Source organism: Dryobates pubescens, chromosome 28, assembly GCF_014839835.1.
Source record: "Dryobates pubescens isolate bDryPub1 chromosome 28, bDryPub1.pri, whole genome shotgun sequence".
Lineage (NCBI taxonomy): Eukaryota > Metazoa > Chordata > Aves > Piciformes > Picidae > Dryobates > Dryobates pubescens.
The window spans coordinates 14,588,347-14,651,744 of NC_071639.1; the positions used below are offsets into that span (position 1 = coordinate 14,588,347).

Here is a 63,398-nt window from a genome sequence, read left to right on the forward strand (position 1 = left end):
CCCTCTGCTTTTCACATCTGAAAAGTAGAGATAAAAGCAACAGGAGCACTTCCAGCCTCAACTCATTAAAATTGGCAAAGAACTTTCAGGTCAATGAATGGAGGCTGCTACAGATCACCATATTAAAAGTTTTAATAACTGATTTGTGATCTTCTTTAACTGATGCAAAATGTTTCTGGACTAGAAGCAACAGGAAATTTTAAGCCAGTGGTGTAAGTGTCCAGTTTCACAGCCTAGCAGCTGTAGCTGTGCATTGAAGTGTTCCCTCCATGCCTGAGTGCTGACACACTCCAGGAGCAACGTTCTTCCAGGGGGTTAAAGCTCAGTGTGGGGTTAAAGCCTCACGTTTCTGCAGACATGCATGGTGCGCACAGAGGAACCCTGTGCACCCAGACACCAGCCCAAAGAGAGAAAAAGATCTTTCTCTGGCTGTTGTAAGGTCAAAGCTCCTCAGTGACAGATTGTGTTGAATGCTCTGAAAGAATATGCCTGCAATTAGCTACTTCAGGAGTTTATGGAAGATCCTTTGTTCCATACATGTCTTCATAGTAATGCTCTCTGGCTAAAGGAAAATAAAATAGCTGGCAGAGGAAGAAAAGGCAGGTTTGTATTTTTAAACATAATCAAATCTGCTTTATTCCAATGGCATTTTTCCTCAGGATTTTTTTCCTTTTAAAAATAAAAATTCCATTTTCCTGCCTGAATTCAAAATGATTGACTGGAGCACAATATTAAGTAATAAATAAAGCAGTCCCGGCGCCTGAAAGACTCCTGAATAAAGAGAAAATTATTTTTGGATTTTCCTTCTGATCAGATATGAAATATTCTGAAACGCCACCTCTATAATTTGATCAAAAGCTTGATATCCCCAAATGAAAATAGGATTCAGCACTTTCATTTTTCTGCCTCTAAAGGAACCTCTGGGTAAACTGATTTTGGAAAAATGAAAATCCGGAGCACGGCGGTGGGGTGATGACGGCCGCTCAGCGCCGCGCTGCCTGCGCGCTGTGCCCATCGGCTCCCGCAGGTGCGGTCCTGGAGCTGCCCTGCTCCCTGCTGGATGCAGCTCGCATCGCCGCCGAGCCGCCGCCAGCCGCCCCTGCGCTGCGCTGAAACACCCGAGGGAGACCCGCGTGGGATCTAGGTGTCAGCAGCTGCTGTTGTTGGGGTTCTTTGCCCTGAGAATGTACCCAGGGGGGTCTGGATTTTGTTTCTCCCTTCTACCGCTAAAACCAACCCTCTACCACCTTCTATTTAGTAGCAACATGAACCCAAACAGAAGAAACCAAAACAGAACGCAGGGCTCTTGGAAGTGGAGAGCACCCTGCCGTTTGAGAGCATCTGAAAGCAGAGCAAAATCATCTGAGGTAGCATTGCTCAGACACCTTCAGAAACACAGATGTGCACTGTGCTGTAGCTATACCCTGTCATTCACTCCTTTCCCTACTTCTCTTTTATTAGCCAAGTTTCATTCTGTTCATAGGTTCACTGGACCTGAGGGTCAAATGGCATCCTCTGAAAACTTCCAGTGCTTCCCATGGAAATGACTTATCTAAGTTGCTCTTTAGCATATTTTATCAAATATCAGTTTAAAAGAGAGCCTTATGATCTAATCACATATGGCTTCAAAAAATGCAACAGAAGGACAACAAACCCCAGCTTATACACAGGAGAAGCCCCACGGGAGCCTTAATTAGCCAGTATTGGTATCTGGCTGGTTCTGCAGATGCCAACTCCTAGGCTTTAGATCCTGCCTGTTCCAGTAGGACAGCAGCAAACTAGAAAACCACCCAGAGTGGCACGCCAGGGCTTCATCTATGAGGTGCAAACAGTGGTAGGAATGCAGCTAACTTTCCCATCTACATTCCCACTCTTCTATGTGCCTGCTAAGAACTGTACAATAACAGAGTTAAAAACTGCTTTCGAAATAGATGGGACAACACAGTTCTGCATGCTAGAGGTGGCCATCTTCATCTACGTGCTTACAATGTTTGCAGCAATTATTATTCAAATAGTCTCTTATAGCAGCAGTTCCTTGTACATTGTCAGTGGGACCATACAGATATGTAGAAATCTGCCATTGTACCAGTCCAGCCCTTGAAGATACACATCTGCCTTTGCTAAAACGCTCTATCCTTCCCAGAAGTCCGAGAATGAACTCAAAGCAGCCAGTGACTGAACCCCAGACTGGTAACAGAGAGCCACCCTGCATAATCCATGCAGAGTAAAACATTTCCAGAACAGAAGACCAAAATCAGCCTAATCAGAATGCCCCAGATCACTGAGCATGCTTGTAGGAAAGGAAAGTGCAGGCTGACCCCTCTGCACCTCTGCAGAGAGCCACAAGGGCTCAGAAGGCACTGGCCCCACTGCAGCACTGTAACTGGTTTGCAGGCACTGCTCTGACACCGTGTCCCCTTGCAGCTCACTGGGTGCCAGCGCTGTAGCAGGGAGCTGCAGAACTTACTCATTTTCTCAAGCCCATAGGTTTGGCAAATTTGACCTGACCTGAACCACTCTGCAGATTAATTTTCTTTGACTATCAATCAATTTTCTGGGGAAAAGAAATCAAATACAGAAAAAGCTTCTGCAGACAGCACAATGGAAACATGTCTGAGAGGTGTTCCTTAGACACCAGGGGCTTATGCTAACTGTTACGAGAACTGGAAAACAAAATGCTGGGAGGCCAAATGGGAAACAATATAAAAAGCAATAAACACTTTAAGCCTTTGCCATTCGTATGTAACATTAGGAAACTTCACCCACCAATATAAAATTAGCCATATGTGACATCAAGATGATATTTAGAAGAACACTTGATTGACAAACTGTAGGAAAAAACCCTCTTCAGTCAGTAAAGTTGCCATGTTCTGAAGGCAGATGGCAAACCTGCACATGGATCTCTTCACAGAGCAGTGAGACATTTAATAATTCTCCTGTCCACAAAAATACCAACCGACTGAATTCTTGCTCTCCAAGGAATTACCAATCCCTCCTGGAAAGCAGGGCTGGTGAACTGTCTCACACACCTGCAAACTACAGTGGGACTGAAATCAATCCACCGTTTGCATACCTGGAGTCACTGAACCTCCACTCATATGAAGCTGGTAGGTTTGAATGATCTGAAGTACAATCAGTCAGAGCTAGAAAGTAGAGCCAGGAATGAGAATGTGCCCGGGAAGGTCCAACATTAGATGAAGAGATGTGAGTGACTTAGGAAGAAATCAGACAAGGGGAGAACTAGAAGAGATCAAGTGCTGAGGAACAGCTCATTGTGGAGAAACAAAGACAGTAAGAAACCACCTGCATACAGCAAGATCCTCTGGGCAGAGATGTGAGGCAAGGATATTGTTTCCAAAGGAGGAAAGAAGGAAAATTACCCAGGCTGTAAAGAACAAACCAGGAGACCAAAGCCTTCAGACCAGCCTGAACCAAATCCTAACTTCCAGATCTTGCTGCTCCTCTCAAACTGGAAACACAAAGGAACCAGGTGCCTGGATTCCAGCTGCTGAGCCCCAGGGATAGCTCAAGCCGAGCACTTCAAAGAACCTGAGTGGGCTTCTTCAAACAGCATCGTTCTCTGTTTTGGATGGAAGGATCACAGCCCCATGGATGGCCTCATGAGGACATCAGCAAGCTGCCAAAGGGTGGTATCTCTACTCTCCTCTCCCTGCTAAGGGCAGCCCAAGCAGGAGTTAATCATACACACAACACAATGCTTTAATCAAATGTGGCTAAATCCAGCATTACAAAACCCCAAGTTGAGGCTCTTGGTGTAAATTGTAAACAGAGGGTGAAAGGCAGTTCTGAAGGCTAGGGAGAAGGGCAGCTAAAGGCCTGAAAGTAGCCAAGATTCACAACTTATGATAATAAACTGGCGTACGGTTGATTGCATGCAGCACATCTTCTTCAGAACCTGCCTTTATTCAATCTTCACAGTAAATAGGAAATATCTTCAAGTGGGCTCTTGAGGGCTGGTAACTGCTGACATCCATGACGAATGCTGTGTGAGGGGAAGGATCCCACAGAGGTCAGTGCTTTCACCTGCCCTGAGATGCTGCGATGAGTGCTGAAGAAAATGCTTTGGTTTCAGCACTAAAGATTAAACTTTACTTATGTACACTGCAAAGCAATTTCATTTCAGAACACAGGATTTTACCTCTCCCATCAAGAAAGAGATTCATAATTTTATTAAATTCTGCTGGGGGAGGGGAAAGGACAATCTCAACTATTTCCTCTTGGTGAGACACATTTGGTAGTATCCTGAAACTGAGGCTTCATAAAATAAATGAAAGCCTGAAAGTATCCTAAGCCTCACATATACAAGAGCAGAACAGGCTTGGCTTAACTCAAGGGTGATGTAACCAAGACCAGGAGTGTCTGCTGTTTTGTAAGAGCCGCAAAATCCACCTAGAACATAAACAAAAAAGGATCAAGAAAAGCACTACTGAGGGTGGGGGGTTTTAATGACAAGAACTGACTGTCTGCTTCGGTCATCTTCTGCTGGGAAGCACTGCTGTGATCGGGTCCTGAGGAGCGTCCGGGAGCACTGCTCAGCGTGGCCAGCAGCTCCGGCAGGCTCCGTGCCACACGCTGGCCAGCACCAGCTCTGCTCCGGCTCATGGAATGTGACAGCATCACAGCTGAGGCTGATCTCTGCCGCAGGCTGTGCTGTCTACTCAGATGGTCTGTCACAGCCACCAGCCCAGGACTGTCTCCTTTGTTTCCTTTCGTTTATTCTGCTGAAGTTTTATAACCCCGGAGACAGGAGGCCAGCTCCGGATTTACGGAGCTCAGGATAAGCACCAAACCATCAGGGGGTACTCAGCAGCACCTCCTGTGCTGTCTGGGGCCTGCACAGTCTGTCTGTGCTGCTGCTTCCAGCTTTTCCCTGAGTGAAGAGGACATAATGCACACAGCACTTTATTGCAGCTTTTCTGAGCCATACTCTTTTGGTTTTAAAATGCAGCAGGACTGGCCACTGCTTTTTAAAGGGCTGTCTCAGAAACAGCATCTCAGCACTTTCCAGCTTCATCAGAGCACCACTGACTGTGCTAGAGACTGAATAGCCAGTGGCTGGTACAGCTGGCAGTGTACCACACCTTGAGAAGCCATCCTTGAGGACCAAGGAACTTCAGAAATAGCAAATCCTGCAGGCAGTGTTTGAACTTGAAAGCAGGGACACTTGTGGCCAGGTCCACTTTGTTCCTTCACTTGATTATCACTTTTGCTGGCAAAGACAACCCACGACAACTACACCACTCCTCAACTGGATCAGTCTCATGATGGTTTATAAATGACATGGACCAAACCATGAGAATAATACACAGAAGAGACTAAAAATACAAACCCACAGCTGTCTGCAAGCTTGGACTGGCCAAACTGTTTATGAAAAGATTGAACTGCACTGAAACTTCTGGAACTGAAAGGGAGGAATATAATCAGTAGCTCAGTGTGAATTGAGGGGCACTACTCTAGCCACATGTTCCAGGAGTACAGATACGTACCCTTTGTAAGACCTGTTACCATCTTCTGTCAGGCTACATGAAATATTGAGGGCAAAATGAGAAGCTTTCAGGCATGCAAGGCTTCCCTGCAGGCGGCAGTGGAACTAGCAATCATCCAAACTAAACAAAATGTGGGAACCATTGCTCTGATATTAACCTAATCAAACTTGCTGCATGATAAGACAGATCCTAAACGTGGGGTGGAGAAACACTAGAAAGGGAAAGACAATGTCTTTGTTTGCTCCTACGGGACAGGGAGAGAGCAAGAGAGACACAAGTAATTTACTGTCTGTGCAGCATGGAAAGGTTATCCTGGGCTGGCAAAAAATATAATGTGCCATAAAACCAATGTCTCTGTTGAGTCCATGGGTTTTAGTGCCCAGCACAGTTATGAATTTTACTTCCAGAATTATCTTTTGAAGGTATTTTGTATGTTTCCCTTGAGCAGAAGGGCTGAGAGGTCAGAGCTGAAGTGGCTGATCTGGATTAAAGCAGATGTAACACAGCCACACAAGCTGCAGCTCAAATCCAGTAAGGCTCCTGCAGCCACCCTAGATTCTCTGTAATTGCCAAGTGTTCATTCCCAGAAACAAAACTAATGCAGACTCCCTGTTTAGGCTGTTTTTAACTGCTAGAACAGTGTGAAACAACCTCAAATGAGTCTTAAATGATAGCTGAAAACTCGGTAACTGCCATGGTGACAGGAAAGCTTGCAGCTGGTATTTAAGCACTTGCTTCTCTCTGCTCTGACAAAAGGGAGAGAAAAACCCAGCAAAACGTCCAGAGGAGACCTCTTCTCAGCATAACTTCAATGAACTCCTGCGCTTGTTCTCAAGGACTTCCATAATCCATCTTAACTTTCAGCATCTCTTCAATTCATTGGAGCAAAGTGAACTTTTTCCAAACTTTGCTGTCTCATTAGTAAGGAAATCCCAAGCAGAGTAGCATTGGTGCCATGTGAAAGGAGGAAAGCCAACATTCTGTCAGTGTGCATCAGCACAGACCATTGCCTGAGCAAGGTTCTGTATGGTCAGAAAGGACATCAAACTCTAAATCTTGCCTGAGGGACAAGAAGAGCTGGCAGTGCTAAGGCATGACCTCCAGCTGGGCAGAGATCTCCACAGCCAGTGAAATGCTGGAGCTGGTGGGCTCTGAGAACACCACAGGCTGCCCTGGGCTGAAGAGGCATCCTTATGACTGCAGGGCTTAGGGCTGGAAGGTCTGACAGAAGGGACAAGTGGAGGCTCCTCTGATTTCAGAGATGTGGATAATTCCTTTAGGGAGAAAGGAAGATGAAATGCTCACCTGGGCAAAGGAGTTTCACAGCACATATGGTGGGGATGTGTAAATTATCTTGACAAGAACATGAAGTCAGCAGGATTGCTCTAAGAAACAGAACCACTGAGAATTACACTGATTGCATTCATAAATGTCTTGACAATGGTTACCTGTCAGACCTGGCCTGGGACTAACTTTGAAGACATTGTAAGACAATGATGAGAATCCTTCAGAGAGCAAATGCCTGGTTTGGCCCTGTTCATGCTGTGTTTATTGACTGCTGTCTATAAATGTGGATGCATTTGAAAGTCACTGTGAGAAAGTCCACAGGAATCACAGAATGTTATGGGCCAGTCCAAGCCCCCTGCCAGAGCAGGATGACCCAGAGCAGGTCACACAGGAACACATCCAGGTAGGTCTTGAATATCTCCAGAGAGGGAGACTCCACAACCCCCTGGGCAGCCTGCTCCAGGGCTCCAGCACCCTCACAGTTCTAGACCATCTGGAGAGCTCCAAGATGTCTTCACCTCAAAGGAGAAGGTGAACCTGGCTGTGTAAGCAGTGGGATCTCGGGAGCAGGCCGTGCTCAGCACCAGCTCCTTCAGCACTTGGAGAATGCAGCCAACCTCTACTTCCCTGAGTCAAAAATAGCAGTTGGTAAGTAGCTAAGGATCCACAGTACAACCACACAGCCCTGAGTGAAGTGACTGACCCCAGCAATGTCACTCCTTCGGACAATGGGTACCCAGCCTGCAGAGGGAGAGTCCAGTTCAGCCTCAGACAGGAGCATAGCAAGACCCAGAGGCTAGAAACTGAAGACAGACAAACTCATAATTAACAGCATAATTAACACTGAGGAGCACCTCAGTGGGGCAGAAGCTCCCACCCTGGAGGAATGCTTGTCAAAAAGCAGAGCAGAAGGGGGCTTACCTTCAGCAGGACATGACCTAGCTCAGATGGGAGGAACCCAGCCAGCCATCAGGTCTCTGCTGTACAGCCTGCCAGGCTGGATGATCACAGTGTTCCCTCCTGGCTTTCTAATCCGCAGAGCTGAGGACATTTCCATTTCAATGAAACTGCAGCTTTCAATGAGCAGTTTGTAAAGGAGCAGCTTTGCAGCGAGCTCCAGTTATGCCTTGCAGGCATAGCACTCTTTTGGAGGAGGCTTGTGACAAACTTCTGGATGGCAAAATATGGTGTGACTGAATGGGGAAAGCATTCAGGCCTTCCAGAGCTGGGACCCAGCACAGCATACAGTCGAACACTGATTATCACAGGCATTTGGAAGTTAACTCTTTGCAGCATCACCCTGAACCGCTTCATGCACTCAGCCCCACCAGCATTTCAGGAATTTGACCCTGGCTTGGCATAACCTAACTTTAACTTATTTATGTTGCTATTATGTTGTTAGATCACAACAGAAAAGAGAGTGTGGTGTAAACTGTTAGCACTGGAACATGTTTGTATCAGGATTTCTAACTGCATGTCACCAGAACAAGAAGACATAGTCTCAAGCTGCACCAGGGGAAGTTTAGGCTGGAGGCGAGGAGAAAGTTCTTCACAGAGAGAGTTGTTAGCCATTGGAATGTGCTGCCCAGGGAGGTGGTGGAGTCACCGTCCCTGGAGGGGTTCAAGAGGGGATTGGATGTGGCACTTGGTGCCACGGTTTAGCAGTCATGAAGTGTTGGATGACAGGTTGGACCTGGTGATCTTTGAGGTCTTTTCCAACCTTGTTGATTCTATGATTCTATTCTATGATTCCTCAAAAGGAATTTTATTTTGCACATCAAACTACCTGGAGGCCTGAGCCAGCACAAGACAAACAGATACCACTGGCATCTTCACGCAGAGTACTTCTCATTGCACCAAGGCAAATCACCAGGAGAGCCCAGTGGGGGCCCCTGCAGAGCCCCTCTGGTTGTGGCAACCCAACCAGTGTTACACCAGTGCACCACAACCCTAGAAAGGTAATAAAATATTTTCTACAAATCCACCTCACTACAGGATTTTGAAGCTCTGAAGTGACTGATTTTGACACCCACCAATTCAAACCAACCTGTTTTCAGTATGGAGCACAGAATGTTACTTATTCATATTTATTTCACTGGTTTACAGCAGTTCCCATTTCATTAATGTCTTCCTGTGACTTTTATTGTCTCATTTCAGATGCGTAAGGAGTCAGTCAAACAAAATAACACAAAATAGAAATTGAAGAGGATTCTGTCTGCTGACACACAGGTACAAAAATACAGATTCTTTACATGAAATTAATTTTCCTGCAGGTAACACAGTTAAATGGGCAGACTTTCAGGTTCAGTGACATAATATCAGCTTTCCAGCAGTCTCCCACTGCAGATAGTGTACAAGGACTCAAAACACAGGCATCCCTGTCAGGTAGAGAGGATAACCAGAGCAGTACCCTACCTTTTGAAAATATCTCATTATTCTGTGATTTAATCTCTGCCTGCAATTTGTATGTGTGTGTGTGCTCTAATCACATTTAACCTTGAGAACAGCCTGCATCTGGTACATGCTTCCAGCAGGGAGTCCTTACACAAGTAAATTTGAAAACCAGATCTGACTTTATACTTCCTGTGATGCCAACAAGGGCTCCTGCAATTCTTTGTCTGTTTTTAGCTCAGTGTTTGTGAATAACTTCTCCTACCAGCCACCCCTTGTTATCCTTTTGTTAATAATTCCATCACCACGTCTGCAGAGGTCACTGTGATAGAAAGGGCAAATCATCTCTGCAGTCAGGAATAAAGAGCCTGGAAATAATGCTATTGCTCTGTCATTGTTTCATCCACAATGTTACCTCTCACAGCCTGACCTCAGATGTGTAGCTGTACCTGATGAGAGCATGAGAATAGCACCAGCCACATGTTTCTCCATAATTGCTGTTTGTCAGTCATTCCTCCAGCATTAACAGCACTCCAGACAACTCAAGGTCAGCTCTATCTTATGCTAGAGGACAAAGCCCTTCTCATCAAGGCAAATGGGCAAGCTAACAAAATCCATTGCCAGCCTATTCCAGCTCAGTTTTGAGCCCATGACCGAGGAAAGCAAAGCCACTGAGGATACCCTGGCAGAATCAGCTGGCACCCTCAGCTCCCAGACTCCTCCCTGTACACCAAACCAAAGCCACCTGCTGAAGGAGCACCCAGCTGTCAGCTGCACACACAGCAGGACACGCGTACTACACCAAAGGTGTTTGCCCCAGCTCCACACTGGTCCCTGACTGTGAGGGGACAGCTGAGTGCCAGCAGCCCTTGCCACTGCTCTTTAGAAGCCCAGAGTATAACTGCCCCAGCCACACGCAGCCCAGGCCTTCATTTGAACAGGAGGAAATAAAAGCTCTGCAGCCCCAGGGGTCTGATGGAGCCCTGTGATGCAGGAGTGTGCATTGCACTGGCAGTGCTGCAGGAGGGCTTGAGGACCTCTCTAGGTTCCCTCTTAATCTGTTAGATATGGGAAGCATGGGCCAGAACTCCATCCATAGCTGCTCACTCACTCTTGCAGCACACCTCAGACTACCAGAGCAGATCCTGTGTCTCCAAATGCTCTTCATTTACAGATTCCTCTGCAGCTGGGCACAGAGGTCACACTTTGTAACTCGTCACTAGCAACAGCTTGGTGCTCTCTTGTCTCGTGTGCCAGCTGGCCACGAACAAAGCAGCCAGCAATGAAGGAAGTACTCCTGCTGATAAAACATTCATTTGTGGTGTGCTTAGACCATGTCCAGCTGGGTATCTCCCTGTTCAAAGAGACTGGGGGGGTCACAGAACACAATGCAAAATGTTGGGCTCCCAAAACATCTTCCATTTATCCAATTAAAATGTTAGATGACTCTGGAGAAAATCTGAAGTGCTGCAGAAGTAACACTGAACTTAATCATGTGGTGACATCACAAATAAACAAAACAACTAACACTTCTCAAGCATGTGGTGACGCCACAGGTGCCAGGTGTCTGTCAGGAGAGTGACAGAGGAACCGAAACAGACAAAAGTCTTTGTGTACATCCAGTATCACAAACTTTGCTCTGCACACTGAGTATCCTAAAGAATTCATGCTGATATATGAGCCAATTAGACAGAAAGAGCCATTCAGTTCCCTTTATAATAAATACATTTTACCCAAAGTGCCCTTGAAAGCAGTTATGCACATCCTGAGTGCTCCTTCCTCTGCACTCCCTAAACCTTGCCAATGGCATTACTCTGTATTGATTCCCTAGCTCACCAGCAAAAATGTCAAAATAGAAGAAATAAATTAAAATAGTAGTGACCTCAGTTCTGTACTGTTTGTTCCTCTTTACATGCAGGATCATTTTATCCACAAGGCAGTTTTTTTATCCTTTTTTTTTCTCTTTTAGCTGTCCCAGTCTGTCTAACACTGTACTCGAAGCGTGCCAAGATCTCACTTGATTATTGAGTATTGAGGGAAAGGAACTGATTATTTGGAGCTTGGGAAGGGAACCATTCATTGTCAAACAATTGTTTGAGAAAAGAATAAAACAGTGACAACTATAAACCACAAACAGCAGATCTGAAGAGCAGAGTAGGGACACAGGAAAGCAGTGTGCAGCGCAGCTCTCCGGGGCGAGAGCAGAGAGAAGCAGCAGTAATGGCTCCATCACAAGCTGTTGCTCCTAGAAGCTTGGCACCTGACCTGATCCCTCAGGATATGGATCAGATTTCTATGAAAAAGAAATAATGAGTCTATTTAAATAAGTTGAAATGAAAGAAACACCAGCTCTTTACTAGGACACCAGCTCAGCAGCATTTGTCATAGGCTGAGAGAACAAAAAGCTCCTGGGACCAAAGACCACTGCTCCTTTTCTCAGGGCTTCCTGCTGCTGTCTTGCTCACCTCCTCTCCATCACTTCCAGTAAGGAATTCCATCTAAGTCCAACACATGGGAAAAGGTCTGAGAGATTCAGCATTCCTGCAAACTTTGTGAAAAGAGGCATCTGGACAGAGTGTCTGCTAGCTGAAGAAAAATAAGTGAACACAACTTCTGCCTAGCTGTGCAGATTCTGCTTTCAGCCAAGGCCTCTCTCTGCTGTCTCACACAGCCTGAGTTTGCCCTGCAGCCTGAGTACTGCTTGGTTAAAATATCAGCTCACAAACACAAACCTGCAGGGAACAAGGATGCATCCAGCATAACAGCAGAGTTTTAAGGAGGGAGGCTTGGGGAGCAGTAAAAACCTCCTGAACTTCAAACAAAGCATGGGGGGAAGTTTACAAAGAATGGTTGAAAAATTAGCAAGTGAGCAATGAAAGCTGGAGGTTGGTGAGAATGTGAAGGAGCTCTTAGGACAAGAGCTGTTACAGAATGTACCTGCAGAGGAGGAGACTGAAGAACAGCCAGGTGGAAGCAGCAGGATGCTCTGAGCATTCTCACCACTAGTCTCTGGCCTGCTATGGATGCAGATAGGAACTGCAAAGTTTTATGGATTTGCATTTCACAGAAGATGTGAACTCAAACAGTATATTACACTATTTCCAGTCTGACTGAGTTTGTAGATGAATATTTATCACTATTCTGCTTTCTATAATGTATACAGGGCTTTATATGTAGGTTGGAATTCTTCATCTAGAGTCAATTATATGGAATTTTACTCTCTGGAATGAATATGATCTACTTGTGAAATACCTCCTGGAAAGCATAAGTGAATGCAAATTCATTTGAGATTTCTAACAGATAGTCTGATGGCTGCCGTGCCATTGGCAGAGGCCTTTCAGTGGAAAAAGAGATAAATTTGGGATTCAGAATATTATCAATAACTCTCAGCATTTCTTTCTTTTAGTTAACCTTATTCTTTTTCAATCAAGTTTAACCAGTGACTCAAAAGGGAGACACCTTGGCACGTGCATCCATTTTTCCTCTTCCAATGCAGTACTGCCCCTGGTTTTCATGGGCATTATGCATACAAAAGGACTGCATTATTAGCCTGAATTAAGAGAAGGCCTTTGTAAATACTTAACTCATCATAACCTCCTATTCATAAGGGTACTTGAGCCCGGAGCAATGCAAATAAAGCCATAATACAACTCCTGGCAATGTACTGTGGATGGATTTTTCTTAACTTTTAATTAGAGATTTCATTAACAATTGCTCTGAGTTAAAACTGTTTTCTTGGAGTTTTGATATAGAATAAGTAGAGAAACATAGATTGGATCACTCCCAAAAACTTGCAGTAGTTTTGTAACATGGGAAGTCCCAAGCCAGGAGGAGGGCAGGAAAAAGGTCATTACAAATACGTGAACTAGGTGTCTGCTCAGTTACATAAAGGTCCTTCCAGTTCAGATTTTAATCTCTTCTGCCTACAGGCTAACATTTTGACTCTCCAGCTGTGCTTCTGCAGCTTGAAACAATCCTCTGAGCACTGGACACTTCAGACATCCTTCCCAGCATGAGGGCTGACATCCATGCATCACTGGTCAGGTCTGTCACAGGTAGTTACCAAGGGAGTTAAGGCTACTAAACACCATGCCCAGGAAGCCTCCTGCAATGAGCACAAACCTTCGAGTTACAAACCTGTTCAAACATGTGTTGCAGCTCTTCATATCTGAGTAGATCCTATCCTGGATTAACAGACACCACTGCACCCACAATGTCACCTTGTTAAGGTTTGTCTGAAGAAAACAATAGAAGCGGAGTCTCTTCCTCTGGAGACTTTCCAGCCCTGTCTGGATGTCTTCCTGTGCAACCTGTGCTAGATTCTGTGGTCCTGCTCTAGTAGGGGGTTGGACTTGAAGATCTCCAGAGGTTCCTTCCAACCCCTAACATCCTGGGATGCTGGGACTTGTCCATGGCCTGAAGTCTGCAAACCACTAGCAGCAGCTGCTGACAGTGAATCCCAGTGGCAGTCTCTGGGGGCATTTTTTTAAAGGAATTACCTTTAAAATATTTTGTTTCAGAAAACTATATGTACTCAAAGATCTTTTATCTGTACTTGACTACCCAGCTGGGATCTTTAGTGTTTTTTTCTTAAGCCTGAGCCTAAAACTTTTATTGGTAGATCGTCTTTAATAATTAAAATCACAACCCTGTAAAAAGCACAGAAGAACTTCAGAACAGTCTTTAGAGTTCACACAAAATGCATAAATAACCCTCTCCAGTCAGATATTTTGTCTTCAGTAACAATTTGTGATTGTCCTAATGTGAGAATGCAGGAGAAATGTACAGCTTCCAGACTGGAAGTATGGAAAAAGTGCCATTTCCCACCTTGATTCATTATCCTAGCAGCAGCAGGGAGGTTACGTAACTGGGCTGCATTTAAATCACTTGAGGTAGCACCAGGTAAACGATCCCAGGGAAAGAGAACAAAAATGCACCGAGTCACCTTTTGGATGGAGAGAACTGAGCTGGCAGGAAAGTAACGTTTGCTAAAACGTGGGCAGAGTGAAGAGAGGGCAGCTGGAGCAGGTACAGCAGCATCACAGCTAGCATCAGGTGTTCTCCAAGCTCCTGCACACACGCAGCAGCTCCTGCTCAGACCCCTGCACTTTGATACGGTCACAGATGCCTGCACTTGCAGTCCCAACTCCTTACCCAACCTCCCCTGCAGTCAACTGCACTCTGATGGCCCCTCATATTGCCCTTTCTGCAGCTCCCCCTCTACCCTCCACCCAGTAAAGTTGCCACCAAGAGGGTTCCTGAGTGCAGTGCCCCCCACTTTGCGCCCTTGGGCCGGCAGCAGCTACTCACCGTGGCAGCCCGTTGGGAAGTTTCCTCCCTCCTGCACCTGTGCAGAGAATGGAGAGCTGGCTCAACCGTGCATTTGAACTTCCCTGCTTTTGGCATCATGAGTCACCACCTTAGCAGGATCTCAACTGTAGACTTTTATCTGTGAATATCTATGCCCTGTCTTGTGGAAAACTAATTACTGAGCCACTGAGAGGCTTCATAATGTCCTGCATTTAAGTCCTGAACATCATACATAATGCATAGGAAGCAGTCTCTGCACTCTGATTACAGAACACTGTCATTAAGAGAGCAAATTAAAGATCTGAATAATTCACTGGCTGAGCTTATTGTCAGTGCTGCATTGTGAAATTAGAATTTCTAATAAGTACTGCAATTTTTTTAACCCAATTAACACAGAGAACATCTTGAGTCTGATTAGTACAATAAAAATTATTACCTTATTCTTTTGCCTCACAACAGCCAAATTAAATACTGTACTTAATTATGCAGCATTCATGGCTTCTGTGCTAGAAATAATAATAATAAAAAAATCTGCCTATCGCTTGAGTAAGGCTCCCAGGCTGTCGAGTGCAGCCGACAAACACAGCCTGTGAACCCCCAGCATGATTTCTTATCACAAAGTTACTGGGGGAATTTTTTTTTTTTTTTTTATTTTGGTAAGACTTTGTAAATCAGCTTTAATAGCAGCAGCAGAAGCTGATGTCACTGCTGAAGTCTGCTCTGGAAACAAAAACCTATTAAAAACCCCACACCAGCCACAAAAGGACCCTTCCCAACCAGCTCTGAACATCTATTGTGAATTAACTTTCTCTGGGCTGATGTGAAGAGAGAAAGAAACCAAAACATTACCACTCACTGCCCTGAAAGCAAACACACAAACACAGCAACATGTCAATAAATACAGAAGGCTGTTCCAGAAAAGATGCTTAGGAAACAGACTACGAAAAAGCAGGAGCTGGATCAGCTCTCTTACCTCAGCTCCCTCTTGGCACGGGATAGATAAGATCCTTTCATCCCAGGAAGGAGAAAAGTCCAATTCACCATCCAGCCTGCTGATTCTCCCCCAGAAAGCGCCTGCTGCCATGTTAAAGAGAGGATCACTGAGGATGCAGCTTTTGTCTCCAAATATTTTAGTACTGCCTTTTAGTGTCAAGGACCCCAGGAGCTTCAGCACATCTGGCAGCAGACACCACTGGCTGCAGCTGCTGCAACGGGATTTTTCCTCAGCCCTATTTCATTTCCAGCTCCTTTTCCTTTCCCATCCTGGGGAAGTTTAATCATCGAGCATGGGTGGGGGGGAAAAAAGAGAGAAAAAGGGGGGGAGAAAAAAATAATGCAAGGTAGCATTGCCATCAAGAGCTCTCGGTTTTGTCCTACAGACAGGGACTGCAGCAACCACCTTGCATCTTTGTCTCGTTATTTTAGCATGTGCATGCGAGAGGAGGGGAAAAAAAAAGAGGCTGAAAATTATTCAGGCATAATGCAATAGACATAAGAGAGACAAAAAGACAGAGAGGAAGAGAGAGGGGAAGAGAAAGAGGGAGAGAGGGAGGGAGAGAGGAAACGGGCTAGGAGAGGGAGAAGGGGCTGTCAGTGCAGATAAATCTGCATATGGAAATCAGGGTTATCCTGGGTGCAGTTTTATTTAACCATGATGTACTGAGGTTTTTAATTAGACAGGAATTTAGGGAAGCAAATGAAGGATTCGTACAGACACAGGAGCAAATGAAGCATTTGTAATCACAGGAGAGTTTTCAGAGCAAGCTGTGGCAGTGACAGCAAAACTTTTTATAGCAACTTTCTCGTTGGAAACAAAAGTTTCATGCACTGCTACTAATTTACACCCCAAATCCAGGCAGAACTGTGCAAGCATTCATTCTGAAATGAAATCAAACTGAGGCAAGCCAAAGTGACAGAGTCATTTTTCAGATGACCCAGAAACTGCTGGATATAGGGCATGCATTTTAAGCTGTCTTATGCCAGCACAGGGCTAGGACCTTCTCCCTGTTCTCTGGTGACTGTCACAGCCAGTGAGGGCGCTTCGGAAGGGGCAAAGAGCAACTCTCGGCTTGGGTCCCAAGCACCGCACACCAGCTCCATGCTGCGTGAGAATGGGTCGTGTCTGGAGGCGGACCAGAACCTGGCACGCACGGGAGGTTGGGTCAGGGCCTGCGGAGCACCAGCAACGATCAGGACCTCTTGCCCCATGCCATGGGGGAGAGCATGGGGATAAGTGAACTGCGGAAGCGAGGAAGATGCGAGCTGGGGTACGTACTAGCGGTGGCAAGGTGGTGGCGTTGGTGCGAGAGGTGGCAGAGGCCACGCCGGAAAGTCCGGGGCAGCAGCCAGAGCAGGGGGTACCGGGGCGAGCTACGAGTGCTGGAAGGAGAGGCTGGCGGCACACGATTGCTGGGAATCCCCACCGAAATTCCACGCACGGGGCCATAAGCGGCACTGCCGCCACAGCGGCGGGCGGGAGGAGTCAGGGGACGGGGAAGCGAAGGGCAGCGGGGGGATGCGAGGGGGATGCGAGGGGGATGCGAGGGGGATGCGAGGGGGATGCGAGGGGGATGCGAGGGGGATGCGAGGGGGATGCGAGGGGGATGCGAGGGGGATGCGAGGGGGATGCGAGGGGGATGCGAGGGGGATGCGAGGGGGATGCGAGGGGGATGCGAGGGGCAGCGGGGAGCGCGGCGGAGCCTGCGCTCGGCAGGAGCCCTGCAGGAGTCCCTGCCGGGGTAGCGCACCGTCAGGATGGGGCCGGGGGTGTCGCGCAGCGGCGATGCAACCCAGCCCGGCTGCGGACCGCGCCCCAAGCGGCGCTCCGGCCTGGAGAGGGTGGAAAATGGGAGCTGCGAGGAGGAGGGGAAAGAGCGCGGCCCCGGGGCGGAGAGACGCGGCCGGCAGGGGAGGAGGAACCGGCGGCAGCCAATGGGCTCCGCGGCGCCTGCGCGGTGCGGAGCTGCCGGCGGGCGCGGGACGCGCGGAGCGGAGTCCGGGCGCGGAAGGGGAGCAGCGCCCCGCAGGTACCGCCGCCCCCCGCAGGGGCCGCCGCCCCTCCAGCCCGCCCCCCCGGCTCTCACGCCACGGTCTAGGGGGCTGATCAATTGCCCGGCCCGCCCGCCCCTCACCCAGGAAAGCGGCTTCGAGAAGGAGAAAGCGGCGCTGGGCCGCAGGCGTTCCGGGTGCGGATCCTGTGCGGGGCAGATCTCCGCGGGCTGCGGCCACCCCGGGAGTTCTGCAGCGCTGGGTCGGGGGTGCGGTAGGCAAGCGCAGAGCCCGCCCGAGTTCTGTGCTTTTCCCCGGTGTGCCCTGCGGTATGGCGCGGTTTGCTGCCCGGAACGGGCGTGCCATGCAAACTTGTGCGCCAGGACATCCCCCTCTGGCTGCTGTCTGTGCAGTGCCAGCAGCGCGGTGAGCGGCGCTGAATCGCCGCACCGGAGCCCTGCTGTGGCCGAGGAGCTGCACTGCTGCTGCACAGCCTGCAGCCACGGGAGGGAGCTGGGAGAGGAGGGCAGGAACTTGTGTTCTCATTTTGAGTTCGTTTTTCAGCCAGGACTCCCTTCCTTCCAGCCTCTAGCCATGGTGTAAACCGGCTTCTGCAAGAGCAGCTTCTGACCAGACAGTCAAAAATGTAACCAGTGAAGGGGAAAGCTTAAATGAGAGTTTAAATTGTGTTTGCATATTGTTGTAGACCTCCGTGGCACCAGTTCCCTAGTTCTGTTGTATAAAATATTAACCCACTAATTCTAAACATGCAGGCCACTTTTGGACATGATCTTACTCTCCTTTACTTTTGTTTCTCTTCCTTCAGGTTTCTGGGAAGCCAGATTTTTCTAAAGGAAGTCTTCGACTTTAGTCATTTTCTGAGCTGTAAAACCTGACACTTCAGGGTTCCGGGGGGTGTATTTGTTGCTTCTTAGAAGAATCATGAGCTGAAACGTTGCCTTGAAGTCATGGGCAGCTGGAGGCCTGGCATGCATGGTGTGTTTTCATAGCACAGCTCCTCTAGGCTCTGAATGAGGGGTTGCTGAAAGTAGCTCCCCTCTGCAATGCATTTCTGCCTCTCGTTTCACCCTAGCCTAGCCTACCCTGCCCTCCTGATGAGTCAGTTCTGTCCAGCAGCAGCTTTTCACTGCTGTGACTCCCTGAGCAGGTTGTGAAGGAGGAAGATGAAGCAGCAGAGTTGTGTGGCAGGGCATGAGATTATGGTAGCTTTTCTTGGTGGTGCCTCAGTTTGTGCAATCAGATCGGTGTTCTCTTGAGCTGGGGGCTTATGGGGAGTTGTAACCATGGGATTTATCTGAAGGAACACTAAGGTTTTTAATGCATGTGCTTTATCTTCTGGGTCAGGTGGGACAATGGACGATGACTTTGTGGCTTCCTCCACACCCTCATTTCTCACTGACAGCTTGGAGTTGGCAATGGAAGTGGAGAATGAGAACTCAAAGCCACCCTGTTTCTCATGTGCTTTTGACAGCCAAAGTGGAGGGAGAAGCTTTTCTGCAGAGTCTTACTTAGCAAGTGGGTCTCTCAAGAGGTATGGGTTTTTTCAGTTACAAAAATATTACCATTCTAAGATGCTCTTCCTACTGATCTTTGGTTCTTCTAAATCCTGGCGGGGTTTCCAAATCCATTTTTTCTTCTGCTCTCGTGAGCCTGAGATCAGCTTGGTGGCCCACCAGAGGGAAGGGTTCTTGTGTTGATGCACTGCTTTGAACATGCTCTAGGTCCAGTTCCTAGCTTTGTGAGCTTTAAGATGCAGTAGCAGGTTTGCAGCGTTAGAACACTCCAGAACTGGGAAAGTGCTGCAATAATTAGCTTTGATGCCTTTGTTATTCTACAGCCTGCTGGGAGTTTGTATTTGTGCAATTAGCAATGTTTTAACAGCCTGTGCAGATCCCTGGTTTTCTTCAGGTAATTCTATTTGGTTTTAACTAAGTCAGAGCAAAAAGCAGTCATGGCCTAGTGTCAGTTTAAGGCGCAAGGATGAAGTCACGTTTTGTGACTCATCAGATCACTGCTTTTATCAGTGTGCTCTATAGAAGTGCCATTAAATGTATACAGAGGAACTGATGTATGCTCTAGCATTAGTTATTAGGCACCTAGTGCACACTGAGACAGATTCCAAATACACCTTTTGGAAGTGGAGATGTTCTCTAAGGCAGCAAATTCCTCTGCTAAAGGCAGCCTGCATACTCTGTCTCAGCCCCTTTGTAGGGATGAGGATGCTTCAAGGTGGTAGCTGGTAAATTTTTATTTGTTTTTAAAATATACTGTGACTATATCATGGCTTTGTGCTCTTCAGGGTAGAGTTGTCATAGTTTATGACATACTTTATGTACTCTATATTATATTGCTATAAAAGGTATAACTGTGGAGAGCACTGCTCCTTCCTCTCTGCAGCAAACAGCTCTCAGTAGCACATAGCAGCTGAAGCTGTTGTGTTCTCTAGGCTCAGTCCTGGGAACACATGAACATTGTTGGCTCTGCTTCACAGGGTTTTGCTCAGACTGGATCCTTCTCCGAATGACTATGAAGAAGACGTAGTGGAAATGTTTGGCTTTCAGTGGGTGACTGAAATGGCTTTAGTTGAATCCTGTGGATTTCTCTTTGGTTTGCTCAGGTATGTCAGTGTCAGTGTATTTCACAGCTGTACACCTGCCTTAAGGAGATGGCAGACTGAAAAGGCTGTGGGCAGTGCAATGCAGCCTGGAAGGTGCTGCTCTGCCTCACACTCCAGCAGGTGATGGTGCAGATGTGGACCAAATTACAGGAAAAAGTGAATTGTCACAGGTTTTTAATGCTCTGAGTTCACAGTAAGTTTGTAAGCAGTGCATATCTGAGCCATCACCAGATGAAAACTGGGAAGTGTAGTTATTACAGCAGAGTGGGGGATTAGTTCTGAGGGCTGCAGCTCCAGAATGTATGAATAAACTCTGTAAGAGTTCCTCCAGTGAGATTGTGCTATGCATGTAATTCAAGTTGTCTTTTGAAGATTTTTTAAGTCCTTTTTTTGTGCATAAAGAAAAGTGGAGGTTAAAAATCAAATACTGTCAGTGCTGGATGCAGCATTTTCCTCAATTGTTTGGATTAGGATAGCTTCAGCAATCTCTTCAGATACAGTTGCTCAGTGTTTGACTAATTCAATGTAGATGTTTAATCTGGTCAGTGCAAATACACAGATCACCAATAATCCTCTTTGCTACTGATAATCCTCAGGATGTACAGTACATCCAGAGAGAGGATGGGAGAGCAGCTTTTGTGTGATTCCACAAAATCTGTGATATATTCCAACACTGCTTTGATTGAAGGGGATTCTTCCATCCCTCTGGGGTCTGATCTAGGGTGTGATGTGAAACATCATGAAGGGGATCTGGGTTAGTAAGGCACCATAGCATAGATGGCAGGAAGCACGTTCAAGTCATGGTCAGTTGGCTTTGCTTGTTAGATGCAAGCTTTGACTTCACTGTTATTATCAGATTTTGGTATTTATCTTGTAATGAAGGAGGTGGGAGGATGACTTAGTTAGAAGAAACCTTTCATCTGCCCACTGCATTGTCTCCACTGAATGGACACAAGACTCCAACCTTCAGCCTCAACAACCCTCTTTCATGAAGCCCTGCTTTAGCCTTCCTTCCTTTCTACAGGGTTGAAATAACTGAAAAAATCTTGCAGAAATTCCAGTTTAGTTCCAAAACAAACACAAATTCACAAAACCTAAGTGGCTGCAGGTAATTTGGGGTAGCTGAAGTGATTTTATCTAAGGAAGGGAGACCTAAGGGGGAGGATTGTCCTTACATGCAGCTTACAGTGTGCTGGTTTGGAGCCTTCTGGGCGCTTCCCAGTTTTCAGCTGTTTTTTCATGGGAACACTTGGTCTGGGTTTGGTCCAAGTATCTTGGTTTCTAATCCTTCAGTAGTGGCTGCTTTGACTGTATAAGAAATGAGGCAGAGAGCTTTCTTAATTTATTCAGCATTTTCTTTTGAAAGTCTTACACAGTTGTGCCTTTCATGTATTCAGTTCAGTGCTATGCTATCTCTGGAAACTACTTGAAGACCACTTGAAAACAACAGTTCCTGTAGAATTTAGCTGAGCAGTTACCTGTCTTAGACTTTTTTCCTTTTTTAATTGCAGTGGCAGTTAGCAGCTTCTTGAAAAAGGCTCACTCTGCCCCGCAGAACTGGGATGAGTTTTAACTTTTCTAGAGAGAATTTATCCTTTAATTGCTGTTGTTTCTCTTTTGTGCTCAAGTGAAGCAGCAGAGTAATCTCAGCAGGAACAGCTCAGCACCTCTCCCCTTTCTCTGATCTACCCAGGCCTTACTGAAATGTAGTTAAACAACTTTTAGCTACATAAATACCATAAACCTTTATGTTCCTTTAATTAGGCAGCAGATACACAGGCTGGAAGATCTGGTACAAATGAGTTCATCTGATTTTGGTAAGTTTGCCACACTGAATTTTACATTGGGAGGGGTAGTGCTTTCATTAGAGCAGTGAGTGCTCACAGATTGCTGCTGCTTTGAGTGCTGAGCAAAGGCTGGTGGAGTGTTCTGCACAGCAGTTTATAACCAGCACAGACCTGCAGGAAGGTGCAAATGTAGGCAGCCAAGGGATGTCATCTAGTGTGGAAATACTGAGAGTCAGTTTGGAACCAGAACTGCCTATTGTGGTGGTGGGTGGTGGTTGTTCTTTGCTGTTGTTTGTTGTTCTTTGCCAGGGAACTGTTCTGTAGTTCCTTTTCCCTTGACCTTCAGCATTTGCTTGGATCTCTGCTTCCCACCTTGTCAAACAAGCCAGTGAAGTACCCAGGTGTCAGACTGTATACTTCACAGCAGGCCAGCCACTGGTGTGCCTGGATGCAGCAGGTTGGTGGCAGAGGTGTCCATGATGCTGCTGTTAGCAGGAGCAGGCAGTGTGACATGAGGTGCTCATGCCCTAGATAAAACCCCAGTGCTCTGCTCTAGAACCCCAGCTGAAGCGGGGTATTTAGAGAGGTGTTTGCCACCAGCTGTCCTCAGAAAGGAGGGTGGCTTTGCAGGAGCCTGCTGAGGCTGCTGTGGAGGATGCAGATGTTCTGAGTCCAGTGGGGCAGAGCTGCTGTAGCTGCTGGTCTCTCTCCTGCAGGTCAAGCTGCCAGCTTGCACTCTGAAGCGGAGGGCATCAGGCGGCAGTGCACCGAGTTCCTGCACTATGTTAAGGTTTTCATCTTCAGGTGAGAGCTGCACACACTGTACCTCTTGTACTGAGCTGCTGTGGCTGCCTCTGACCCCTGCTCTGACCATGTGTCTGTGTGCCCAGGTATCTGGAACCCTCTAGAGTGGAAAATGAAGGAGTGCTGCATCCGTATGAAGAACTAGAAGCACAGCTGCCGTCGGTGGTGGTGGAAGAGCTTCATGCTTTGACCATGCACATGGGGCACCTCTGTGAGCTCCCTAGCAATGTCCTGGCAGCATTTACTATTCAACACCAGGCAAAGGTTGATGCCTTTTGTAATTTCCATTTTTTGGGTGTCAAAATACATATTAAACTTGGGCTAAGTAAGAATTATTCCTTCTACAGGCTAAAAGCCTCTACAGACAGGATTCATGGCCACAAAGGTTTCTGGTTTGTTTTCCTCTCCCTTAGCTGAAGGACAGGTTGTCTGTTACATTGTGTTTGGTCAGGGATATCCATAGGGTGCACTGCAGGCCAGGTGTCTGCCCATCTTTGGCAGCAGAGTATCCAGAACTTGCTAAAGCAATGCTAGGAATAAATCCATGGGTGTGTTTCTCACAGGTCTTTCCCCCATCGTGGCATTTGCTGCACCTCCACCTGGATGTGAACTGGCTGGTGCTGGAAATTCTTTGTGTACTAGGTGAAAAGATGATGAGTAAGTATGCAGGATTTTTCTTGACCTTACTCCTGTACATAGGACTTGCCCAGAGTTCTTATCCTCCTCTATCTAGAAACATTTGCTGCTGGTATTTGATGGGCTGAACTCACACGTGGGGAGCGAAGGCTCTTGGTGCACCATGTAGCTCAAGTGGAAGTGCTGGACACTTGTCAAAACTGACCAAGGTGAAAGGCTTGTTCTCAACTGGTGCTTACAGTTTCCTAGATTTTTAATAACAACCCTGGTATTTAATGCCATACACCTCTGGACAGGGCATCTGCAGAGATCACCAATGCAGAGTGGTGAGCAGCAATTTGATGAAAGCAGTGTAGGATGAGTGTCCAAGAAGAGAGCAGAGCAAAAAAACCTTGGAACAGAGAATTTGGGTTGTTAACCATGTGTGGCACTAAGGAGATGCTGGGCAGAGGAAGGGGCCTCAGACAGAAGGGCTTGTGAGAGTGCAGCAAGGAAAGGGTAAAGCAGTACCTTGGGTTTTTCCTTTTGGAGGAAAAAGGGGAGAACTGTTGGAGGCAACTCATTGTCTGGAGTTCCATATTTATTTCTAGCTAGCTTCTGAGAAATAAAGCAGCAATCCGTGGCCTGAAGAGAAGGCTCATGCTTTTGGGCAGCAGGATCTCTAGCAGGTTGCCTGCTCTTCTCTGTGCCTTGGAGAATTTCTTGGGGTCTCAGCTTGTTCTCTGAAGTGTGCTGAGACAAAACTTTACACTGCTGAGACCAGGGGCAGGGTGGTGGGTTCAGGGCTGCACCCTACATTTCCAATAATAGAATACAGGCTTGTTCTGCATCTCTTCTGTTCCACTGATACCAGGGCAGTTGTACTGTTGGAAAGCTTGTGGGATGAGGTCTTGCAGACACTTACTTCACTTTGCCATTTTATCTCTGCTCAAGTTGGAGTAGGATTGTGCCAGCTTTTTACATCAACACATCCAAAGGAAAGTGTTAGACCTCTCCAGAATTGTTTGTCATCAACTTGCATATCTGCAAAACATGTCAGGATTTCAGAACATGCACACAGGCATGTGCTGAAGAAGGACCTGCAGATAAATAAATCTTTATTCCACCACAAAGACTGTGCCAGAGCAAGGCTGCAAAGTGCCAAACTGTTTTACTGTCAGCCAGGGTAACACCAGACTTCAGTGTGATTGTGGACTGGTTGGACTTAGAATGGATGAACTTCCCCATGTGAGTTTGTACAATAGGTTTACAGACAGCTCAGCAAACCAGTTCTAAAATACACAGAATAGAAAGAGAGTCCTGTCTTGGGTTCTTGCAGCCAAACCCGGAACTAACTGGGCCTCCTTCTCTTCTGTGTTTCAGGGCAAGTTGTGTATGCCAACCACTTCATAAATCTGACTGGAGAGAACCTAACCAGCACCAGTTTGTTTGAATCGCACTGTGCAAATCTCATAGCAGACTTAATAAACTTGTCCATCAACAAGTACATGAAGGTAACCGTCCAGGATGGTGGGCAGTCAGCTGTAGGGAGCCGTATGAGCTGGGTGTTGCACCAATGCACAGAGGACTTCTTGCTGTTAAGTTTTAAATGTTATGTATGGATTTCTGTCTCCATGTTTTAAAGAGTGTTATTTGTTAGGAGCCCAAATTGTGTTATTTATTCATGACCATCTGGCAGCTGAGTGAGAGAGCACTATTGAAATGCACTGTGTGCAGAGCAGGAGCGAGTGCCACATTGCCTGAGCTCAGTCCTCCAGCTTCAGTGCCAAACGTGGCACAGGCTGAGAGGTTTAGAGCTGTAGGTGCAAAAAGCAGCTTTTCAAACTCAGCAGGAACAAAAGAGTCACTGCAACCCTGGCAGTAAGCTAGCTGGACACTTGCCCAACAGCACCTTACCGCTTATGGTTGCGCTGCTCCGTCTTCATGAGAGAGAGGGGCATGGCTGTGCCAGCATGGGGTGACTGTCCTTGTAGAGGATCCCTGCAGAGAACTCTGTTACCTTCCCTCCTTGTAGGGGGTCCCTGCAGAGAACTCTGTTAACTTCCCTCCTTGTAGGGGATCACTTCTGTCTGGTACATTATCAGAAAGTGCTGCAACCTCTTCCCCTGTCCAAGGATAAATAGATGAGAATGGAAGATTTGAATAATATCTCTTGACCGTGGTGCTTGATGGAAGGCTTTGACATGTCAGCTGTTCTCTTTGCAAAGACAGAAGCTTGTTTTGCCACAGCTTTTTCCTCAGCTCTCCTTAGGCTAGGGTTGCACCACTGCAGCTAGTTCTCTTTGAGATGCCTTTCTGAAGTGGATCTTGCATTTCAGCTGGTGATGATGTGATTTTGTCATTCACACCATTAGGATTCCAAATTCAGGAACTATTTGAGGTATCGGTTGGATCAGGAAGGGCATGGATTCATCTCACCAGGTTGCAGGTGTTGGCTGGATTAGTGTCACCCCTGGTGTTTTATTGTCAGGGAAGGATAGCAAGGATTCTTTGTCCTGCAGAGAGATGGATCAGCATCTCTAGGTGCCCAGACCCTTGTGTTTGCTCTGGAGAGGTGCAGGTTGATCACTGAGACTTGGACTGTTCCTTGTTTAAAGGCAAACCCCGTATGAGCCTCTTTGTCTTCCCTCATTCTTCCCACGTTTCTGCCATTGTGTCCTTGCTGAAGGTAAACTCTGCTGAATTATGCTGTTGAAGCAAAGTTTTTCTCACTATTTTCCCACCTCTGAATGCAGGTCACTGGATGCCTGGGTCCTAAGACAGCAGCAGTACAGTTTTGTCTATGCTGTGATTGTTTCAAATATGCTGCTGGTGGGGCTTCAAACCATGAAAACCTGTAGAGGATCTTTATGTGTTTAGCACTTCCTCTTGCTCCTTTGCTTATTTTGTTCCACAGTTCAGGGAATGTGGAACTGAAAGATGAATCCCAAGAAGGCTGCTTTGCATTTGAAATACATCAGTCTGAGTGAGTTTAGTTAAACATGGGGCAGTAAATACTGTGCGTGGCTGGAGCTGTGCCGTTTGCTGTGTGGCAGGGGAGTGCCTCACAGGAGACTCAGCAGAGCAAGTTCTGTGGTGGTGTGGGAGCATCAACACCCTCCTGCCAACAGCAGCCTGTGCTACTAGCATTATGCCTTGTCATTGAGGGGGTTGCAGTTAAAAACAACAGCAATAGTAGCTATTAAATCATCTGAAATCTTTTTCTTGTCTTCCCATCAAGAAAATCTAATCAATCATTTTCTCTTTCCCTTCCCACCAGGCAAGCAATCTGTGTTTGTTGCAAGTCCTTTTCACTTAGGCCTCAGAATTCCATTTTCATTTGATCAAAAAAATGTTTGCAGGTAGCTCAGAGGAAAGTAAGAAATAGCACAAGCTGTAAGCTAGGTAAGACTGGGACAGAGTTCCCATCAGGTGACAGACACTTTGGGTGTTGAGGCAATAATGCACTTTGCAATGTGCAATTGTACCTCTGCTGTCGACCTACGAAAGCCCCAAGCCACCAACCCAAACTTCTGAATAATTGTTTTGTTGTTCTCTTTCAGGTGAGACCTTCTGAGGCTCTTACTGGTCACCATTATCCCTGCACCTGCATTAAAGAGTTATGGGTTCTTCTTATTCAGCTGCTGGATCACAGAAACAAAGGGTCTGCCCCTGAGGTACTGCAGCAGGGCTATTAAGTGTGCAGTGGTCACCAAAGGTTCCAGAGTGCCATGAGTGCACCAGGGCACACAGCTGATGCTGTAGGAGGACTGCAGGCTGGCTGTGATGCTTTGGGCTGCTGTCTTGGGTGTGCATCAAGTCCCGACTCTAGGTTGGCAGTGTCCTGTTTGGTTATGACCTAGGGCACTGATAAGGAGTGTTTGTACTGAGAGCTATTTAGTCCTTACTGACAGCAGGTGTGAGGCTGGACAACACAGGTGAAACTTGTTGAGTGCCAAGTGTTTGCACTTTGAGCATGTTTGTCAGGACCCACTTAAGGTGGGTGAAGTACAGGTACAAAAAAAGTCCCAGAGAATTTCTGCCTGATTAGGGAAGATAGGCACAGGCTGCAAGAGGTCACTTGGTGGTAGAGGTGGCTGAGCCAAAGAGTTTGTCAGAGCTGGAAGAGACTTGGAACAAGCCAGAGAATCTGCACATCAGTTTGCTGCCCTTCAGACTGCAGGTCAGCCTGGCACTAAAGCCTGAACACTGTTTGGTTGTCATCTTGCTTGTTCTCTGTGAAAGCAAATGAGTCAAGAGGACAGCACTGGAGAGAAGTGGCACCATGGGCTTCATTCTTCAGCACGGTTCGAGTCAGTTCTGCTTTTGCCACAGGGCTTCTGGAGCGTGGTGAACAAAACTCTGAAGAACATCTTTGAAAGGCAGAATGGCTCTGAGAGGATGTCTGCTTGTGAAGCAGCTCAGTGTAAGGACCCACTGAGCTTCAGCTGGTGGACTGTGACTCACCTGGCATCGCTCTACCAGTATGACCGCAGCGGGAATCCCGATGCCAAGGTGGGTTTGCTTTTCTCCAGGTAGCCCCAAGGTGCTCTCAATTGTTTGCATCTCTGACTTTGGCTGTCTTTACTGGCAGAACACTTGGTGGTGTTACACAGGAACCGTCCCACTTCTAAGTAAAATGGGACTTTCTGATAAAAGTAAGGATTAATTGGGTCTGACTTTGCAAAGTCCCTGATTTGTCACTGAGAATGAAACTGGAGAAGAGGGGTTAGGGTAACTCAGTGCTTGAATGCTTAGTTGGAAAGCTCATGGCCATTTCTGGTGGCTGGAGAGCATGATAGCTGTAGGATGTTTATGCTTCTGCAGATCCTTTAGTGTCCTGTGGCAGGCTGCTCAGTATTGTTTCTGACAGTACCACAGCAGAAGGAAGCAACCTGCAGACCACACCTGAGGGCTGCACTGAGCTGTCTGGGGCAGGACCACAGCCCGTAATGCATTTCAGAGGGACACTGGGAAGACAGAGTTGCTTCACTCCCTGCTTATTAGAGGAACTTGGAGAGAAAAGGTTCCTCCTAGCCTGGACACAGGCACCAGTGTGAAGCAGCCTTTATGCTGGGTTTGGTATGTTTTGTGCCCCAATCAGAATGCAGTGATGCTGTTTATTTTGATCACTGCCTCACTGATCCTTACTATGCATTTAGCCTCATGAGAGATTATTTTTTGCTCCAGGCACTGTGTTATTTAAATAAGTCAAACAGATGCAGAGTGGAATGTCTGCTGCTCTTACTTTAAAAGAGGAATCTGAGATGCAGTGGCAGGAAGTGACTTGCCCAAGATTAAATAAGACTTTTTCCTTAGAGCCCACCTGGGAGAAAAGAATTTCCAAGTCTTGATTTGTGAATCATGAGACCATCCTGTGCACACTCCTTATTTCTGTGGTCTTCATGTTCAGACTGCCAGCTGTGCCTCACCTTACTCTGAGTGCTTACAAAAGCTCTGGCAGCAACAGGAGCCTTCTCGCCAACCCCAGGAATGTGCTCTCCTAGGTGGGTGAGGGTTGCCATTTCTTTAGGTTTCCCCCCCACCTCCAAATCACAGCCTCTAACATTTTTTGAACACTGCAAGAGAGAGCAGCCTGTGATACAACTGTGAAGTGAGTGGAGCTGTATCAGGGTGCAGAGGAGCTTTGGTGGTTAAACATCTGACACGTGCTTGCTTTTAATTAGTGATGCTGAGAGGTGGGAGGGTGATGTGTCACCATGATGGTTATTCATGTGCTCAGAAGCAAGAGCTGCCTCCAAGCCTATGTCAGCTGTGGAGGATTTTCCCTTTTTTTTAATGTGGTATGCATGGCCTTGAGGTTATTATGGAAGCTTTTAAAATTCTAACTAGGTTTCAGACTTGCTTCTTTTTATTTTTCCCTTAGCTCCTATAAGATAACTCAGTGTGGAGTGATTCATATATATGGAACTTACATTTCAAACACATGAAAACATTTTTTACCACTAGAGCTTTTTGGCTAGGTTTCTTACATCCTCTGTGCTGAGGGATGTACAGGACCTGTCTCTTTCCAGGTCTCACTTTGCTCTTCTGAGATCAGGAGGTGTGCATTTAAAAACCAAATGGGACCTGGTGGGAAGATTTGCTACCTCTGAACGTTGCAGGGGTCAATTTCAGCATGCTGGGGGCTAGAGAAATAAAGGCAGGATTACTTGGGGCTAAAAGTCTGCCCTTTGAGGAGAATAATCTGAAATGACTGCGTGGCAAGATAAGCAAACATGGGCTTCCAGCCGAGAGGCTTCGTGTGGCTCTTCAGGTAGCCAACTGTTAGCCCTTGCAGGGGTTTCTTCCTGCAAATCCAGAGGGTCTCAGCTCAAATCTGTGGGTTTAGCATCTTCCCTTTTAACATCCTTTGCCCTGCAACTCTTTTACTTCCTTAGCATGGTCCAATGGACTCAAGGAGGTAATCGCCTGTCTCCCCACGATACAGAATGTGAGCTAGGGGCCATGCAGCACCTACCCTGCGTTTCTTTTCCTGCCCTGCCAGCTCCTTGCCAAACTGGCCAGAACAGTCCTGGCTGCTTGGCTTGAGAAAAATGACTTAGCAGTATTTTTCAAATTGAAAAGGTGAGGCTGTTCCTTTTCCTCCTTACATCCTCCTTTTTGCAGGCTGTTAAAGACATGGCAAGGCACACTGCTTGTGCCCGTGGTACAGGCCTGCACGTGCTGCTGTTTCACTACGAGTGCAGGTTTGCATTGCAAATCAGTCACTCAGAGCAGTTTAAATTGTGTGCTCTTTATTTTCAGTTATGTTGTTTAGAGGCCTGGTTTTCAGGACAGCTGTCAGATGTGTTCATGAACCCAAAGAAGCTGTTTGCAGTGCTGACTGCAATGTGCTGTTGTGAAACGAACTATTTCTGCAGATCGCTTGCCTGCTTATTTTCCTGTTGCTCCACACTGATTGCTGTGAGGAGCACAGTTGCTGTTTCACACTGATAATTGTTAATTTTCAGAAACAGAAGGAGTCCAATTGGAAATTTGTGGAAGAGCTCCTTAAAAAATCCACTGATGCTCAGGTAAGTGTGCAAAGCAAGAAATGATAAAAGGAGAGTGTCAGGGATGCTTTCAGGGGAGGACAGTGCATGAAGCACAGTCCAGCTAACCAGGGTGTCTTGGAGTTGCAGTGGGTTTTTGTCCTGGGTAAATGAATCTCTCTGGCACGGCCGAGGGCAGGGCACAGCTCCCTCCTTGTTCGCTGTTACGCTCACTTTAAAGTGGGTGTGCTTGATGCTACATTGTCAGATAAGAGAGGAGATAATTATGCTGGGAGGGTACCTGTATGGCTACTCAGACAAGAGATATTCAGAATAAGAACTGGATGCTTAGGAAATGTAAAGCAGATCCTGAATGTGAGGATATCAAGTTGAGGAGACACGATGAGGGAGATAGGCAGCTGCATTGGAAATGCAGCTATATCCCCAGCACAGCAGGAAGGTGACTTGTCTTGCTGAGCAATTTGTCTTACAGGCTTGAATCAAACTCTTACTGATAAGGCTCTAGTTTCTGAGTACTCATTTCATACCTTATCATTTCTCTTTCTGCAGAACTGTTAATGCAGTGCTTCATGGCCCAGAGGTCACCATTGACCTCCTTTTTAAAAGCCTTTAAATATGCTGTTCATCAGGGCTCGAAGCAGCTCGCGTCGCAGCCCTGCACGGCTTTTCTGCGGGCCCATTGTCAAAAGTGCAAATGCTGGATCAGCAACACCCACAGAGATCACTTCTTCAGCTTGTGTATGCTTAAGAGCAGAATAAACATGTTTGGGTTTTCATTTGATCTCGGAGGATATTAAGAGAACCCTGCACATTTCTGTTGAAAGAGGAATTGGTTCTTGTTTCCTTGTCACTGCTGTGCTCCTGCAGCAGCTGAAGCTGTGGCACAGAGCTTGTGCTACAGGGTCTGCACAAACAGAATCCCTCACTGGAAGAATACAGAGGGTATTAGCAGGCTCTAAAATTGTGTCACATATAAACTCTAGTCATTTGTTGATATGCTCTGACTGATCAAGAGTTCACCTTTTGCAAAGGTTTTGCAGTATATAACCAGGGGAAGGTGCTGTTCAGGTTAGGGACCAATGGGGATGGGAATCAAGAGCCCTGAGTTTGTGAACTTTGGATAAAGAGAGGAGCAAGAATGGGTACCTGGGCAAGTGCAGAGTGCTGCTGATCTGCATAGGTCCTTCCAGCCTCAAAGAGCTGGCAGACTGGGAAGTTTCTGAGGCAGAAACTGCTCTGCTTTTGTCATTCTTGATGGCCAGAGGTGAAGAGAATTGCTACCCTTGTAATTTGGATCCCTTTGGCTGGGCTCATGACAAAAGCAGAGCTGGTTTACAATTCTATTTGTACTCTGAAATGAACACTGTTGTACCAGGAATATTAACATAGCTGCATTTGTATACTCTGCAACATCAAACTGACTAAATTTATGGATTGTCAGTATAAAATGAATTTGTGTTTACAAACTTTTATTGTAAGTGAGAATCAAAAGCTCTTTTGTTTGAGAGAGCTAATAGCAGTCTGCCTGGTAGCCTTCGCTCGTTTCAGAAAACAAATTGCTGCCTCTTGTTTCCTTTTGCCTCCAGTTTGTTACTCCTGCTCTGGGTTTGGTGTTTAATTCTGCTCTAAAAGAGACGCAGAGGTACTTGTTGGGAGTTCTAGGAAGCCAACTTTGTGACTGCAGTGGGAGGTCCCATGGCAAAACTGTTGTGTTTAGGTGGTGCTGTCATGGGGACAGCAGCTGGTGTGCCTCCCTTCTGCCATGAATTGGGAGCTGGCTGCCACCAGGGTTCTGATGGCAGTGCCAGCAGTGCAGGAGACCTGTAAGCAAAGAAAGAGTGAAAGAACCCATTCCTCCCTGGGGTATTTGAAGGCTGGAGAACTCTCTCATCTGAGATTGAGATAAAACCCTCAATACTATCTTGGTGTTGTAAACTGTTACAGAGATACAAAATGGTCGGGGCAGAAGCTGCTCACCAGGGCACATTTGTTGTTGAATTGACTGAACCCAAGCAGTCACTGCTGCGTTGGATCTGATGCAGGCTACTTTTGCAGACACTGGAAGGTGGACGAGATGAACCTCACTCTTGGTATCCCATAACTGCACCCTGAGTGCTTCACTGTGTTCACACAGGCTGGCAGCACTGGTTTTCCTATGCTGAACTCCTTTCCTCCTTTTCAAGGCTGTTGTGCTAGAGGAGCACTTGAGAATGCATCTGCAGTGCTGTCTGACCTTGTGCAGCTCCTGGGACCTCAACCTATCTGTTGCCACCATACTCTGGGATTACTACAGCAAGAACCTGGTAAGCAGATGACTACAGAAACATGGAACTGTACGTCGACAGTCCTCAGCTTTTAGCAGCTAATTCTGACTCTCCTCTGTTGTAAAACTGCCCAGGCAATGGCAGTAGGCTTACATTTGCTGTGTTTAAGAAATCTTGTTGGAATGTATGCTCTGCTCCATTACCTTGTGTCACAGTTGAGTCAGTTCTGCTGTAGTTTTATTCTTCATCCAGACTGCTGCTTCGAAGGCCTTGTAAAAGCCCTTTGCACACACCTCCAGTGCATTGTTATGCTGTGAGGAACGTGAGGATTGCACCTTGCTGCCTTTGCAGCATTGGCACTTACCTTCCCTCTCTTCACTTGCTCTTCCAGAACAGTTGTTTCACCATTCCCTGGCTGGGTCTGAAGGACCTGGCGAATATCAGCAAAACCTCCTTGTCGATGCTGGAGCTGGTGAAGAGCTGCTGCAGTGAACAGCAGATCCCTGCCCTCTACAAGTCCAGCAACAGCTACTTCATTTTCCTCAGCATTGTGGCTCAGATGATGAAGGCAGCAGAGCACAGTGGTGTCCATCCTTGGAAACAACTCAAAGGACGGTATGGCCATCTCCCAGCTGGGCAGCTGTTGAGGGGGGACTGCTCTGCCAGGCTGCGTGGCCCCTCCGGCCACAGGGCACAGAGGCGTGCGCAGCTCCTCTGGAAGGGCTGAGGGGTCCAGGGTGAGCCCTCGTGAGGAAAGCAGTTTCTCTTGCCAGCTGAGGCTGTGGTAGGCTCCATGAGCTGACTCCAACAATCACCATGACATCCATAGCCTGTGCCTGTTCGCGTCATCCCCCAGGCCAGGCACCGGGTGCGTGGGCAGCCTGCACAGTGGCACAGCCCAGATGCCTGGCTGGCAGTGGAACTGAAGCACAGGAATTGTCTGAGCTGCCTGTGAGCCCTGTGCTGGCCAAGAGCGCAGCCTGGCTCTTTCTAGACCTGCAATTGCACCAAGTTCCAGGTTTTCTCCTGGCTTTCAAAGTCTCTCCCATCATACTTTTCCTAGGATTCTAACTCTTCATTCAGTTTTGGAGCGTACTGGTGAGGAGGTATGGCCAGTCATGACCTCAGCCCCAGCAAACATCTGTGCTCTAAATCCAGCCTGGACTCTTGGTGTGCTTGCTGAATCCTTCAAGTTTTTGGTATAGCAATGAGATTGTACCCATCAGCAAAAGTGCTTTATTATCTTTTTCCATTGCACATAAAAGACTTGAAACTGGTTTGGGTTTTTTGGGTTTATTTCTTTAAACATATTTGATTAAGTAATAGGGATTTTCTGAAGTATGAGTAAAAACTTACTGTATGCAGGTAATTAATAATCCTTACTATTAAAAATGTACATGTGTGTGCAGACTGCCCACAATTGTGGTGTGTTTCTGCCAAGAAACCAGGGCTGTCTTGGCTGGCAGAAAGGGAAGGTATCCACAGTGCCTCTGTAGAGTAAGGGCTGGGGTTAAAAATTACTGCCGCTACACAGGAACAAATCTGTTGCTGGCTGCTGAATCCGTGTCCTGTTGTAGTAATTTTAATTAGCTGCTCTGGTTTTCCTGCAAAGAAATGATACTGAGATTTCTCTGCTGCTGTAGCTTGTTGCTTCCCCTAAGTTAAGAGGGGGAACAATGCCACACAACAGACTGTGGGTCTGCTCACCCAGTGTTGGTTGTTCCTACCTCGAATAAAGCAATTACACAAGTAGCAAAGCACGCCAGCCTACAGCAATGATTTTGGGGTGAACTCTGTTTTTCAGCAGCTAACCAAGCATTAATTGATGCATGAAGAATGTAAATGCCTGTCAGTAGTGATTTATTACTAAATAACGTTAATTGAGTTTGCTCTGATTTTGGTGGCTAGGTGTGATAACCTCAGCACTATTTCCAACTCTTCTTCCTGGTCACAGAATAGGGAAGCAGCATTTCTGGGTGCTTGACTTAGTGCATGTGGAGCTTGCTTTCAATTTGATGTGAATAATATAGCCAAGGTTTGAAACTCTCAAACTAGAATGTTAAGGCAGCCATTTTCATCCCATTCCTCTGTTGTAGAAATGGTGACATTGAAGTAAAATGCCAGAACCAAGCAGAGGTCACAGATAAGACCCATGTAAAACTTTCAGCTTCTTGTTTGGTTGTTGTTGAGGAGGGGGAAGTCTTCTCTTGTGCCACATGGCAAGAAGGGAGTTCCTAGGGAAGAAGTTTGAGTGCAGGGATTGTTCACTATTGCAGAAAGATGCCACTTGGCAGCTTCCTTTCCTGGCACCCCTCACGGGCTGGATTTTATTGAGGCATGGCATGGAGCTCACCCATCAGAGCAGAGTCTTGGATAAGGGGGAAAGGTTAGGTTGCACCTGGACCTGCAAACACATGTGCCATGTGTCAGGAGCATAACATGAAAGAGTGTGTTTGGGAGGGCACTGGAAATGCCAGGGTAACTGAATGTGAAGCATCAAAACACAGTCTGCCAGGCAGGTAGGAAGTCACAGACTTTAAGAGACTTTCTCTTTGCTGTTTACGGTTCTGTTTTTCAATGCAGAATTTACTCCAAGTTCCATCGCAGAAGAATGCAGGAGCTAACAGAAGTGGGGCTGCAGAACTTCTTTAACCTGTTCCTCATGCTGGCACTTGTTGCAGAGACAGAAGATATAGTGAGCCGAGTGCTGGACCTCTTGGACTTCCTGACCCCAGCCTCCATCACCATGTCTCGGAGAGCTCTCATCTGGAGAGGGCATTTTGCTTTCCTTCTGATCTATGTTGAGAAGAACTTGGACGTCGGTGTCCTGGCTGAGAAAGTCTCCCACGCTTTCCATGAGAAGGCAAAGGAGTTCCTAGTAACCAAAAATGACTACACACAGAGACAAAATCTCTGGGCTCTACTTTCAACCTACATCGATGGTGTCCAAGAGGTGTTTGAGACCAGCTGCTACTTGAGCCTTTCTGAGGAGAAGCTGCTGAATGATGGCTTTACCATGCTGCTGCCTGCCTGTGGAGGAGCTGAGCTGAGTATGGTCCTGAGCTTCCTTCAGGTTGTGCTGGCCAGGCTTCGGTAAGTCCTGCAGTGAGGCTGTGGGTGCAGACTGGCGCACTTGCGTTACACTGCAGTTCATTTCCTGCTTAAAGGGAAAGCTCTAGAGGACAGGGAATGATGTGTTAAACTTCCAAATCCACCAGTACTTCACTGCACTTAGTCCTAGAAATATTTCCTTACTATTTCAGGGCATCACATTTGGCATCCCTGATGTTCTGTCATAATGCAGTGGCTCTGTAGCCACGCTTTCAGGCAGTGCCATCTTGCTCCTGGCAAGTTTCCAAATTATCTGTACTACACTAAGTTTTGGGCTTTGGTTGCTTTGGTTTTGGTTAGGGTTTGGGGCTTTTTCAGTGCATATTCTATTTTTCAGACTCTTTGTTCTGTTTTATTTCCTTCACCAAGGTTGCAATCAAATAAAACAGTTATGGAGATTTAAATACTTGTCTGGGGTTTGATAGTAAAGGAAATCAGATTTCACCACGTCAAGCAGGTTTGCTTTGATGTAGTCGCTCAGTTTCCAGCATCCACAGTGCCCTTCAATAAGCATATTTTTGTCTACTGATGCCTTTGAGAAGTAGTCCTCCAGTTTGAAGCCCAAACTGCTGGGGTTTTTTGTAAGATATTAAGAGGCAGCTATTGATCTGCCATTACTTCAGATGTGCAAGACTGAACTGGGAGGAAAGAGCTGCGGAAGGAAGGATGCATAATAGGAATGGTGAGGCCCATATGCAAGAGCTCTCTTTAACTAGCTTCTTTGTTATTGTCTAGTAGTTTGACTGCAGCTGTCAATAGCTTGTACATCCAAAGACAACTGTTTTTCAGGCAGTCTTTTGAAAAAAGATGAAGCATGAAACTAAGTTTAGTTGATTTATTATTTATTATTTCAGTTCAACCGAATGTATTTACTGGAATAAATTGGAGACTTCAAAACTGCTTTGACATTTTCTCCATTAGCTAATACACAGCATTTGTTGTGTTGTTTTTAAAGATGAAATGAGGAGGAATTTGAGATCAGTGACAAAGTTGCCTGTTTCATAACTTGGCATTGTTTTGAGGCTTTGGAGAAGTGGAGCCCCTGTGTGTGTAACACAAAGCAGGGTGTGCAGGCTCATTGCAGAGCAGGGCACAGAGCAGTGCTCAGACCTCTGCACAAACAGCAGCTCTGCTGATACATGAGTTACAAACACCCTGACTGATGTGAGGGAGCTTGGGAGAGCCTGGGTCTTAGCAGTTCTTTATTTCAGTTCAGCTACTGTTACCTGCCTGCTTATGCCAGGTACCCAGCAGCTCCATCCCTTCAGTGTAAACCGCTTTGCCCTTCAGGCTGCGTGGGCCAGGGGCTGTTACTGGCTTCCTCTGACAGACTCACTGACAAGAGTGCTCTGCTGTACAGAGAAGAACAGCACTAGAGCTACTTTCTTCCTTCAGGAGACTGGGATGACTTTGTGCCAAGCAGGTGTTGAACTATTCTTGGCTTAACCAGACTGATCAGGCCTGATCTGTCTGCAGCCCCGGACAAGGCTGCAGTGCCTCCATGCCCTCTCCCTCCTGTTTGTAAATCCAGGCAGGCTGAAGGCAGCCCTCTCAGAAATGGCATTCTTCTGTCCCTTGCACTCCCATAATTACCTAACTGTAAGACAAGGAATTTACAGGTAGGAAGGAAGTGGGAACCCTGATTAAAGAGAAGCAGCTCCCTCCAGGCTGTTAGGAAATAACATTTGGTGTGCCGCTCTCTGCGCAGCCCAGCTGCTGGCTCACAGGAGCATTCCTCAGTGCTGATTAGGTACCCTCAGGAAAGCACTGCCTGGTTACCTTAACCAAATGCCTCGCTTGTAGTGCTTGCTTTGTCAAACGGCTCTAGCAGCCCCCTTTAAGGTGCCTTGCTGCATGGCTAAATCACATCCCAGGTTTCCCAGTTGCTCTTGTTTGAGGACACTAAAAATGGCCCTCTTCCTTTGCAGAGTGAGGTGTAGCCAAGAGCTGCTCTTTAATTACAGCTATTCATGCTGCTGTGCTTAAGGGGCTGTCAGCATTTCCATTACAAACCTTTATTTTCAAGTGTTTCTAACAGAGCAGGGAAAGCTGGCTCTGGGCTAAAGCCTGGCTACAGGCTTTAGAAAATGTTCTTGCTTCTTTTTTCTTAAAAGGCACCTGAAAAGAGACCCCAACTTCACATTTTACACTGCTGTGCTTGCAAATAACCTTTTCCAGGTTTTTCTTGAATTTTCCTTGTCTGGCTAGAAAAGTGTCAGTGATTTTGATCATTGTATTTACCTGTGCTTAGACCATTTTAAATATCCATTTTTGCACCGCTTCTGAAGTGCATTTTTATCATGCTAATGATTTTGGTGTCCATATATCTCAACAGAACTTACGACTCATTGTTATCAGTTTTTGATGTGTGATGATGTTGGGTAATCGGAAACAAGATGGTGCTTGCTGGCACTTCCAAGTATTTGATCTTCCTAGTGCAGCTCAGTGTGAAGTGCAAGATTATACTTAAATACAGTCTTCTTTTTAAAAACATAGGCAAAATAAACAGGAAACAAGCAGGAAACTCCCCCAAAAACGACAATGCAATTCCTCCCAGTATTTGCTTGGAGCATTCAGCTTCCAGCTCAAACAGAAAGTGGTCAGTTAGTTTTTGGGTATTTTTAAGCAGTGTTTTGAGCCCTGGTTCTGTTTTCCTTCTTTAATGGAAGGTAAATGCAGGATGCTTGCTCCTGTGTGCTGTCAGCTGCTCCAGATCTCAGGTGCCACCCACAATCTGAGTGCCTGCTGACACGGAAAGAAACCCTGGGCTGATAAAACCCCAGGGGTTTAATGGGCTTGACAGAGCTCCCTGTGAGAATGGACACAGGCTCAGCCAGATGCTGAGTGCCTGGCAGCAGGCCCTGGCATTGCAGGGTGCTACCCTTAATGCAGAGCATGTGAAAGTGTCTGTCACTGCCATCAGCCTCCTCGCCTCGTCACCCTGCTGGCACTGGGGGGTGTGGTACTAGCACTGGGGCACAGGACTGGCACAGGCAAGCACTGCCCAGGTGCAGCATCGCTGGTGCCCTCCAAACAGCTCTGCCTCTTTCACCAGACTTGCTGCTGGCACCCCGGGCAGAAGGACAAGGGCCACACACCTGGAAACACAACAAATGGTTCTAGGGGTTTAGGGCCATATGTGCTGTGGTGCCAGTGTGGAGGGACATTGGCAATGGCAATGTGTGCATTTCCTAAGCTCCACAGCACTAAGCAGCAGGCAAGCCTGTCTGCAGTTCAAAGTGAATCACTCACTGGGCCATGCAGCAGAGCTGACTGCTTGTTGGTTTCTCCAGCCTTGAGCTTGTGAGGGAAAGAGTAGCAGGACTGGAGGCTGCAGCTTACCTTTGCTATGGAAATGGGCAGCCTTTTGTCATTTGGCTGTGCTGGACTTCCCATCAAAACAGCCTGTGGGAAGCCTTCTGAGGCCAGCAGAAGCCTCTCCCTCTCTCTGCCACCATCCAAGTAGGGAGAATAGAAAGGTTCTCCTCCTTCTCTTCTTCCCTCCAGGAGTTTTAGTCTTAGTCTTTGTAAAATGGATTCTCTGATGCTGAACTTCTGAAGACTGTAACCAGAGAGTGTAGGTCTTATCTTCCCCCCTCAGCTCCACAACACAGATCTTGTGCTTGGGGAACAAACACCAGGAGGGTGGGCAGGCTGTGACACAGGCTTCCTGGAAGGGTGGTGGGTGCCCCTAGCCTGTTACAAGGCAGTTGGACAATGCCCTCAGTAGGATGCTTTAACTTAGTCAGCCCTGGAGTGGGCAGGCAGTTGGACTAGGTGGTCACTGAGGTCCCTTACAGCTGAAAAATTATCTTCTCTTCTAGAACCATGCTAGGAACAAGAGAGCAAAAGCTGTCAAAGGGCCTTCTGGTTGTTGATGCCCAAAGCCAGTCTTGGGAGCCACCCAAGGAGACTCAGGCACAGAAGATCACAGCTCTGTCCCCTATGCTAGAGACTGAAGCAGTTTTCTGTTCCCTCCCTGGTGTCTGCCCAAAACCCAATCCCCTTGGGCTCTTTGCAGCCTGGCTGCCAGCAGTGAGGATGCTCTGCTGTGAAAGACTCAGCCCAGCAAGCAAGGAGAGTAAAGCCATGCCCAGGGGCACCGAGGAGCTGCTGCTTGGGGCCAAGAAGTTGTTGAGAGGAGTGTGTGCACCCCCAAGGACATGGGCCACACATCTGTTTTCTGATGGATGTGTCTCACTTTGCAAACTGCTTTCCCAAGTGAACTTCCCCCCCAGTTTTCCTTCCTTTATTCTCCACCTGAGGTGTGATAATGGCTTTCCATGGGATTTGTGGTGGCTGTGGGTGTTAAACAAAGGAATACTTTCACCAGTGAAGCCATTGTATGCAAGTAGCCTTCTAATCTCTTAATTTTGATTGTTTCTTCCTTACCTTACAAGATACACATTTCTTCTCTCTTTAGGATATCTCTTGTCAGATTTAAGGCTTATTTAAAATGAACAGAAAGCTGAAGCAATTTTCTTTATTCCATTTCAGTCTCCTAAGGCCTATTTCCCCCTGGTGAGCTCATAGCAACAGGGGGGTTTAAGGGAATTCAGCTTTCTGCAAATTAATGTCTCACATCATGAAAATTCAGGACTTTTTTCCCCCTGTATCTTGCAAAAGTAATACAGTGAGTGCCAGTATTATTTCTTGCCAGCGGGTGGAAGATGAATGATTTTGTCACAGTTTTACTGCTTGATGAGCAGTGTCCTGAGGGTCAGGCTTAAGTCTGTGTCACTATGCTGCTCATTACTCTTGAGCTAAATAAGGGCTGATTGGATCTAAATTGCCTAGCACAGGGGCCGCAGATGAGCTCAGTGAGCAGGGGCTGACCTGCTATTCAGGCTGGGAGTAACCCCGGTGTGCAAATGCTGCATTAGAGCACCGTGGGAGAATGAGAGGCTGCCCACCGCTGCCAGCCAAAGAAATCGAAATGTAAAAACTCTTTGATGCTGCAGCCTTAGCATTTGAAATGTAGGAAGTGACAGGTTGATGGTACTTATCAGCTTTGGCTGGATTAGAGAGCAGTGTCATCCTGCTTGTATAATGACAGAAGAATGAGGCTGGCTGCCGACTCCTCTGCTGCAGAGCTGCTGCTGCCAGAGCCAATGCTGCCTCCTGCTGCTGGGCCATGCAGGGGGATGGAGAGGAGCCTGGAGAGCTGGCTGGGGTGATGGGCACCGGCACACAGAGTGCCCCCTCTGCTTCTGCTCCCTCGGGAGAGGGCTGCAGAGCCAGCTGGTTAAACAGCAATGTGTGCATCTGGGGACAGGAGCCAGCCACTGCCACCCCCAGAACAGGCAGACATGCCATGTGGGTCAGTCTTCACAGAGCAGTTCCTTTTGTCCTCTCCTCTATTGCCAGCCCATGTGAGGAGAGGAGACTTCACTTGTCCATGTTTAACGAGGAGACACAAAGGTAACTGAGCACGTGGAGAGTGAAGAGCCAGCAAAGGCCCTGCCAGGTGTAGGACACAGCACAGATTGCAGTGGTCTGTGCAGTTCTGAAAGATCCAGTGCAGTGGAACAAGCTTTTGGGTTTTGTTCCCCATCACTGGTGCTTTGGAAGCTGATAACAGCTGTCACCTGCCAGTGTTGGCTTCTTTTGCTGCTCACTCCTGGGGCTGCCAGATCAGCAGGAGCAACTCGGTGCTCTCCTGAAGCCAGTGACTAAATGGAGAGCAGGGATCAATCCACACACATTCTGTGTGCTGGGGATAGACTGTTGGGTGGTTCTTCCCCTGGGACTCTGGTTCATGATGGAATTTCTGCTGGGACATGAAATAGCTTCCAGTTTACTTGTTTCTGAGCAGCGTGACAACAGAGGAAGAGAAAGGAAAAGAACAGCTTTACAAGAGCATTTTACACCACGTATAAAGTGGTGTGAGTCTCGGGGAAAGAGAAGGCTTCCATAAAGAGCATCGCTGTTGTGAGGCTCCAGAGGTTCATTTATTAGCTGTGCATTAGCAGTGGTTTATGGTATCACTTCACATCACTGCCTAGGGAGGAAAACCCCAATGGTTTGTGACTGGCACTTCCAAGGGGTTCTCCTGGGTCTTAAAAAGGAGTGGGCGGCTGGGAGTGGTGCTGATGAATAAACTGAAAGCTGGAGTCGCAGAAGGGAGTGGTGAGAGCAGAATGCTTGTCCAAGTGTGATGGAAGTGATTTTTAGCTGGAAAGGCTGTGGGGGACACATGCTGGGAGTTACCCAACATGCAGAAGGACCTTGCAAAGAAGGCACCAGGTCTCTGTGGGTGTGAAGAAGGAATTGTCTTAGTTTGGGGCAGAAGTTTGTGGTGGTTCAGAGCAGGCTGCAAATGCCAGCACTGGCAGACTGCAGGAGAGAGTTGTGGAGTCAGCTTTAATTCTTTTGAGACAATGCATGAGACAAAGGGGAGGCTTTGTAAGCTGGCCAGGCTGCTGAGATGAGCTCCCTAAATGACTCTGGAGATGCTGCCCAGCTCTTCACTGTGTTCTGTGTTGAATGCTAGGGAGTGCTGCATGTGGCGGTGACTGCTCAGTGAGGCTGCTTCCTAAATAGCGTTCTGTGCTACCTCGGTGAGATCAGAAGGTAAAGAAACAGCACCTGGAACTGTCAGCTGAGTACTGTCTCCTCTCTCCTCTTTTGCACAGCCAGAAGGCCCTGTTTGTCTCTAATTGTGGTTAATTAAAGCCCCAGGGCAGTGCAGAGCCCCTGGCAGTGACTGGAAGGTATAGACATGATCAGGGCTGCCAGGAGCGGAGAGGTAACCCTAGGTTTGTGCATCTGTGCCAGCTCTTCCTCGGACCAGAGGGGTGAGCTTTTGTGTCAGCTGGTTCTGTTCATTTGTTCATTCCTGGCTAGTACCAGAGTGTGCCATGAAGCCTCTGGCTCAGGGTGTGCTCACAGCTGCCGAGCAGCAGGAACCCCTGATTCTGTGCATGGTGCGGGAGCCAAGGCTGCCACCGCACACAGGCCTTCGGTGAGCAGGGTGCACCAAGTGCAGGAGTGCCTGCCAGGACCCAGGCCTCAGCTTTTGCTGCCTCTGCAGCCTTGTGTGCCTTGCAAAGAGTCACTGATGAGAGTAAAAGCAGCTGTTGCAGTTGGCAGCCTTTGTGTTCATGGACAGGAGTCCATTGGTTAGCCATTTGGCAGTACTGCACTAAGGGCCCAGGTTGGACTTGGTGATCCCGAGGGTCTTTTCCAACCTGAATGTTTCTGTGATACTTGCCCAGAGTGCTGCCAAGTACTTGCCAGAGGCTTGCACCCAGGGAATCCCTCTGCAACAGCCCTGTAGTAAGAAAGGGTGTTCTGCAATGGCTTGATCTGGCAGGCAGTGCTCTGTTCAGCGTGTTACAGTTACATGGAGTTGTGTGTTAGGTGCAAAGATGACATCAGGAGGTAAAGCACCATGATCATCTCTTAAAGACTAATTAACTGCAGCACAGCCATGATTATCCAGATGCCACAGAGAGTGAATCTATTCAGGCAATCAAGGGACTTTGCAGTGTAATTATTAGACGTTGGAGAGACGTGACCCTGTTTAGGGTAACAGGGAGCTGTGGTTAATTGATGTTAGGATAATCAAACTTCTGCTGTTCTATTATTCCAGTACCCCAGGCTTTGCAAGCAAATGTGTGCATGTGCTGTGAGGAAAGAAGCCCCAAACACAGGAAAATACAAGTTGGGAAGTGAAGCTTGAGGTTCTGCTTGTGTTACCTTTCTGTACTGAATTACTGCTCTGATTAGAAGTGTTGAGAAGCCATTGGCACTGTCTGCAATCACCCCCTTGGTACACCACACTGAGCAGTCAGCACCTCCTGATTCTCAGGATTCTGTAGAGGTATCTGTTTCCCTAACACATCCAGAATTCCTGTTTTTTCCAAGTCAGACTCCAAAATGGAAGGAGTTTCCCTCCAACCAAGACATTCTTGCTGTTTTCTTTCTGGAAAGCAGACCTTTGTTTGGTGAAGCCTGAGCATTGTGACAGAAAACACAGCTGATGCAGCACCCACCCCCCCCCCCCCGGCCCGCTTCATCGTCTTCTCCAGGTTCAGAACATGAGGGCAGAAAGCGGTTTCCTTTCCTCAGAATTCCTTGTGAAAGGCTTTGCAGTGCTCTGCTGTGCTGCTGAAGCTCTGCAGCTCCTAGCAGCCTGTGTCTGGAAGCTGTCAGTATCCAGTGTGGCACTGCTGCTGCCTCTTACTCAAAGTTTTGCTCCTGCTCTCTGCTTTTCTCTCTCTCCCCCTCCCCCTTTTCCTTCAAACAGTCATTTCTGAAAACTCCTCAGCAACCCCATCTCCATGTAAATTAATACTGTAAATTGTGCTCTAGTGAGGGTGGAGGGAGCAGTAAGAGTGGGTGGGGGGAGAGAAGAATTAAAATCATTCCAATAAATGATTTAATTTATGCCTCAGCAGTTAAGCATGCTCCTGGTTAACAGAAATACCCTTCAGCTACACAGGATTTGGGAGTGTTGGAGGGCACTCATTTGCACATAAATAGCCATTAACTGATAAATTCCCAGAGGTCTCCTGTTGCATGCTAGTGGTTCTGACCTACTTAGCTGGCTTAAATTTGTTTTACAGAATTATTATAATTCCATCCCTGGTACTTAAACTTTGTGATTAATGCATGCCTCACAATACAATTAAAGTATAATTACACAGTTTTACAGTTTGCTATCATGGTGTTATTATTATTACAAAGAGCTGGATTTTGCAAATATTAGAAGAATTAGGGTTCTGATACCCATCACTTTGCTGTTATTAAGTGATTATGTTAAATGGGACCCCTTTATGTCTGAAGAATGAAGTGGAGAGAGGGGAATCATTAAGTAACTCATCAGACGGTTTCTAAGTGATTGAGGAAGAGATGTGCAGTGTGGGTTTTGCACATCTGTAGAGGATAGGTGCAAATACCTTTTGTTCCTCTCTGCCAGCTGCCTGTGACATGCTGTGGCACATCTGTGCTTTGGTGCTTAAAGAAAGTTCCACACTGAACATCTCATCTCTGGAATCTGTTGAAAATCATTTGCATGTGTTAAACATCTGACTTTGTTACACCTAATTGGAGCTTTTTATTACAGGGACAGTTTGGTTTGTGCTCCTGTTGAAGCAAGGAGACACCTCCTCATGTCACTGTTGGAGACACAGCAGCCAGACAGGAGGTCCACCAGATATGTGCAGTGTAGGACAGGAGGTGGCTGCAAAGGAGATGCAGATCTCTGGGAACTTGGCTGCAGAGAAGTCAGGCAGACACTGCTGTGTTCACCTCATCTGTGAGGGGTACCAGGCCTCTCCTGTTCCCCTGGCCAAGCTTAGTTCTGTGGTCACCCTCCAAGGAGTGATCCAGGAGTCACTTGTACATGACCCACACATCACTGCTGTGTTTTCTTATCTTTTTGCCAGTGCAGCTGCACCAGAAGAGTTAGGTTTTGAACAGTCAGTACCATAGGCAAGTCAAAGGACTGGGAAATACTTTTTAATTGCCATTGTCTTTTCCTATTCCAGTTGAAGTTCCAAGTCTAACTTTTCCTGTGAACATTTGTTCTAGGGCAGAGTTCAGTGCCGGGCAATGGAGCAGCTCAGCATCTGTGTTGCGCTCTTGTTCTTCTAAGGCCCCTGACTTACACTGTAACATTTTTGAGCTGTAAACTGGAAGCCTGCACCGTGGAGTCTGGTTTGAGACAGTGTCTTGGATTCATTGTTGCTCAGTTGCTATCCATTTCTGTAACAACGAAAATAGTTCTTGCTAATTCTGGAGAGCACAGTAAAAGGGGAATGGAAATCTTTTTCTTGGGATGCCTGCTTCCAGATCCAGAACTTCAGGTTGCATTTATGCTGCTGCACTGCTGCAATCTCTGCTTTCACTTGCACTGAACTCAGAAAGCATTGCTCATTGTCACTGATGCGTGCAGGCCTGTGAGCAGATAGCCAGTAATTGTGCCTGGGAGAATTCACTGTGTGTCAGGGCCTCCCACCTGGGTACTGGTGAAGTGGTTCTGTTGCTGGTCTGCACAAACTGAAGTGGCTGAAGTCATCCTGGGGTGGCACAGCCAAAACACAAAGGCTGCTTGCCAGAAAGGAAGGGTCAGCAGTGAGAGCTGGGCTGCAGAGTTGGCTTGCAGCAGCTCCCCCGCCCCATGGAGCAAACAGTTGTGCTGTGCTAATCAGGCTGATGAATGCAGCACCCCATTGATTGAGCAGGCTCTGGGCAGATTATGAGCAGGCTGGCTTCAAGGGGAGGAATTTCTGAGCCGTTTGCCACATCCAGCGAGCGCGGCTGCTGTAAGGCAGCTGCCTCCTCAGTGGTTTGCTTTGATCCTGCGGAATGAAAGGACAGGAGGATCAGCTCAGGTCTAAATGAGATTACAGCTGGTTCGGCAGCTTATCTGGTCTAATGCCAACTCGTGTGGCTTTGCGCGTCCTAAGGGGTTTACAACAGCAACTGTTTATTGAGTATCATGGGTTTACTCAACACAAGCAGGCTAATCCCCCCAGCCTCGGCGTGCTGCAGGATTGTGCCTCAGCCAAACCCCGAGCCGGTGCAGCCGGGGCCTCCAGAGCCCTTTGTCTCGCTTCGTATCGATTCTATACCTGTGTTAAAGACAGTAAAAAATACCACCAATAGCCAGCCCTGCTGTGAGCAAAAGGTTAATCTGACCTCCACGGCTTACAAAAGCATCCTTTAACCCTGGAAGGGATGGGAGGCTTCCTCTGCCTCTGCACTCCAGGGATCTTCTGCTTTAAGGTTAGAAGAGCAAAACAGGAAAAAGAGCTGAAACATTTAAGTCTGTGTCTTGTGATGAGGCCTCTGCATTCTTTCGGTGGCTGCAGAAAAAACTTTGAGCAGTTCTTTCTGGCAGTAGTAGCAACATCCTCTCGCATGACAGGGGATAGCACAGAGCCAGGGCAGGATGTGTTGAATGCAGGCAGAGCAGTAGGAGCTGGTGGCTGGCCCAGGGCTGATGCTGAGCTTTCACTGTAGAGGCTTTTTCTGTAAAACCATCAGAAAATGCCTGTATGTTTCCCAGGAAAACCAAACCAAATTATCAGGAGTAATGAAATCAGTTCTGCCATGAGGCAGGGAGGGGAGTTTGGTGTCCCTGTTGCCTGACTTTGAGTGTGAGGATACTTGCTTTGATTTCACTGTGCTGGAGTTCTCCTGCAAAGGGCTGCTGTTAGTAGTTGAAATTCTGAGCATGGAAGCCATTTATCATTTTAGAAATACTCATACATCTCTAGCCAGTCTCCCTAGATTTAGCCAAGGGTGTTGATTCTGCAGGTGGTGGGGTTTAATTCTGTGTTTCTTTCAGCATCCAAAGGTCATTCAGGTCCTTTGGAAAGACTTTCTGAGCTTAGTCTTGGCTGTGCTGGGCACCTGAGATCTGTGGATGCTGTGGCTGGCCTGGCATGGCCTGGGAACTGGGAGTCCCATCCGCCGGGGGAAGCAGTGCCTGTGTTTCAGACTGGCAGCCCCCGAGGCTGGTACCATATGTGCCTGGCAGTGCTGGTGGGAGGAGAGGGCATCTCTCCTTTGGAGAGTTCTGAACCCATGTAGATGAAGTTAAATGACACTATGTGAAGTCTGGATACCAGTCTGCAGCTGGTGCAGGTTACGGACTGGTAGCAGCTTCTGCAGTTTGTGTTTGACTTTCCCAGCTTGACCTAAGGCTTCACCGCGTGGCAGTAAGCCAGGCTTGCAAAGGCCTGGCTTGCAAAGGCCTGGCTTAGGAGTGCCAAAGCAGGGCTTATGGTTGCAGTCCCTGCATCCAGATAAAAGGCTGCAATAAACAGTCCTGCATTACTGCTGTACCCCCAGCACAGCCCTCACTGAGGCAGCACAAACCCAGGCTTTATCTGATCTGCTGGCTAACACCTTGAAATCCTCATCTAAACCAAACAAACTACAGCAGGTTATTACCAGTGCAGTGAGGCAAATGGTGGTTCCAGAGTACTTCACACCATGGCAAATCAGGGCTGTATGGTTTCAGAAATGGAGATGTCTGCAGCTTGTCCAGTGCTGGGAAATGTGGGAGCCTGGATACAGGGCAGAGCTGCATTCGTCTGTGGCATGTGGGATTCACAGAGGTGCTGGGAGAGGCTGCTCCCTCGGTGCAGCACACCGAGGAGTCTCATCAATCCTGGGTACTTACCTGTTGCAGGCATTGTGTGGGTGACTGAATAAACATCACTGCTGCCCTTCCACTGACACAGATGTATTGCCTCACTTGGGGAGGCTGCACAGCCTGCTGCTTTGCATAGATGGCTAAAGCAGATGCCAGGCACCCTTCTTTGGAGAGGCCACTTAGAGGAGAGAAAGTCCTTGTGCAGCTTCACTGCCTAGTCTGGATGTAAGCAGGGCAGAATTGGGTCCCAGAAGCAGAAATGGTGCTAGAGGAATCAAAGGGAACCGAGTGTGTTACTGAATTGCTGTGAGCATTGCAGCTCCTGCTCACAGTGCTCACTGCTGGCAGACCACATCCAAACCAGTCTTTGTGCCCAGCTGAACTGGGACCTGGTAAGGTTTTGCAGATGAGAAAGAGTCCTGAGGAAAGCTTTGCAGCTGGTCAGAGTCATTGGCCATGACTTGCTGCAACTGCCCCAGCACAGATGTGGGGCAGCACCCAGCTGTGGGTGCTGAGCAGACCCTCCTGTGGTGCTGGCACTGCAGCGTGCAGGTACTCATTTCAGAGCTGCTACTTCTCATTTTGATCTGCTGCTCTCAAAGGCATACAGTTAATGGCTGACATTAGTAATTAGCATGAGCTCTGTGTGCTCCCTGTCCCTCACTCACCCCTCTGTAGAAGGGTTCTGGCTGCAGACCACAGCCACCTGGCTACCTGTCTCAGGTCTGTGTTTTCCCTGTGTCCCCAGGAGCGCGCACAGCCGTGCCAGCAGTGCCCCAGCCGCAGCTAGAGAGCACCACCTTGCTGTGGCTGCTGCTCTCTGGAGGAACTTCTTCCCCTACCTGAAGAGCCAGAGGATGGCCCAGCTGCCCCCTTCCCCGCAGCTCGCTGACACTGCTGCAGGTGAGCACGCAGCCCCCTGCTGCCCTTGCTGCTGCTGGCTGGGCCACAGACCCACAAGGGTTTTACACCGGGAGTGTTCCTGCTTCTGGGGGTCACTGAAAGAGGAATGAATGCAGAAAGGTGGGTTCTGTGCTAGAGGCCTGGACAAGAAGTGAATCACCTGCTGGAATGCAGACAGGCTGAGAGCTTCAGAGAGGGCTGAAGCTGCACAAGCCTGGCTCCTGCGAGACACAGGCTGTGATCAACACTGCAGATGGGACATAAAATCAGAATAATTTATCTACAACTTACATCTTGTAGAGTTCTGTTATAATTTGGTGTTGAACTGTTCATCGTAGCTGCAAATCTAACTCGGTTTCTTTAAATACTGTTTGACATTTGAAAGGCTGACTCCATGACCATGGGTTTTTTGCTGAACCCTTATGCTCACGGTCACAAAACTATTTAATCATTTGAATTATTTATCTTTCTTTTACACTGGAGTGTTCTAATCCTGAAGGACCATGTTCCATATGTATGTGAACTCCATGTGCAAAGAGTCAGCATGTCAGTGGATAGATGGAAATCCTAGCTTGAGCTTTACCATTGGCAGCCAGCATTGAGTTCTGTAGCCACAGTCAAAGCTTGGATCCATGTAACTAAGAAGTGAAAAATAAAGTGTGATTTTTTTTCTCATCATGGTATGAATTAGATAAGGTTCCAAGCTCAGAAGCACAAGGTCAGTAAGAGAAGTTAAACCAGCCCTGGTCTGACGCAGCTTAACAGTAGTTAGCAGGCAGCACTAATGAAGGAGGCAGTGTGCAGCAGTGGTGGGCTCACTGCCAGCAGGTGTGGGAGTAGCAGTGCACATCAAAGGGGGAGGTTGTCCATGGCAGAGCTTCCATTCCCTTCCTGCAGTGTCTGATGTGTTTATTTTAGTTGCAGGGAAGTAGCAAAGGAAAAGCCCAGCTCTGCTCAGAGCAGGGGGGTGCCGCTGTGCCCTGCTGCACAGAACTGTGAGGCAGCACTGCACAGGAAGGCAGCTCCTGCCCAGCTGCCAGGGCCTCTCACCTTAGAACTGCAGCCAGGGCAGAGCAGTAGCCACAGTTCTCCCAGTGCCCCTGCCATGCTCTGCCCTGGCACACCCCTGTCTCTGCTCCACCCTTGCCATGGCTGGATGCTGGAGAAGCAATGCATAATGTGGAAGGAGTCCTGCCCAACTTGCTTCCTCACCTAAGGCAGTGTGGGGCCTCTGCGACCTGCTGTTCTGTTCCAGGGCAGACAAGGAAAGATGACCCCTTCACAGCTTAAGGGGTCTGGCCCTGCACCCTGCAGTCAGCTTCTGCCTGGCTCCTGAGAGCAGCCTTTGCTGGCTACTGAAAGGGCAGCTTCTCAGAGCAAGCAGGTTCAGAAGCCATCCTTGTGACCAGTGCTGCAGAATCTGGGCACTGTGAGCCCCTTTATTTCACTGCCCTCCAGAGTCAGGCTTTGTTGACTGATTCTCTCATTCCCTGTAATTAATAACAGCAGCAGTTGTACAGAGGAACCACTGACAAGGCGCTGTATTTTCTCTCTTTAAACCCAGGTTTTACTCTCTTGGCTCTGGACATGCCCAGCAAAGCCCTCTCGGATCTGCAGCCACAGCCCGTCCTGTCGGTGATGCAGCTGTTCGGGTGGGATGACATGGTGTGGCCTCAGCTGGTGGCAAGATACCTGAGTCACCTCATCCCAAACAGGTGACAATTGCCACTGCTGCTGCTTCAGGACCCTCCCATTCTTTCTTTAGACCTGTGCCAAGTGTTGCTCCAGACAGGGATGTTTTCATTGAGGTGCTCCAAGTTCTTTGCATCTGCTGAAGCTCTTTGAATCCGCTGCCACACCCTACAGGGGGTTATTTGCTTGCATGTGACCTTGTTTATGTTGTCAGCAGGGATGTGCACAGTTGCCATTGGTTTTAACTAAACAAAATGGGGAAAAATCTTTATTGATGTTGTTTAGTGAGAGACAGAATCCAGTCTGGTTTCTTTCTTGTGCTGACTTTCTGACTTTCGGCATGACTGAAAATTCAGCAGAAAATCAGCAGATTTATATGTACATACCTCAAGCCAAGAGCACAAGCATTGCCTATTGTCTAAGCACCAAGGACAGAGCAGGGAAGAAATCTCTTGTACAGAGGTGGAACTGTGTTCAGATTGCCCTGGCCTACAGCACCCATGGAGCTCAGCTGGTAGGGGTTGTGAGCAGGGTACAGAACAGTCCTGGGTGCTTAGTGAGGGGTTTCTGCAGAATTAATGGTGTGGGGCTGATGGGCTTGGGACAAGAGGCAGCTGCTGGCACACTGGGAGTGTTGTACAGCAGGGCACAGGTGTGCAGGGAGTGCTGGTGAGGAACAGCATGTTGGTGCTGTTGGCTCTGGCAGGACACCTGGCTGAGGGAGCAGCAGCCAGTGTTTGGTTGACAGGCTATCCCTCCAGGTGAGGAGGGGAGGAATGAGGCATCTCCCACCATGTGGACTTCTCCCCATGTTCTGTAGCTCTGTACCTGCTTTCGTACTGCCAAGTGGCACTGCTAGCCTGATACAGTTCTCCTGGGCAGCAGGATCTCCTGAGCCAAGCCTGCCGAGTGCACCAAAAGATTGCCTGCTGACTTCCAGCTGTCTCTGTGTGCTGTCTGCAGCTAAAGGAGACACTGCCACATTTCTGCGTGCTCCTGTCAGACTTCTCTCTTCCTTTCCTACCCATGCAGTGCCCTGAGTGAGGCCTTCTCCAGCATGGGCTACTCCTCCTTCGAGGCCCTGACCGTGCGCTCCTGGTTCCGCTGCGTTTTGCAGATGTTTCTGGATCAGCCCAGCAGGGTGCTGGCCAAGCCAGGTGCTGAGCCAAGAGCTGGTGAGTGTCACACTGCCTGGTGTTTACAGCTACAAATCCATACTGCAAACCTGGCAAACACTTCCAGCTAATTACAAAATGCCTTCCTCTTTGTGTTCCTTTGCTCTCACCTAATTACAAGATGTGTTTCTCTACACTACTTTGCTGTTCGCTGGGAGTTTGCCTGCTCTGCATACAGCAAGTTCCTCACAAACAGAGATAAAAGAGCTTGCTTCCTTGGAAGCACACAGCACAGACTTGCTCCTAAGGAGACAAGCTGGTTTCCTCCCCATGGAGAAACTGCTCTGGAGAAAGTGAAAACCTGAATAGTCAGAAATCATGCTGTGAATGCCCCAAAAGAAAGAAAACCAGGAAAACAAATCCAGTTGCAAGGAATTCCTCTCTTGTCTACACTGTGCATTTTGCTTTCTTACAGCAGTGCTTCCTGAGCTCTTCTGTACAACACTGTGGGTCTCACTACTTTTGGAACACATCCTCTAGCAACTATTTTTCAGACACATTTTGTAGATTTTGAAAAAGCCATCAGTAAAATGAAGGCCTTGGATGTCCCTCATGCTCTGCATCCTCCTGTAGCTGCATTACAAATGTAACAAGTGGAGGCAGATCCTCTTTGCCTAGAGAGATGCAGCCAGCTGCAGGGTCCTTCTGTTGTAGACATTCTGAAGTCATCTGCCACTTGATCTTGCTGCTAAAGTCAAACCCTGATGTGCTCTCTTGTAACAGGGAAGGCCTACATGGAGCAACTGACTGAGATGACAAGGTTGGTTTTCAAGCTCTCAGAAGTGGAAAGCATCCTTTCAAAGGCTCAGGCTGAGGAACCAGCTGTCAAGCAAGACCCCAAAAGTGCTCTTGTCCACTTCATTAAGGTACTACAGATCTCTCTGTTGGTGTCATGGGACAATGTGAAGGGAAAGGAGTGATGTACCAGGTCTTGTTTGGTGTGCAAAGAGAAACTGCCTGCTGGAACCTGGAAAGAGACTCTGTGAGCTTATTTTGGTTTATTTCAATGCTTGTGTTTCCTCAGGCTGTTGGCAGAACTTACCGGGGCCTTCAGACACTCCCTGAGAAATCTGCCATGGTAGCCAAGTCTCTGGAGTATTTGGGTGATGTGTTAAAGTATGTAAAACCTTATCTGAAGGCAAAAGGACCTCCAGAAGGTTTGCAGCTCACATACTGGATCATTGGTAATTATTCTGCAGCCTCTTTTCTTTCGGGAAATACTTCTGAGGAATCAGCAAAATGTGACTTTTAATACTCCCCCCACGCTCTCCCTACTGTGCTCTCAGTGTTTCAAAAGCAAAGTCACTGAGGTCTTATACTGCCCCTTGCCTACAAATCTGTGGCTGTACTGAGTTCATTTAGAGCCTCGACAGTGCTGAGCTGTGAGTGCTGAGCTGCCCTCACTGGGCTCTTCCAGCTTCAGAGGCATTTCAGCTGCTGTTTTGACTCTTGGATTATCTAGTGTGATGTAACTGCCCCTTTGGTGGCTCTCTTTGAGTTTTCATGTGTTTCTTCTGACTGAAGAGCTTTGGGACTTCTTGGTTCTTTCTCAACAGGATGCCTGGTGAAGTTCTGGGCACCCATCCTGGCTACCTCCAAAGCGCAGCAGCTGCTGTTCCGCATCGTGGACTGCTTGCTGCTGCCACACTCAGTGCTGCAGCAGGACAAGGAGCTGCCCCTGGCCCTGCTTGCTGCCATCCAGGAAAGCCTTCCTCTCTATCTCCAGGTAATGTCTGCACTCTGGGAGCAGCAACAAACCTACCTTCAGGAGCAGAGCCACACTGCAGAGGATGTTTTCATTCTGGAAAGCAAGTCATTCTTTAGTTTTAATTCTTTGGTTGTATTTGCAAAACTCCAGCATTTCAAGGGCTTCAAAATGTTCCTTTCATTCCACAACACTTCCCCTGCCCTTTAGTTAAGAGAGTGGAAAACCTGTGATTTAGAATCCTCTCAAAATGAAAATATTTCACTATTAGTTTAAAGAAAATATTAAAATCTCTTCTGAGCTCCTTGGAGACCGAATTGGTTCCAGACACTTCTCTGCAGGCAGTGCTGGGTCAAACCTGTCTTGCAGGATGCAGTGAAAGTGCAGGGAGCAGGTGTGGTAAGGATCCTGATGGAAGAGAGATGCCCTGCTTGATTTACCAGCATCAGTCCTGCCCAGACACAGGAGCTGGCTGATTCCTGTCTAAACAGAAGAGAGTGGTGAAAGGACTTAACTCTGAGCAGAGCCTGGCACATGCATTTTCCAGTGGCTGTAATGGGGCTGTGCAGGCTCAGCACTTGCCAGAGATCAGACTTTAAAAGCCCTGTGGTCCAGCACTTGAGCAAGTTTATCAATGGGTTTTGTGAGGTACAGGATGTGTTTAGTAGGGACTATAGAGCATGAATTAGTGAGCAGCAGATTGATTCCAGCAGCAGGACTGACACTGTAAGTCCTCATCAGGCAGGTGAATACAGAGCCAGGGATAAATCAGGAGGGCAGCTCCAGCCACAGAGGGTTCTGCAGTGAGCATGTAGAGCAGTCAGTTGGGTTTCTGCTCGGGGGAGCAGCTGCTCCCCTCGGCGTGTCTTTGTTGGGTGTTCTGGTGGTTTGTTAACCTCAGAAGATGGCTGAAGCACACAGCTCAGAAAGAAAGCTGTATCAACCCCTTAATGCCCACCTGTGCTGTAGGGTTTGGCTGGGGGCTGCTGTGATTGACTGGGTTCTAGAGCATGACCTGCAGCAGGTCCCAGGCAGGCTCTGAAGCACCTCACTTGCTGAAATCTTGTGTTTCTTCTGTGGAACCAAAAGTGGGAACTCTCCATGTTGAGACAGTGCCTTGAAGACCCTTAGCTGAGTCTCAACTTGCTTTTTTTATTTTCTGAAGGCACAAAGACAGGAGAATCTTTGTGAGGAGGGGCTGGTAGCACAAAGCAGCAGAAATATGCTGTCAGGAGCTGGAGAACAAAAGCAGCTTGTCTTGAACTTTTCATTCCTGTGTTGGGGGCATTAGCTCTCCTCAGCAACCATCATTATTCAGGCAGATGGGGTCTGGATTGCAGTGCTAGTGGAAGTTTGAAGTGCTGTTGAAGCTGCTGTCTAAGGAACTCTGCTTGAACTTCTTTTATGCCATTGTTCCTGGTGGACAAAACCCTTGTGAAAACTGTGGATTCTCAAGAGGCTTCTGTTTGTGCCACTGGCTGTGACCCCTGGGAGAGGAGAGCACTGGACTATTTTTTTTTTCTTTCTTAGTTATTTGTTCTTCTTGCTTTCAGTACTCACAGGAAAGGGAAGGAAGCTTAAAACTTCTCTGACAGCAGCTTGTACCAGCCAGAAGAATTCTTTTTGCAGAGTGCCATGGGGAGCGTTCAGACAGGCACTTTCTGACCAGCGTTTTCAGCACAGCCTTTTCTCTGGGTCAGTGCAGCCTGCAGCGGATAACCCACAGCAGCTGTAGCCTTGTCTTAAACTGATGTTTAAAGAACTCTAAATCCCCTGCACACCGTGCCCCTGAATTCTTCTTCTCATTCCACAATTCCAGGTGCCCATTTTTCTGCAGTGGTTGGTACAGAATCTCAGACAGGGCTTTCCAAAGAGGTGAGGTTATCCTCTCTCTTGGTCAGCTCTGTACAGGGTCTGACAAAGAAATCCCTTGGACTTCTCAGGGCTGGAATGGCAGGGATTTATTTCAGATTTGAAGGGTGTCCTAAAACTTATCTTCCAAAGTATTAATTATCCTGTAACAGTTTTTTCTCCTTTGTCAGCCTTGCCTTGGGTCTCCTGACTTGCAGCCCACCCTGTCTGCAGCAGGTGCTGTCTGTTGGTGCTGCAGGTGGGTGGGCAGGAGGTCACAGCCTGCAGGCCTTGTCTCAGATTCATTCACAGATACCGCTACAAACTGATTCAGTTTCTGATGTGTTGATATTTTCCTCCACAGGGCCTGTCCTTCATATGCAGCCAGTGCCAGGCCCAGGGTGCCTATCTGAACCAGCTGCTGGGGAGCATCATCCAGCAGTACTTCGGCCGCTTCCTGCCTTCCTCTCCACTGGCAGCGGGCTCGGGGCCACATCCTGTGCTGAGTGCCCTGTGCAGCTCCCTCACAGCCCCACAGCTGCTGCGCCTGCGCAGGACCACTCTGCAGGTCATAAAGTAAGGAGCAGTGAAGCACCAGCACTGCCTCAGCTGTTCAGACAGCTCAGGAAAGGGGAATGCTGATGCTCCCCTCAGTAACCCCTAGCTTGGTGGTGGGAAGAGCCTGCAAGTTGTGTGTTGGGTCTTAGAATCTTGGTTCTCAACTCTCAGTTACTTTATGAAGCTGGCTTGCATTTTAACATTTATAGTCACTCTTGGCTCCTTCCCTGCTGCTGTGAGAGCTGCTATTTCTCACCTCCCTCAGCAAAGGCGTCCTCTGACAAATTTGGGCCTGTTCTAAGACTAAGACAAATAGAAGCTATTAGCTGATCCTAGATAAAGATGGAAATCTATGTAATGGGCCTCCTGCTGCGATATCACAGAGTTATTTTAAGGTGTGTGGTGCTTGCACTGAATGGAAAACAGCAGATCCTAGCTGTGCTGCTTTGCTTTACCTTCCCAGTGACCACTACCTGCAGTTCAGAGGTGCTGCTCCGCCGCCTCGCTTGGCCTCGGTCCTGGCGTTCCTGCTGGAAGTGCTGCAGAGGACGCAGAGCCCTGAGCTGTGTGACCTGGAGCTGGCTCTGCCAGCCGTGCTGAGGAGCCTGGTGCTGGTTAATGAGCCACAAGGTGAGCTGCTTGTGTGCTTCAGTACCTCTGCACTCCTGCAAGGGGTTTGCACTGCTGAGCATCTTGCACTGTGCAGGACTCCTGGGTGAGGTGACAGAGACACTTTGCTCAAGCTCTCCTTCTTCTTTAACTGGTCAGGGACTGCTGTCTCCACGAGGCAGAGAAGTCCTGCCTCATTTCACTCTCATTGACTTCAAGAGACTATAGTGTACTTAAAGCTCTGTGTGTTTAAAGGCTGCTGGGATGAAAAAGCCTTCTGCAGCAATCTGGCACTCACTCTGGGCTGGGTAGCCAGTCTAGCTGCTCTGACAGCCACTGCCCTTACATCACAGCAAGAGAAACAAGTTTTTTCTCATTGTTGCAGTTTGAGCTGGGTGCCCCCTGGTGTGTTCACTTCCTGTGTCCAGAAGTCCAGCCCAGAGGGATGGACACAGGAAATTGTGTATTTCCTACCATGATTCTTTGCACCACTATAAGATCCAGTGCGGGGTCTAGCACTGTCTCTTTTCTTCCTCCTCCGCCAGCCGGTAACTGGGGGAGATGTCTGCTGGCGTTGGGCCTGGCTAGGCCCAAGGCCACGGGGGGATGGGCAGTCTCAGGCCTGGCCAGCTGAGACTAGCCCAGCAGAGGGAGGGGGAAGGAGGAGCCCTGAGGGTCTCGGGTGTACCCTCAGGTGGGAATGGGATGCCTCTGGGTTTGCTTTGGGATCTTTCTTTGTCACTGCGCTTTGGGTTCTCTGTAACATTCACTGCTTTCTATTTAAACTTTCATCACTTTTGCAATCCGTTTGTCTGAGTGTTTTATTCCTGCCCGTGGTGGGGGGAGAGGGGGCTGCCTCAACCCAGCACACTCATTTGAAAGTTGTAGTCTCCATGAAAGACATTCTCCAGATGGTCAGTTCAAGAGCTCTCTGTGAATCTTGGGATTTCTCTTTTACAGTTAAAACAATATCTACAGACATCGTGCAGTGCCTGGTAGAAGGCTGCCAAGCAGGGTCAGGAGGAGAACGTGCCACCCAGCTGACTTCTGTGTTTAGGTAAGCAGGAAGCCTGCCAGCTGGCAGGGAAGCTGCTGCAAGCCAAGTGAAAATAAGAACTCTCCCCAGCACGCTGCAGTGCCACTTGGTTATGGGGTCCGGAAAACACTGCTTTTGGCACTGGCTTTGACACGCAGCTGGGCCAGAAGGCCAGGGCAGAGATTAAGAACCCAGTTTGTCCTGGACTGGGTGCTGGTTTGACAGGTGTATAATGAAGGTATGGGCAAAGCTGAGTGGGGTGGTTGGTGTGAGGTGCTGTGAGAGGTGTGTGCCCATCTGGAAGCGTCTGGAGATCAGATCCCTGGGCAAGAAACTTAGCTTTTTTTTTGCCCTCAATCTGACTTAGTGACAAACAAGTACCATTGGTAGAATGTCAATTCCATACCTCTGCTAATTCAATCCCATTCCTCACAAGGATGCATTAGAAGAGGTGCATGGCCTGAGACCTGCAGACGTGCACAGCTAAGCACTGGTGCTGTCCTGGGCCATGTCTAGATGAAAGCCCCAGAGAGACTCAGAAGGGCTCTTCATGGGCATGTCAGGCCCTCTACATGTGGTACATCCCTTCCCTGGGATGTTTCATCCTTGGGGTGATACTTTGGTTCAGATACTTTGGTTGTAATCTTTACAGGCTTCAAGCCCTCAGGAGGACAGATGGGTGCCTTGCTTAGGGTCCAGAGGAGCTTTATAGGAAATGCCAACTACTTCTGCAGGCTTGACTCCAGATCTTCTGCTTTGCTGGGCTTTTGAAACACTGGATAGAACTTAAAACAGCAGGCTCAGGTTTTCCAGCCACTTGGCTCACTGTAAAGGTGTGGGGCATTGGCCTGGCTTCCTTCAGGGGAGGCTTCCTTCAGGGGAGGTGTCCATGCAGAGCCCCTCAGTGCACCCTGCAGCCAGGCCGCTCTGATGGGACCCCTCAGCTGTCCTCTGCAGCTGGCCCTGACCTGGCCCACACCTGTGTGCCTGCAGGCAGCTCATCCAGGAGCACACAGCCCTGTTTGCCCCACGGGTGTTCGGTGTGCTGGAGGCAGTGGCAGCGCTGGACCAGCCGCTGGTGGTCGGCCTGATCCCCACGGCCACGCAGGCTCTGAAGGACGCGGAGCACAAGCAGGGGCTGGGCAGGAACACTGCACACAGGTTTGCTTTGCTTTTGTCTCGGGGGCTGGGGCTGAGCAGCAGAGGCTGTGGGAAGAAGGCAGTGTCAGACAGCAGCCCCCAGAGCAAACACGAATGGGGCTGCAATGTGCTCAGCCGGAGCTGTCCAGCCAGCCAAGGCTGTGCCAGGGCAAGTCACGGGCTGCTCACTGTGATCAGTGACAAAGGGACTGCACTCACTGCTGTCATTCCCTTGCTGTCATCCTCCACCAAACAAGACATTTGCTTCTGTCCAAGGGAGCTCAGGCAGGGTCCAGCAGAAGGGCCATCATGTGCACCACTTGCTTTTGATCTGTGGATGATGTTTCCCATAGCCAATTTCTATGTGTTTCATACTGGTAAGGAGGTAGAATTCACTCCTTTACCTACAGAGTACGAAAAAAAGGCAGGTTGGTGAAACTCCCCGAAATACAGCAGTGGGTGGGGAGGAGAGGGGGTGGAATTGCTGTGTTTTACCATCCCAGTATGGAAAGAGTGGATTTGGGAGCAAGAGGCTTCTCCTGCTCCTGGGACTGTTCAGTAAGGTTACAGTCATTTGTTTTCTCCACAGAGAAGCCTACAAGAGGCTCTTATCTTGCCTGGCAGAGGCTGGCCAAAATGAGATACAGAAGCTGGAAGCTGAAACAGGTTAGCAGGGAGCTGGTGATGGCTGCTGCCCTCTGGCACCTCCTGCTCTGTCCATACCAGAGCCACACTCTGCAGCACACCAGCCAAGGGCCTTTCCTCTGCAGTGGCAATACATGATCAGTTCGGGGGGGGTTCCCCTCAAGGTATAGACTGAGTCTAGTGATTTCTGTGGTGTTTGAACATTGTGGTGCATCTAAAGAGTAACTCTCCACATCCTGTTGAATGGCAGTTGAGAGGTGCAGCAGCTTCATCACATGTTGGAATGTCTGTGAGCAGGGCTGCACTGCAGCACATGAGGCAGGAGTGGAGAGAATTAATTTCACACGGGGTGAGAGCTGACCCTCCTGGCACTGGACTTCTGAAAATCTTTGTAATTACTAATTTACTGTTTTAGAAGGAGGCAGACCTGTGATCCTCAGGAGAGAACTGACTGAATATAGTGGCTTCAGCAGGAGCTGTGGCAGTGGACAGAGCTGTTATTTAAGGGGGGGCTTGTGTCTGTGCTGCACAAAATTTCTGTGGCTGCCTTAACCTTCCCCTCTACTCAAACATTAAAGCCTTTCAGATGCCACTGTAAAACCTCTTCTGTTTTCACTGTGGGTAAGAAAAGGTAGAGTCAGATTTCCTTTTCCTCTTCAAAACTGTGTTCTTAAAGTTCTTAACCTGTAACTCCCAGGAATCCCACTTTTGTTCCTTGTGACACTGTCACTTACCTGGGGAACCCAGGCTCAGGTAAATGGTGTGAAAGAAAAGATTGGGACAGACTGCTAAGGCAACCTGGGGGGGGATCGATCGCCTCTGAGCATGGGCTGTGCAGCTATTCCTGTTTGCCCCCGAGGCTGGACCTTTCAGCTGTTCTGCTGTGTCAGGGATTGCCTTATGAATCCTTCCAGGACAGGTCTAGCTCTGTAACTTTTTCTAGGTGTTGTTTTTTTCCTAAAACCCAGGAACCTTTCATTAATGGCTTTGCTCTTCCCACTTTTCACTCCCCTCCACACCCTGTGTTTCTGCCACTGCTGGCTGGACTTTGGGAGTGGTAAGTTTGGTCTAATGGCAACACGGGTGAGCAGGCTGCTGGCTTCTCCTTGCTCAAACTGCAGCTGTGTGGTAGGAGTAGTGAGGGAAGATTGCTTCTGTGTCTAACAGCTCTGCAGCAGTCCCTGCAGTCGTGTTCAGAGCAGCTGCTCCTTTGTCACAGTAAATCTTACCAAGTCCAACTTGATAATCTGGCAGCCCTGGTGCCACAGATCATGCAGGAACCAAAAGCCTCTTTAGGCTGCTTTTACTAGCGCAGAACCTGGAGAGGTTCCTCTCATCATGACTTGTTGAGCTTGCATTGTAGCCTCCTGTAAGGTTCTGTGGCTGGGAGGAGTTTTATTCATCAGAAGAGAATTGTGTGCCTGAAGAGCTTTTCTAAAACATGAAAATAAAACCCTCTGCGAGGGAGATGAAGAGGAATGGCTTTGAGTGCTGTGGCAGCAGAGCCAGAACACACCCCCGACTGCAGGATCACCTCCCGAGAGTGAAACCTGCGCCTGCTGAAGGCCAGAGCAGCTCTGACAAAGCCTTCAATGTTGTGTTTAGCAGGTTGTTACATTTGATGCATTTAATACTGCCTGCAGTGGCTGGGAGCTTCTGAAAAAAGCAGCAGGGCTTTACCTCAGCTCTTGGTGCACAGGAAACTAATTTAAACAGTTTGGAATTTGTCATTCTTCTCTGTCAGACAGTTAATGCAAACAGAAATAAAGTATTTAGCATTGTGTTCACCCATGTGCTTTGGTTTAATTATTTGGTGTGGATTGTTGTAGGTGTCAATGACAGTCCAGATAACACTGATGGGATGGAGGCTTGCAGAGAGCTAGTCCAGCCTGGCTTACCAAGTGTACACCAAAGCAACAGCCCCAAACCAGGCAGGAGGAATGAAGAAAGCATCTGAGTACAACACAGAAACAGACTGAAACCCACTATGTAGCAGAAGAAACTCTGTATTGTGTCCTATTAGCTGCTGCCTGCAGAAAGGCTGCCCAGACCTCTGCCTGTCACTGGAGTTAAACCTTTCTGGGTCACTTTACACATGAGCAGCTTGGTTTAGAGCAGCACTGGAGTACAGCTGCCTTACATGGAGCTGCTTAAGATAAAGGGCAGGAGATGCTGGGTGTTGCCACAGGCAGGAGCAGTTCAGCTGCACACAGGCAGAGGCTGCCTCTTCACTGTGCTTAACAACCCCCTGCCCTTTGCTTTCTGCAGCAGATAGAAGTGGGAGCTGAATAGAAAATACTTCATTGTTGTATGTTCCCTATTCCAGAACTCAGGACTCCAATCACCTCTGACCCATTGTCATCCCTGTGATATGAAACAGATGTCCAGCACAGCATGAACAATGGCAGGAGGGGGAAGCCTGGCTTGTCTTGCCTTCGGTAACCCTGGAATGATAACTGGAGAAAAAGACATCTCCTGCTCAGAATTCACATGCAACTTCCATCAGTCCCACAAAGCTCTCCCTCTGCTTTGTTAAGAATTTCCCATTTGTTATTGTTACTAAGAGCAGGAACATGGTAGTTTAAATTACTCATTGCTTTCATTTGCAGTGACAAAAACTCGAGGGGGGAAGGCACTTGTTTCAATAAAGGAGATTCTGGAATAGAAAAATTTATGCTTTTATGCTGGAACAGAGCAGCAGAGCTATGGGAAGGGTAAGGTGCTGCAGAGCTGTTGTAATTGCACAGAGGAGCTGCCAAAAGCAGCCACTACTTAGTCATTAACAGAACTCTGATAACTGTCCACCTAAATGCCACCTATTTCCCTCAGGAACCAGAAAAGCCCTTTCCCTGTGCTCTGGTTTTCCTTCTTGCAGCAGGGCTTGACAGTTCTGTACCCCTGGGTATTTTCAGTTCAATCATATTTCACCATTTTTAGCTATTACTTAAAGCTCAGTTCAGTGTCATCAGCCCATCTGTTAGCAATGGTTATAAAATGATGCTGGAGATTAAAAGCTGCAGTGTCAGTATGTCCCAGCACAATGAAGCTTGTTTTTATGATGAATGACTGGGAGATGGCTTTTGTTTCCTCCAGCAGCTTTCCACTGGCAAACCTTCTGCAGAGGTAATGTGAACTGTGAAGGTGTGCAGAGAGCAAAGCCTCGGCTGCAGTACTCACATGTGGTGTTTCCTCTGTCTTTGCCAGCCTTGGGAGTGCCCAGCAGAGCAATTCCACATCACAGCCACATTCACTGCAGTTTTCAGTCCATCGAACAGGCTCCTGGTTCTGCTGCTCCCTGTGCAATGCTACCCAAACAGACAGGTATCAAAAATGCCAGGCTGCTGAATTCATTGTTCATTTTGGAGAGGGGCACTGGTGAGGAAATCCGCACAGCACTCACTGGCATGAGTTGAGGGAACTCCTGGAAGCACTTGCTGTGTTGGAAGCTCTGCAAGGTGGCCTCAGGTGCCTGCAGGAAGAGTGAAGCTCTCAGGTTTCAGAGCTGGCACTGCCCAGGACCCTGCCATACAGGACCCTGCTTTGTCTGCTTCCCTTTAAATGGTGTCCTTGAGGAGAAGCCTGCTTTGCAAACCCAAAATGCTGTAAGTCTTTCCTCTGGTCATGTGTGCTAAACTCGTTACAAGTCTTCCTCCCCTACAAACTCCTGCCTGCAGAGGCAGTGCTTTAAGCTTGCCCTTTAAATGAATTCTCCACTCTGCTGCTCGATAAACAGATGCTGCCTCTCCCCACACCTGCCTCGCACCATTCCACGTTCTGCCTCTGCTCTGTCTGCTCCTGAGAATACTCAATTACCAACTTCTCCACCACTCTGCAACTGAGGTACTCAATGCCTGTGCACATCTGGGGGAGGGTAGGACTGGGGAAGGCAAAACTTCAGGAGGAGGGCGTCAGAGAAGTTGGAGCATCTCTGGGAGCCAGCTGTGTTCCCTGAGAGCTGCCCATCCAGGTGCAGAAGCTCTGGGATGACAGACACCAGTGCACAGGGCCTGACCTGCTGCACACTGCTGGGGACTGAGTGTCTCCTGGTGTGAAGTGCTCAGTAGAGACCAGAGGGCCCAGCAGCTCCTGGGAATTCTGTCATTTTTGGATCAAAAGCACAGAGCAGCTACTGGCTGCTACTGGTTCTTTATAGTAAGAACTGATACACACCTTAGGACTCAAAAGAGCTCTATAAAGAATGAGCTATTCCCTATGGGAATGGCCAAAGAAGGGAGACCACAGGACAGTTCTGCC

The 63,398-nt window shown here is 48.0% G+C and overlaps 1 protein-coding gene across 1 annotated transcript; it reads left to right on the forward strand.

The window, feature by feature from the left end:
* Window positions 1-17,451: 17,451 nt before the first annotated feature.
* MMS22L (MMS22 like, DNA repair protein) lies at window positions 17,452-59,815 on the forward strand. Its single transcript, XM_054173994.1, is given in 25 exon segments — window positions 17,452-17,521; window positions 18,849-19,035; window positions 19,996-20,121; window positions 21,886-21,938; window positions 22,625-22,712; window positions 22,799-22,976; window positions 23,276-23,369; window positions 24,711-24,841; window positions 26,891-27,004; window positions 27,663-27,842; window positions 30,302-30,364; window positions 32,527-32,646; window positions 32,999-33,222; window positions 35,191-35,700; window positions 48,579-48,733; window positions 50,298-50,448; window positions 51,458-51,600; window positions 52,324-52,466; window positions 52,625-52,784; window positions 53,157-53,326; window positions 55,521-55,732; window positions 56,178-56,344; window positions 57,284-57,380; window positions 58,353-58,520; window positions 59,089-59,815. Coding segments are annotated over 24 exon segments (3,852 nt in total). The 5' UTR covers window positions 17,452-17,521; window positions 18,849-18,856; the 3' UTR covers window positions 59,315-59,815.
* Window positions 59,816-63,398: the final 3,583 nt, after the last annotated feature.